This window comes from Oncorhynchus mykiss, chromosome 31, assembly GCF_013265735.2.
Source record: "Oncorhynchus mykiss isolate Arlee chromosome 31, USDA_OmykA_1.1, whole genome shotgun sequence".
NCBI classification, from domain to species: domain Eukaryota; kingdom Metazoa; phylum Chordata; class Actinopteri; order Salmoniformes; family Salmonidae; genus Oncorhynchus; species Oncorhynchus mykiss.
In genome coordinates, this window is record NC_050571.1 from 35,242,413 (window position 1) to 35,314,501 (window position 72,089).

General features: G+C 41.7%; 2 protein-coding genes across 3 annotated transcripts; one reads left to right on the forward strand and one right to left on the reverse strand.

Annotated features, from left to right (window-relative positions):
• The first annotated feature begins 36,533 nt into the window (after window positions 1-36,533).
• Window positions 36,534-41,774, forward strand: LOC110505094 (polycomb group RING finger protein 1). Of its 2 annotated transcripts, none has more exons than XM_021584061.2 (9): window positions 36,534-36,782; window positions 37,718-37,823; window positions 38,539-38,691; window positions 38,941-39,012; window positions 39,130-39,235; window positions 40,291-40,336; window positions 40,621-40,707; window positions 40,964-41,044; window positions 41,580-41,774. In XM_021584061.2, the coding sequence occupies exons 1-9, from the start codon at window positions 36,696-36,698 to the stop codon at window positions 41,628-41,630; spliced, it is 789 nt and encodes a 262-aa protein (XP_021439736.1). In that variant the 5' UTR covers window positions 36,534-36,695; the 3' UTR covers window positions 41,631-41,774. The 2 variants fall into 2 exon arrangements, with proteins under 2 accessions (XP_021439736.1, XP_036826215.1); XM_036970320.1 differs by having other exon boundaries at window positions 36,558-36,782; window positions 37,715-37,823.
• A 6,411-nt stretch (window positions 41,775-48,185) lies between these two features.
• LOC110505095 (transcription factor LBX1) lies at window positions 48,186-50,756 on the reverse strand. The gene is made up of 2 exons (XM_021584063.2): window positions 49,967-50,756; window positions 48,186-49,275 (listed from the first exon to the last, which is right to left on the reverse strand). Exons 1-2 carry the CDS (start codon window positions 50,289-50,291, stop codon window positions 48,833-48,835), a joined length of 768 nt encoding a protein of 255 aa, XP_021439738.1. The 5' UTR covers window positions 50,292-50,756; the 3' UTR covers window positions 48,186-48,832.
• Between the last annotated feature and the right edge of the window lie 21,333 nt (window positions 50,757-72,089).

Consider the following 72,089-nt stretch of genomic DNA (forward strand, 5'->3'; position numbering starts at 1 on the left):
CATTGAAGAACGTGTGGCTGGTGAACCATCTGACATCAGGATGTCATCTAAATAGGCGAAAACAAAGCGTCCAATCACATCCCTCAGCACATCATTGACTAGGTTCTGGAAAACAGCAGGGGCATTAGTAAGACCAAAAGGCATGACCAAATACTCAGTGACCAAGTGGTGTGTTGAATGCAGTCTTCCACTCATCCCCCTCTTTTAAGGTGGTAGGCATTCCATGGCAGCAATGGAGGGGAGAAAAAGCAGAGGGGGGCAAAAGAGGGGGGAAAAAGCAGAGCTGATGAGTGGCAAGGGGTTCTTAACAGTGATATTATTCAGTCCACGGAAGTCTATGCACGGCCTCAGTGACCCATCCTTCTTCACAAAGAAGAACCCAGCACCCACCGGGGAGGTAGATGGCTTGATAAGTCCTGCAGCCAGAGAATCCTGGATGTACCTCTCCATAGCCTCTTGCTCAGGACGAGAAAGGTTAAACAACCAGCTACTGGGGAGAGGAGCTTCAGGCTGGAGATCAAAGGCGCAGTTGTATGGCCGACGAGGCGACAGTGCGTGGTGCTTGCTGAAACAGGAGCTAGATCGTGATACTCGGGAGGAACTGATGACAGGTCCGGAGGTTCTGGAATGAACTGGGGCACAGACAAGGCAGGAGGAAGGACAGAATGTAAACAATTAGTGACAACATGAACTCCAAGTGCTTACTTTTCCGGCGGTCCAGTCAATCTGTGGGTTGTATAGCTTTAACCATGGATGGCCAAGAACCAGGGGAGAGTAAGGACAGTCGATTACGTGGATATTTTCCTGGTGATTTCCAGAGACGCAGGATGACGGGGACGGTTCTCACTGACACGGGCGAGGAGCTGTCCATTGAGAGCGTTAGCATCGAGGGATGAATCGAGTGGGACAGTGTCCAGGCCCAACGGGGTAACGACACCTCAGTCCAGGAAGCTCTTGTCGGTGCCCGAATTGATGAGAGCAGACAGAAAAAGCCTGGCTCTGCCACACAAGGTTGCCTTCAAGCAGCGGTCTGGGGGAAGATGGGCAAGCAATTTGGCTCAGCAGTATATCCCCCACTACTGACGAGCCCCCTCTTGCTGGATGCAAGGAACAAGTGGAGACAAAGTGACCAAACTGGCCACAGTATAAGCAGCTCCGAGCACCGATTCGTCGTTGCCTTCTCTGGAGAGAGACGGACCTGTCCGAGCTGCATGGATTCAGGATCTGGACGAACCTGTGGATGGAATACAGTTGGAGAAGGAGGACAAGGCACTGAAGCAGATGTTATGGGACATGCAACGCTACCTACCCTCTCCCTCCGACGCTCACAGAGACCGTTGTCGATGCGGATAGCGAGAGAGATGAGTTCATCAAGTACATCAGGCTCATCCCTGGACACCAACTCGTCCTTGAAGGTCTCAGTGAGCGTGTTCCGGAATGCTCCCTGAAGGGCCTCCTCATTCCAGCCGCTCTCAGCGGTGAGTGTGCGAAACTCACATGCCATCTCAGCAACACTATGGAGGCCTTGACAGAGGGACAGGAGTCATTTAGCGGCATCCTTAACGCAGACCAGGTGGTCGAAGACTTTCTTCATCTCCTCTGTGAATCTGGAGTAGGAGAAGCAGATATGGGACTGTCTCTCCCACACCACCGTGGCCCAGGAAAGCGCTGCTCCACAGAGGCAGCCAATCAGAAAGGAAATATTGGCCTTTCGCTAGCATAAGAGTTGGGCTGTTGCACAAATAGTGTGAACATTGTACCAAAAAGGCTCTGAAAGCTCTGAGGTTGCCATCATAACGCTCGGGAGTCGGAACAAACGGCTCCTGGAGCGGAAGAGAAGGTCTTGGAACTGGTTATGAGCACTGGGCGAAGGGTTTGCCCTGTAGGTCAAACAGGCTCTGTGAAAACTCCTTGATGTGCTCCAGAAGGGTCTTCATCAAATCTTGGTCATTTTGCTTGAGCAGGGCACCTTGGCCAATGAGGGTTTGGTGGAGAGTAGCAGAGTCTGCTGGGTTCATCTGTTTGGCCAGATTGTACTGTTATGGGGAGTGAAACAGGGGAACCCAAGAGCAGACTCAGACGAGGAGACTGGGATGAAGTAACCAAGGCATTTATTGAAACACAGGGGGAGATGGACTGCAGGTCAGTGGAAGCTCGGGCGGGTTGCTGGAAATCAGGGGTGGAGGCTGAGGCTGGAGCGAGAGGGGTTGAGACAGGGTAAGCAGGTCCGGAGGGGAATCCAACGGAGTAGTAGAGTGGGGAATCCAGGACAGAGTAGCAGGATGATGAGACGTGGGACAGGGTCCAGAGTCAGAGCGGGCAGAACAGTAGCGGAGAGGAAAATAGCGTCAGGCAAGGAAACAGGCACACCAGGATAACAGGTTCTGAATAGTAACAAACGGCTGGAAAGGTAGACTGACTGAGCAAAGATTACAATCTGGCAGCGTGGAAGTGGCAGGGCTGAGTATTTGTAGAGGTCTTGATTATGGAACAGGTTGTAGCTGGTGGGGATCTGCTCTGACTCCAGCACACCTGTCTCCACCCACACAATCACACACATACAGAGAGGGAGAGAGTACTGGGAGTGGTGGCATGTCAAGGAGACACAGGATGAGCAGTAGAGGGCGTTGCAGGAGCAGATGTGACACTACTTTGCCACATGTCCAGTATTTTACTCGAGGATGATTGTAAATCGCAGTCTCATTATCATCCTACAGATTGATGGCAGTATTGCAGTTAATTTAAAGAATTCAATTCTCTGAAAAAAGCTTAGGTGGACATTCCTGCAGTTAGCATTCCAATTGCACGCTCTGTGGCATTGTGTTGTGTGACAAAACTGCACATTTTAGAGGGGCCTTTTATTTTCCCCAGCACAAGGTGCACCTGTGTAATGATCATGCTGTTTATTCAGCTTCTTGATATGCCACACCTGTCAGGTGGATGGATTATTGTGGCAAATGCTCACTAACAGGGATGTAAACACATTTGTGCAATTATTTTTTGAGAAATAAGCTTTTTATCCATATGGAATATTTCCAGGATATTTCATTTCAGCTCATGAAACAAGGGACCAGCACTTTACATGTTGCGTTTATATTTTTGTTCAGTGTAAATATTTGTTGCTACTATAGTATAGGCTATATTACATAGACGTGTAGGGCTACACTTACAGTACATATAAAACATTATATGCATCATTATAATCATCCACTGGATCAGAAGTGAACAGTGTTTTCCTTAACAAAAATGATTGAACCGAGGGGGCTCAAACCCATGGTTAATGGGCGCTGTCATTTTTCAAGTGAACCGCTTTCGCGTTGTGTGCCACAAGGCAAGCAATGACGATGGCAGGTAGCCTAGCCGTTAAGAGGATTGGGCCAGTAACCGAAAGTTTGCTGGTTCGAATCTCCAAGCCAACTAGGTGAAAAATCTGTCAATGTGTCCTTGAGCAAGGTACTTAACCCAAGTTGCTCATGTAAGTTGCTCTGGATAAGAGTGTCTGCTAAATGATTCAAATGTAACAGTTACGGTACATGACAGCTATTTGAATTTTCCCATACACTATAAACTTAAATGTTGTATATATTTCTTAATTTTCTCCGTAAAAGCAAGCTGGGTGTATGTGAAACGGTCGGATAAGCAAAAACGTGGAATTTTGTCATATATGCAAAAACGTAAAGTTAGTAAGCATCCTAGTAAAGGATGCGAAGATTATGCAATACGGATACTCTACACTTGACAGACCAAGTGAAGGGGAACAGAAGTATACCTTGAACTTGGAGATTTAAATGTATCCCTCTGGTGGTGAAGTTGACCTATTTTGTTGAGAAAAAGTTTAAGATCTTTGGATAGGCAAATTTGTTACAAGAAATAATCACGGCACGCTCTCAACAGTCAAGATATAGCCTACCGTTCATATGGTGTTATAAGAGTGAATCATTTGAATATGTTTGGGGGAGTGCAGCTTTGGGAAAGGGGAGAGCTACTCAGTTGCACAACTGAATGCATTCAACCAAAACATGTCTTCTGCATTTAACCCATGCAGGGGCTGCCTTGACATCATCGGTGCCTGGGGAGCAGTTGATGGGGGTTAACTGCCTTGCTGAAGTACAGAACAACAGATCTTTTCACCTTGACAGGTAAGGGATTTGAACCAGTGACCTTTTGGTTACTGGCCCAACGCTCTTAACCATTAAGCTACCTACAGGCTATCTGCTGCTCTATAACCGGACAACAGGCACTCTTTGGAAATGGGGGTGGATGGGCTACAAACCGCATGCACTGCAGGTTGGCCTATCTGAATTGTGAATGATGCAAAAGCATGACAGCAAAAGCCTCATGAGCAGGCCACTTAGCAAGGCTACTTGGCTAATACATGGCCAGGATTAAAAAAAAGATACTAGACGCATTGCTGTTGAGACAGCTTTTGTTATAGTATGGTAAGGGTAGCCTACTTAGAGCTTGTTTTCTAACCAAATTAAATGGAAAACAAGCATCATCTCGTATCTCGTTCTATGATGGGCATATGGACATTAGCCTACATAGAAGGGGTTTTACACACAATAATACCAAGAGCTGGCTAAAACAATGTACAAGACTTACATTTTTGTTGTTCCCAAACTTTATATTTTAATAAAGCTTTGGTGATTAAGATCTACTTCAAAGGGGTCTCATGAGCCAAACTCTTTATCGACAGTATTGACTACCTGGCGAATGCATTGTGCAGGACAAAAAAAACTGCCTTCATTGCGAGGGAGGCTATACTTGGTTTTTAATAAATTAAATTGAAAAAACTTTGTTTCTAAATACTAGGTTTACGGGTGTAGTGGACATGAGTTGGGCATGGTTGCTCATGGTCAAGTGATGAGGTAGCCCCGCCTGTGAACTACAAAACAACTGTGTGTGCCTTTGGACCAAAAGGGAATTTCCTCTTGATGTAGCGGTCCAAGACCCTTTGCACACATGGGAGACGGGTGTCTCTTGTTCATGTGCATATGGGCACCCTGCATCACACCTGGATAGTCTGCGCTTCCGCTGTCAAAATCCATTCCATAACCAACCACGTTACCGCTAAAACCAGCTTTTGGTTGATCTTAAAAATCCCTGCGCTGCCTAAAATTGGCACTTTGGCACACGTTTTTAAGGACACCTCAGATATTGCCACCCCTCCCACCTCAGCACATGCGAGCTCATATAAGACAGGTAAATTACCAATCTTGACAAGTGTTGGAAAATAGCAGAGTGCCGGCTTAAACAATTGCGTGCGTTTTGACAATTGCGCTGGCTTAACGCCAGTCCAAATTAGAGCCCAGAGGGAGCTTGACTGAATGGGCTAGTCTGTAAGTATGTGTGAGTGAGTGTTAGAGACTATGCAAGTGTGTGTTTTAAATGCCTTTTCTGGAGCGTGGGGTCCTTTTCCTCTCCCATTGTTCACACAGCGACTGGATACAGCTGCTGCAGCTCCTATGGTACAAGAAGCGATTCTGGCACCCAATGCTCACTTCTGCTACAGAAACCAGGGAAGAGCGAGCCAGCACATATCTGCTTGCAAACTATTTGTAACATTTTTTTTATTTTGGCGTCTCAGATGACAACACAACTGTCTGAGTTGGCAGCTCAGCCTATGCGGGTGTCAGTCATGTAACAAGCACAAGCATGCGGGAGGCAATCGATCAACGCACACGTCAATTGATATGTTAGCCACCCAGACAAACGGTTTACAGAAACCAAAGAAAAACTGAAATCAAGTTGTCATGCAGGAGGGAGATGACTCGCAGGTCAAGATCATCAGTGTAAGACAAAAGTGGAGCCAGGGGAGTATGTTGAGGCAGATTTGGCCGTCCATACTGTGTATTTAGCAGACTATTCAGAACTGTCAGACAGCAGTGAGGATATGCCCAGGCTATTGTGCACTCTTGAGTCTTTGCCAACCTTTTGGGGGATGGAATAGGAAGATGAATAGACAGACATTTTGTCAAGACGAAGTGGTTGTGAAAGCAGTGGGATTGGGAGGCATGGCACCACAAAGGTTGGACTGTAACTGTATAGTGTTTGCAGCGAGGCCTAAACCTGCAACATTTTGATTCCACCTTGAAATCTGTTATGAGGCGATGAGTATCAAATGGAAGATCAGGATCTAGTTTTTACAACCAAATGTGGCGCAACTATAGGCAACCACCCAGGGCCAAAGTTAAGGGCCAAGTTGACTGGTTGTATTCTCAGTATAGCAACCAACGCAATGAGCAAACCACACACCAGTCAACTATTAGTCTTCATCTTTTAGACGTGTGATTCTGCAACCAACAACATTTGCCAATCAGTCACAAATCCCCGACGTGGTTCCCTTACAACCATTTACAATTTCACTGCCAGGTGTACAATACTTTTGCAGGATGCTGAACAAATGAACCTTCAAAAATGATCTAATTGGAGCAGCTGGATTTGCAGTGATGATCCTCTGTTTGTACCATGTGAGGAGGAGGATAACTCCAAGCTAAAACAGCTGTTTGTACCAAGTGAGGAGGAGAATAACTCCAAGCTAAAACAGCTGTTTGTACCATGTGAGGAGGAGGATAACTCCAAGCTAAAACAGCTGTTTGTACCATGTGAGGAGGAGGATAACGCCAAGCTAAAACAGCTGTTTGTACCATGTGAGGAGGAAAATAACTCCAAGCTAAAACCGCTGTTTGAACCATTACAAATATCCATTGCAATTCTTTAGTCACCAAATGTGGAATGTGGATAAGAATGCAGGATGTAGTGTAGGTTTACATTCAATACGGGTATTTAGAACTATGGAAAATTAAATCCACATTGAAATCCTTAAATCAGACTAGGAAGTGAATCATGTCTATAGTGAAACATGCAGAGACTCATCATCACCACATGAAAGAGTACAGCCACTGACAATTATTTAATTATCACTTACCTCCATTACTATGCAATTACTGAAGTGCTATGTAACAACAACATTGTTACTGCAGTAATAACACCAAGTTAATGTGTAACACTCAGTGTTAACATTATGAAAAGAACATAGAACATGCATGTACATGAACATTCCAAACTTCCACGAGCCATATATTCAGCAAATTCAATTTCTTGTATAACAATGACCACATGGCCTCCTGGGTGGCGCAGTGGTTAAGGGCACTGTACTGCAGCGCCAGCTGTGCCATTAGAGTCCCTGGGTTCGCGCCCAGGCTCTGTCGTAACCGGCCGCGACCGGGAGGTCTGTGGGGCGACGCACAATTGGCCTAGCGTCGTCCGGGTTAGGGAGGGATTGGTTGGTAGGGATCTCATTGCGCACCAGCGACTCCTGTGGCGGGCCTGGGCACAGTGCGCGCTAGCCAAGGTTGCCAGGGGCACGGTGTAGCCTCCAATAAGAAGCAGTACAGCTGGTTGGGTTGTGTATCGGAGGACGTATGACATTCAGCCTTCATCTCTCCCGAGCCCGTAGCAATGAGACAAGATAGTAGCAACAATTGGATACCATGAAATTGGGGAGAAAAAGGGGTTAAAATAAAATAACTATGACCACATGCTTCGCTTTTGAGATGGCAGAGTGCTAACTGTAAGGAGAAGGCTTATATTTGAATTATGTGGACTAGAAAACAGTATTCTCAAAATAGCTAGGCTAGATCTGTCTCTGAAGTCATATCAAGCATTAAATATAAAACGTGGTTACATTTTAAGTGTTCAATTAGCCCAATATGCAGTGAGATTTTCAATTGTGTGTCGAACTGGGTTACATTGGTTCTCACAGATTCAGCATTGATCCAATCAATCAAAAAGGACAGTTCTCAAACCTGACTTAATCAACATTGTAAAAAAAGCTGTGAAGAAATTTAAGCTATCAACATGCAAGCAAGCCTGTCTCATTTCAGATGTTTCTCTGTGCTAGCATGTTCTCTCAAAGTGCCCCCCTGTGAACATTGTGGCTACACCTTCTCCAAAGGTATATTTTGTTGTTCAGATACTACTCACTTTCTACAGGTGAGGGCTGTATAAGCCCTGCCTTAGGACATCAAGGTTACATAAACCTTGAGCTTAAACATTAAAGACTGTTCTGACACACTAGACATCTCCACATTCTCAGAGAGAGAGCAATTTTTCCAGAGTATTTTTTAAAAGCTTTTTTTAAAGATTGCTGCCAAAGCTAGGTCATTAGACAAATATGTTAATGTTATCTTTTGCAAAGGTGAAATATTTATTTAACTCCCACCCACTTTTTGATATGATGGCTAAAGCATGCCGGCCAGGTAACATGGAGAAGACTTGAGATAACGCAAGATTGTTGAAGGCAGTTCTTAAAAAGGAGTTTTAGCTAATTATCAGCTGAAACCACTTATATTTTCTCTATAGGTTACCATAAAAAATATTATCGGCATAGACATCTGTCTTCAAGTGTTATCTAAGGCGTTTCCCCCCCAAATGATTCCCATTACGTACACACAAACAGAACCTAATGTTATCATAAAGGATTTCCTATGATTCCATTTCATTTTTCAGAGTTCAAAGTACAATTCCTTTACTCTTCGACCTACAGTGCCTTCATAAAGTATTCATACCCATTTTGTTGTGTCACAGCCTGAATTCAAAATTGATTATTGTTTTTTTTCTCACCAAATAATGACAAAGTGAAAAACATGTGAAGACATTTTTGCAATTGTATTAAAAATAAAATGCAGAAATCTCATTTACATAAGGGTTGACACCCCTTTGCTATGACACTCCAAATGGAGCTCTGGTGCATCCAATTTCCTTTGATCATCCTTGATGTCATGTTCTCCATGGACTTCCATGGCCTCCAACTGCTCTTAAATGCAAGTAGAACTAAATGCATGCTCTTCAACCAATCGCTGACTGTACCCGACCGACCGCCCGTCGAGCATCACTACTCTGGACGGTTCTGACTTAGAATATGTGGACAACTACAAATACCTAGGTGTCTGGTTAGACTGTAAACTCTCCTTCCAGACTCACATTAAGCATCTCCAATCCAAAATTAAATCTAGAATTGGCTTCCTATTTTGCACCAAAGCATCCTTCACTCATGCTGCCAAACATACCCTAGTAAAACTGACTATCCAACTGATCCTTGATCGGCGATGTCATTTACAAAATAGCCTCCAACACTCTACTTAGCAAATTGGATGTAGTCTATTACAGTGCCATCGGTTTCATCACCAAAGCCCCATATACTACCCACCACTGCGACTTGTATGCTCTCGTTGCCAAACCCACTGGCTCCAGGTCATCTACAAGTCTTTGCTAGGTACATCCCCACCTTATCTCAACTCACTGGTCACAATAGCAGCACCCACCTGTAGCACTCGCTCCAGCAGGTATATTTCACTGGTCATCCCAAAAACCATCTCCTCCTTTGGCCACCTTTCCTTCCAGTGCTCTGCTGCCAATGACTAGAACGAATTGCAAAAATCACTGAAGCTGGAGTCTTATATCTCCCTAACTAACTTTAAGCATCAGCTGTCAGAGAAGCTTACTGATCATTGCACCTGTACAAAGCCCATGTGTAAATAGCCCACCCAACTACATCATCCCCATATTGTTATTTATTTTTTTGCTCCTTTGCACCCCAGTATCTCTACCTGCACATTCATCTTCTGCACATCTATCACTCCAGAGTTTAATTGCTAAAGTTATTTCACCACTATGGCCTATATATTGCCTTACCTCCCCAATCTTACTACATTTGCACACACTGTATATAGATTTTTCTATTGTGCTATTGACTGTACATTTGTTTATCCCGTGTCTAAAACTGTGTTGTTTGTGTCGCAAAGCTTTGCTTTATCCTGGCCAGGTCGCAGTTGTAAATGAGAACTTGTTCTCAACTGGCCTACCTGGTTAAATAAAGGTGAAATAAAAAATAAATAAATAAAATATGTCACTACAACTTGATTGGAGTCAACCTGTGGCCAATTCAATTGTTTGGACATAATTTAGGAAGAAACACACCTGTCTATATAAAGTCCCTCATTTGACAGTGTCAGAGCAGATACTTTACCATGAAGTCCAAGGAACTGGCCATAGATCTGGGGAAGGGTATAAAATAATTTCTAGATTGATGAAATTTTCCAAGAGCACATTGGTCTTCATCATTGGGAAATTGAAAAAATATGGAACTACCCACTCTGCCTAGAGCTAGCAGTTCGACCAAACTGAGCAACCGGGCAAGAAGGACCTGGGTCAGGGAAATGACCAAGAACCCAATGACCACTGATGCAGTGGTTTAAAGTACTTAAGTAAAAATACTTTAAAGTATCAATTAAGTAATAGTTATTATTTAAGTTGTTTATTGGGGGTATCTGCACTTTACTATTCATATTTTTGACAACTTGTACATTTACTTTACTACATTCCAAAAGAAGATAATGTACTTTTTACATTCATTTTCCATGACACCCGAAAGTACTTATTGCATTTTGAATGCTTAGCAGGACAGAAAAATGGTCCAATTCCTGCATTTATCACGAGAACATCCCTGGTCATCCCTACTGCCTCTGATATGGGGGAATCACTAAAAACAAATGCTTTGTTTTGTTAATTATGTCTGGTGTTGGAGTGTACGCTAGGCTATACGTAACTAATAAAAAAACATGAAAATGATGCCGTCTTATTTGCTTAACATAAGCAATTTTAAATTATGATACTTTTGATACTTCTGTATATTTGAAACCAAATACTTTTACTTTTACTCAAGTAGTATTTTACTGGGCGACTTTCACTTTTACTTGAGTCATTTTCTATTAAGGTACTGTATCTTTACTTTTACTCAAGTATGACACTTGGGTACTTTTTCCACCACTGCTCTGACAGACTTATAGAGTTATTTGGCTGAGATGGGAGAACCTGCCAGAAGGACAACAGTCTCTACAACACTTCACCAATCTGGGTTTTATGGGAGTGGCCAAACAGAAGCCACTCCTGAGAAAAGGCACATGACAGCACGACTGGAGTTTTCAAAAAGGCACATGAAAGACAACATATAAGGCAAATGATTGTGGTCTTATAAGACAAAAACTTTACTATTTGGCCTGAATGCAAAGCGCTAAGTCTGGACAAAACCAGGCACAGCTCACCCGTCTAACAACCTCCCTACCGTGAAGCATGGTGTTGGCAGCATCATGCTATGGGGATGCTTTTCAGCGGCAGGGACTGGGAGACTGGTAAGGATAGAGCGAACAATGGAGGCAAATACAGGCAAATCCTTGATGAGAACCTGCTTCAGAATGCAAACGACCTTAAACGGGGGCAAAGATTTATGTTCCAAAAGGACAATGACCCCAAGCATACAACCAAAGCAATGCTGGAATCGCTTCAGAACAATAATGTGAAAGTTCCTGAGTTCAGACATGAATCAGACATGATTCTCACTGAGTTCAGACATTAATCCCACTGAAAATCTGTGGAAAGACTTGAAGATTGCTGTTCACTGCTGCTCCCCATAAACTTAACAGAGCTTGAGACAATCTGCAAGGAAGAATGTGAGAATATCCCAAATCCAGCTGTGCAAAGTTGATACAGACATACCCAGAAATGTCTAAAAACATTTTCACTTTGTCATTATGGGGTATTGTGTGTACAGTTGAAGTCAGATATTTACACACACCTTAGCCAAAGACATTTAAACTCAGTTTTTTTTTTTTTTTTTACAATTCCTGACATTTAATCAGAGTAAACATAATCTGTCTTCTGTCAGTTAGGATCACCACTTAATTTTAAGAATGTGAAATGTCAGAATAATAGTAGAGAGTGGTTTATTTCAGCTTTATTTCTTTCATCACATTCCCAGTGGGTCAGAAGTTTACATACACTCAATTAGTATTAGGTAGCATTGCCATTAAAATGTTATAACCTGGGTCAAACGTTTTGGGTAGCCATCCACAAGCTTTCCAGAATAAGTTGGGTGAATTTTGGCCCATTCCTCCTCACAGAGCTGCTGAAACTGAGTCAGGTTTGTAGGCCTCCTTGCTCGCACACTCTTTTTCAGTTCTGCCCACACATTTTCTATAGGATTGAGGTCAGGGTTTTGGGATGGCCACTCCAATACCTTGACTTTGTTCTCCTTAAGCCATTTTGCCACAACTTTGGAAGTATGCTTGGGGTCATTGTACATTTGGAAGACCCATTTGCGACCAAGCTTTAACTTCCTGACTGATGTCTTGAGATGTTGCTTCACTATATCCACGCAATTTTCCTACCTCATGATGCCATCTATTTTGTGAAGTGCACCAGTCCCTCCTGCAGCAAAGCACCCCCACAACATGATGCTGCCACCCCCGTGCTTCACGGTTGGGATGGTGTTCTTCGGCTTGCAAGCCTCCCCCTTTTTCCTCCAAACATAACGATGGTCATTATGGCCAAACAGTTCTATTTTTGTTTCATCAGACCAGACGACATTTCTCCAAAAAGTATGATATTTGTCCCCATGTGCATTTGCAAACCGTAGTCTGGCTTTTTTTATGGCGGTTTTGAAGCAGTGGCTTCTTCCTTGCTAAGCGGCCCTTCAGGGTATGTCGATATCGGACTCGTTTTACTGTGGATATTGATACTTTTGTACCTGATTCCTCAAGGATCTTCACAAGGGCCTTTGCTGTTGTTCTGGGATTGATTTGCACTTTTCCCACCAAAGTACATTCACAGAACGTGTCTCCTTCCTGAGCAGAATGATGACTACGTGGTCCCATGGTGTTTATACTTCCGTACTATTATTTGTACAGATGAACGTGGTACCTTCAGGCCTTTGGAAATTGCTCCCAAGGATGAACCAGACTTGTGGAGGTCCACCTTTTTTTTCTGAGGTCTTGGCTTATTTCTTTTATGTCCTTATTTCTTTTATATTTATTTTATGTCCCATGATAACTTTTCCCATGATGTCAAGCAAAGAGGCACTGATTTTGAAGGTAGGCCTTGAAATACATCCACAGGTACACCTCCAATTGACTCACATGATGTCAATTGCCCTATAAGAAAGCTTCTAAAGCAATGACATAATTTTCTGTAATTTTCCAAGCTGTTTAAAGGCACAGTCAGCTTAGTGTATGTAAACTTCTGACCCACTGGAATTGTGATACAGTGAATTATAGGTGAAATAATCTTTCTGTAAATAATTGTTGGAAAAATTACTTGTGTCATGCACAAAGTAGATGTCCTAACCGACTTGCCAAAACTATAGTTTGTTAACAAGAAATGTGTGGAGTGCTTGAAAATCAAGTTTTAATGACTCCAACCTAAGTGTACAGTGCCTTGCGAAAGTATTCGGCCCCCTTGAACTTTGCGACCTTTTGCCACATTTCAGGCTTCAAACATAAAGATATAAAACTGTATTTTTTTGTGAAGAATCAACAACAAGTGGGACACAATCATGAAGTGGAACGACATTTATTGGATATTTCAAACTTTTTTAACAAATCAAAAACTGAAAAATTGGGCGTGCAAAATTATTCAGCCCCTTTTACTTTCAGTGCAGCAAACTCTCTCCAGAAGTTCAGTGAGGATCTCTGAATGATCCAATGTTGACCTAAATGACTAATGATGATAAATGCAATCCACCTGTGTGTAATCAAGTCTCCGTATAAATGCACATGCACTGTAATAGTCTCAGAGGTCCGTTAAAAGTGTAGAGAACATCATGAAGAACAAGGAACACACCAGGCAGGTCCGAGATACTGTTGTGAAGAAGTTTAAAGCCGGATTTGGATACAAAAAGATTTCCCAAGCTTAAAACATCCCAAGGAGCACTGTGCAAGCGATAATATTGAAATGGAAGGAGTATCAGACCACTGCAAATCTACCAAGACCTGGCCGTCCCTCTAAACTTTCAGCTCATACAAGGAGAAGACTGATCAGAGATGCAGCCAAGAGGCCCATGATCACTCTGGATGAACTGCAGAGATCTACAGCTGAGGTGGGAGACTCTGTCCATAGGACAACAATCAGTCGTATATTGCACAAATCTGGCCTTTATGGAAGAGTGGCAAGAAGAAAGCCATTTCTTGAAGATATCCATAAAAAGTGTTGTTTAAAGTTTGCCACAAGCCACCTGGGAGACACACCAAACATGTGGAAGAAGGTGTTCTGGTCAGAACTTTTTGGCAACAATGCAAAACGTTATGTTTGGCGTAAAAGCAACACAGCTCATCACCCTGAACACACCATCCCCACTGTCAAACATGGTGGTGGAAGCATCATGGTTTGGGCCTGCTTTTCTTCAGCAGGGACAGGGAAGATGGTTAAAATTGATGGGAAGATGGATGGAGCCAAATACAGGACCATTCTGGAAGAAAACCTGATGGAGTCTGCAAAAGACCTGAGACTGGGACGGAGGTTTGTCTTCCAACAAGACAATGATCCAAAACATAAAGCAAAATCTACAATGGAATGGTTCAAAAATAAACATATCCAGGTGTTAGAATGGCCACGTCAAAGTCCAGACCTGAATCCAATCGAGAATCTGTGGAAAGAAGTGAAAACTGCTGTTCACAAATGCTCTCCATCCAACCTCACCGAGCTCGAGCTGTTTTGCAAGGAGGAATGGGAAAAAAATTCAGTCTCTCGATGTGCAAAACTGATAGAGACATACCCCAAGCGACTTACAGCTGTAATTGCAGCAAAAGGTGGCGCTACAAAGTATTAACTTAAGGGGGCTGAATAATTTTGCACGCCCAATTTTTCAGTTTTTGATTTGTTAAAAAAGTTTGAAATATCCAATAAATGTCGTTCCACTTCATGATTGTGTCCCACTTGTTGTTGATTCTTCACAAAAAAATACAGTTTTATAACTTTGTTTGAAGCCTGAAATGTGGCAAAAGGTCGCAAAGTTCAAGGGGGCCGAATACTTTCGCAAGGCACTGTATGTAAACTGTATATGGGTAAGAAAAAAATAGATTTACTCCATTTTGAATTCAGGCTGTAACAACAATGTGGAGTAAGTCAAGGGGTATGAATACCACACCTATGGTTCCAGATACAGCTTCCCATCAATCATCGCCTGTCATATGAATAGGTCAATAATAGGAAGGAATGAGCATAACAGGATTGAGCATCAATGGATGCAAGTAGCAGGCAGAGACAATGCAGACACAAATCAAATAGCTGTGTGTAGCAGTATGTGTGAAATCATACAAGCAACATAAACATTGCTCTGGAAGGTTTGATTGAATCAGATCCCCATTAGAACAAAAGTGCGTCATAGCTTTTGCATGGGTGCCAGTTCAATGTTTTTCAATGAAAATATTACAGAGCCAGACCTGTCACTGTTCCCCCTGATACAATTACATAAATAGAATAATTTGACTATTTTCAATTCTCTCTCTCAACCATTCGAGGGTGTCATCTCTCCATGCGATTACCAGCTCCCTTGTTTGCGACACAGCCTTTTTTTGCCAGGAAGTGCAAGTTCCAATGGTGAATTCACACGTCCTGACTTCACATGACTGTCTACTCTGTGGCAAGGCCTTCTCACTCTTTAGCCAACTGAATGCTCCTATGATCTTTCAAGGCCTGCCAGATCTCTCCGACTCCCAACCTTCTCCGCCTTGGCTCTGACTGCCTCTTCACCATGTAGTAGGAGCCTGTGTCAATGCCTATTAAGCTTGAGAAGCACCCCCAAACGAAGTGGACGTTTCCTTTCTCTCTGCTTTTCTCCGCCTTGTTTCTGTGGGACCTTCGAAGCGCTTGAGTTCTTATTCTCCCCACCGCCAGCCCCTGACAACGAGGCTCAGACTTGTCCTTTTGGGGGAAATTCAGGCAAAGGAGTCATCCTAATGACAAAGGGTTGGCCAGAGGACTGCTCCCTCGGTTGCCCTTACCACTAATGCATTGCAGAGACGGACGAGCTGATAGGTTGTGAATATACATGTGCAGGGCCTCTGAGTGGGAGCGAAATGAGGAGTGGTGGTGGGAATGTCACACGGTTTGCTTTCCTTCACACACTTTAGTGTGTGTGTGTGTGTGTGTGTGTGAGAGAGAGAGAGAGAGATCTGGCAAAAGAGATTTGCAAATATAACAAATGGCGAACACTAAGTTTAAAACTGCTCAGCAGCCAGCGAGTAACATGCCGAAGACATTACCAAAGACATTAATATATTTCACATCCACAAACGGTTTGAGGTGGTCTACTCACCAATCAGCCTTTCTGCGAATAGGCTACTACAATTTCTATCAGCACAAACAGTCATAAATACTCCTCTCGGAATGTCAACCGTATTCCATGTGTCTTATCAGTTGTAATCAATCCACAAAGTAAGGAATGCAAAGTTGTTCACAAATTCTATCATGGACATTCCCGCTTGGGCTAGGTGAAACAGACACAAAGAGTGCTGTTACGCAGTCTTCACGCACGGTTTTAATCTAGTAACAATACATGTATTTTATATGGCGCTTTTCATTACAAACAATAATCTCAAAGTTGCTATGAAAACAAAAACAACATGTATGGATCTGGCTGTTCATGTATCTGGAGTCAGCAGCTTTCTAAATGAATGCTAACTGAGGACCCTAAATGATCCTCGTTTTCATCGCGACGGCACTATGTAATATCTAGTCATGCATGTTGTTGCGGTTGTTGTTTTGTGATGTCATGTGTCTTTTTGTTATAGGTTTATGTTATAGGTGACATGCTGAGCATGTAAAGATACAAGTAATTACCGAACTGATAATACAAGTACACGGACACATTTCTAGATCCACGTTCTGTGTTTCAGTTCACAGATCTACGATGATATGAGCCGTCCCAAATCCTAAACGTTGGTATTGGAGAGGGATTCATGGAAATCTCATTTTTAGATTTGGCAGGCAAATACATTCTGATAGATATGCTGCAAGCATCTACTGCAAGCTATTACTTTGCATTGCCACCTGCTGGTGAAGAGTGAACCAATTCCATATCACTTCAAAATTGCTGTTGAGAAAGCCCAGAGCCATTCCATGTGTTGCGACCATTATGACAATACTAACATCTACAGCACAAGACGTTCTCCTCCTAAGAGAATGACAGGGGTATCTTCCACTGCGTTCAACTGAAAGTCTATGGGATTATCTAGAATCAAGTTATGTACATGTCTCAACTTGTTCATAAAGCATTAAAAAGACAACACCGATTTCTTCAAGATTTTCAAGAGAACATGAGACTATTCATAACTAAAATGTTACTGTCATCATCATCACCACCACCAGACAACATTAAAAACCCTGACGTTACACTTATCTTAAAAAGGTGTTTCTTCTTCCCTGTCTCCTTATCAGGTGCAGCACTAGAAAAATACCCACTAATTTAAAACTCCAACCATTATATCTCCAATTAGCTCTGTGTATAAGCCTACATGTGTCTGGAACACATGGTCACTCGTATATCAAACTGACTCAAGTGGGAGCTGTTTGGCCTAGAGCGCTGCGCAAATGAAATATGACAGAGTTCAACTTACAGTGTGAGGGCTCTGTGTGTGGGTGATGAATGCGCTTAGTATCCTACGCGGGGTCCCACACGGAGGAGTGTCTCTGCATAATCAGCATACCATTGTAGCTGATACCTGCACTGTGTCTGTCCTTTACCCTAGGCAAAGTATAGGAGCAGGTGCATGGTGTCCTCGGAGTGTGTGCGTGTGCGCATGCATGAAAGAGTGCTTGCGTGTGCGTGTGTTCATGTGTTTCTGTTCAGCTCTTGTAATTTGAAAACATTTTCTAAAATGTCAGTCTGTTGTTCACATCTGTATGGGGAGCGGCACAGCTGCTTTTTCATCCAGTAAACATTGCCACAAGTGTCTTTCAGCTGAATCGTCAGGGGGATGGAATTAAATTGAACACTGCACAGCATTGTGCAAAAATAACATTACCGCTGTGCAGAGAAAATGCATGCTAAAAGAAAACCAAACTCATTAAAATTGCTCCGAGTAAACATTACAGATACACTCGTTTGACTTATTACTATTGAGGTTTCCTCATAGGCTGGGTGATATGTGAAGGCCTTATCTAACTCTAGGGGTCATAAGTCATATTACCCCCCCAGCAACAGTATGAGATATGGAGCTCACAGGGCTGTTTCAACATGCACTGCCTCAGACACTGTTATCTCCTCAAAGCCCTCTTCTATATCTTTGGCTCTAATTGGTTAAACACCACCAGTTCCTCACATCACCACAAATCTTTCTCCCCAAAGTCTTTTGATATAGAGACCCCTATCTCCACTGGCGCTGTGCTCTTCACACATAGCTATGACTGATTGAGTTGCTCATCCGCTAAATGTGAAAATCAATGCATTCGCAAAGGCACATATCAGACAACGGACCGCAGCTTATCACACTGAGATATTTGGACTATTTACAGCACATTTTTTGTGAATGAAAGGAACAGAAGTCTAGATAAAATGTAATGTTTCAAGTTTACTTCCATGTATACTATGTGGTGGTAATTTAACATTTGTAACCCTTAATAATATATTTTATTTGTGTAGCACTTTTCATTTAGACAGAAATCACAAAGCTCAATGTCTTAGTGATGATTTGTTCCCTACTTACAGATGCTGAGGGTTGGACTCAATAAACTGCAGAAATATTCAACTGTTAGAGAGACATCCTGTCATTACAGCCATTAACTGATAAAAGTATTAAAATTGACTTTTACTGGTCCAGAAACTATGTGAACATTTCGCCAGTCTGTGTTTGATCAAAGCCCAGTCTTCGTCAATCTGGTCCACAGCCTGTGGAAGGTTCAATGCAAAGAACAAGGCTTCTGCAGTTGATCCCCATTCAAATATTGGGATCATTTTACAGTTTTTATTAGTTATCATACAGTTAATTTAAGAACATGATTGCCTGTAAGCAGTCTCCTTATGCTATATCGCAATCACATTTTTCAGTCTTTTTCATTGATTGGACAAATGTTGCTAGCACAAGTCAATCTCTGGTGTCATCTTTGATGCCATTCAAGCCTAGGTACCTTGCAAATGTAGGATTTTACCATGTCTGTAGTTTACAGTAAGACTTTTTTGATAATGCTATGTTAGAGAGAGGGTTTCCCAGGAATCTCAGACAAAAGGAAAAGAATACAAGCAGTGACCCAGCAATGGAAGGTCATACACCCTCCAGATCAACCACACGCATCTTCAAATCTCCACCACATGGAGCTGGACCTCAGTCTTCCTGCAATCAGACCAGAACAGGTGACGTCAAAAGGAGAGGCCCAAGACTTGATGGGAGATAACTTTTAAGAAAGCCACTCTGGACTAAACTCTCTTCTCTATGAACTAAATGGTCGCTGTTTGGTATTCTCCTCAGTCTTTTCTAATGAGGACTTGGGGTCAGTCTAATTGTGGCAGGAAATACTGCACTGATCAGAGGTGCAATTTGAGGGGAAATTAGGATTACCTCATCATCTCTGTGGTTGGGGCAGAGAGAGCAGAGAGCCCCTAGGCTGCTCCGATGCTTCTTCTCGGGCCAGGAGCTGCACAAATGTGGGAAGAGTGTGTATGTTTTGGGGGGGAACTTGGACAGGCTCAAGGGAGGTGATCATTAGACAAAATCTGAGGATGAGAGTCTGGGAGGTATGGGTGAGGGCGATGCACCCACAACGCGTTATATTTTACAGCGAAGGCTGCAGAAGAAGCAAACTCTTTTGTCCACGCACACCTGCTGGGGAAGAACGGGTGCACCCGATTGGCTGGGGAAACTTGTTTAAACCTGTCTGAAGGCTCTCATATATTTAATACCCCAACATACATTTGTTCAAATGGGTAGAAGGCATGTGATGTTTTGACTAACCACCGGCCGTATATGACACGCGGTGGTCACAGCGGGCCAATGGTGCAACCTTGGAATAATCATCTTTATCTTGCCTCTTCATAGCAGTAGTAGTAAAGAACAAACTGCAGTTTCAAATAACATTTCATACTGAATGGGCTGACTTTGGAGAGAATGTCTGAAAATGCCATGAAGCACAAGGCTCTAGCATCTGCAATACAAAGCATTTTTATCATATTTCTTGCCCCATCATAATACTTGGCACTAAAGCTCCTGTCCCCCCCCCCCCCCCCCCCCCCAGAAAACTAACCAGATAACAAGGCAAGCTTCTGAAAGATTCCCCTGTCCAACTATTTACCGTGGAACAGCCTCCTTTTGTCCCGGTCCCTTTAATCAGATCATAACTTTGATCCACCCACCTATCAGGAAATTAAAGGCTCTTGACTCAAGTTCTCCATTAGCTCGTAAATTTGGCCATAGTTGTGCACAGGTTGTCCTTTCCAGTGTTCCACCATTCTAGCTCTGTGCCAAGCCACGCTGCACATGTACACAGAGAACAAAGATCCAGCCCGCAAAGTACAAATTCCTGCTTTCTTCTTTGGATCTAATAGGCTTTGAACAATAGGGAATTGTCTCATTGAATGTGTTAAAACTTTTTTTTTTATCATGCCTCATTCCCATGCCTTCTATCTGATTGTCTCTATTGAAATCGTATAGATAGATTAATGGTAGACTTGTGAATATTGTCTAAAAAATATACACATTGTCAATTGTTATATAAAATGTATGTTTAGCTGTCAGAGATCCCACTATAATAACACCAGACACCCAAACTGCAAGGTGTGTGGGTTTTAGGTTTGCAAAGCCGTTCGTTTCCACATTTCAACACAGAACAAACAGTCTGATTCACTAGCTGAATCTCTAACCCTAATCTCCCTGCTTCCGATACCACAGGAAGCCCCCCATCCCCCTGTAAACCCCCCCCCCCCCCTAAAGCCAAGGGCGAGCAGAGCACGCAGAGGCACACACCTCTGCCTGCGAAGAGCAAACAGGGGGATCTATATTTCACCAAAGCAGGCCCCACACTCAGGCCTGGGTACAAGTAAACAATAGTACTGAGGGTCCATAATTGATGGCACCATTCCCTTTCATACAGTAAATACATGTCAAACAGTGGGGACAAGGCGGCCAGATTACCCAAGATTTGCAACACCTCTGGATTACCCAAGAATGCCTGTCTTTGATCTCCCACCACTTAGCCTTTGATTCCCTGTAATTATTAAAAGAGGCGGCTTTTTGTGCCAGAAAAATGATAAATGACTAACGATTTCTTAATTTTGCATTGGCGGGTGGCAAAGAGACCTTATCTGTGGTGTGGTGCACATGAGCAGCAGTGACAGAGGAAAAACATGTATATGATACTTTGACTCCAAGTGTTGATTTGTAAAAGATAATAATAATAATAATAATAATTGTCAGCTGTATCTGCACCAAAACTCTGGTATTTTTCATCCTGTAGCTTGTTCTCCATTTTGTGCTGACCAACTGGCAGGTGTCTTCACTGACATTTTCAACATGTCCCTGATTGAGTCTGTAATACCAAACTGTTTCAAGCAGACCACCATAGTCCCTGTGCCCAAGAACACAAAGGCAACCTGCCTAGATGACTGCAGGCTGCCTGTCATCCAGGACCTCTACACCAGGAGGTGTCAGAGGAAGGCCCTAAAAATTGTCAAAGAGACTGTTCTCTCTAGTACCGCATGGCAAGCGGTACCGGAGTGCCAAGTCTAGGACAAAAAGTATTCTCAACAGTTTTTACCCCCAAGCCATAAGACTCCTGAACAGGTAATCAAATGGCTACCCGGACTATTTGCATTGTGTGCCCCCCCCAACCCCTCTTTTACGCTGTTGCTACTCTTTGTTTATCATATATGCATAGTCACTTTAACTATACATTTATGTACATACTACCTCAATTGGCCTGACCAACCAGTGCCCCCGCACATTGGCTAACCGGGCTGTCTGCATTGCGTCCCGCCAGCTACCACACACCAACCCCTCTTTTACGCTACTGCAACTCTCTGTTCATCATATATGCATAGTCACTTTAACCATATCTACATGTACGTACTTCCTCAATCAGCCCAACTAACTGGTGCCTGTATGTAGCCTCGCTACTGTTATAGCCTCGCTACTGTATATAGCCTCGCTACTGTTATAGCATCGCTACTGTTATAGCCTCGCTACTTGCTGTATATAGCCTCGCAACTTATTTTTCACTGTCTTTTTACTGTTTTAATTTTTTTACTTACCTATTGTTCACCTAATACCTTTTTTTGCACTATTGGTTAGAGCCTGTAAGTAAGCATTTCACTGAGAGGTTGTATTCGGCGCAAGTGACAAATAAACTTTGATTTGATTTGCTGCCAACATATTGACTCAAATCTCTAGCCAATTTAATAATGAAACATTGGATGTAATAAATGTATCACTAGTCACTTTAAACAATGGCACTTTATATAATGTTTACATACCCTACATTACTCATCTCATATGTATAAACTGTACTCCATACCATCTACTGCATCTTGTCTATGCCGCACGGCCATCGCTCATCCATATATTTATATGTACATATTTTTATTAATTCCTTTACACTTGTGTGTATAAGGTCGTTGTTAGACTTGTTAGATATTACTGCACGGTCGGAACTAGAAGCACAAGCATTTCGCTACACTCACATTAACATCTGCTAACCATGTGACCAATAACATTTGATTTGATTTGATTTGACCCTCCACCTCCAAATCGATCCCTCTCCGGAGTACAGGCCTCAAGTGTAATGCTCATTCCTTCGATGATAAACGCGAATCCGAACATCACCCCTGTTGAGACAAAACCGCGACTCGTCAGTGAAGAGCACTTTTTGTCAGTCCTGTCTGGTCCAGCGACGGTGGGTTTGTGCCCATAGGCGACGTTGTTGCCGGTGATGTCTGGTGAGGACCTGCCTTGCAACAGGCCTACAAGCCCTCAGTCCAGCCTCTCTCAGCCTATTGCGGACAGTCTGAGCACTGGTGGAGGGATTGTGCATTCCTGGTGTAATTCGGGCAGTTGTTGCCATCCTGTACCTGTCCCGCAGGTGTGATATTCGGATGTACCGATCCTGTGCAGGTGTTGTTACACGGTGTCTGCCACTGCGAGGACGATCAGCTGTCCGTCTTGTCTCCCTGTAGTGCTGTCTTAGGCATCTCACAGTACGGCCATTGCAATTTATTGCCCTGGCCACATCTGCAGTCCTCATGCCTCCTTGAAGCATGCCTAAGGCACATTCACGCAGATGAGCAGGGACCCTGGGCATCTTTCTTTTGGTGTTTTTCAGAGTCAGTTGAAAGGCCTCTTTAGTGTCCTAACTTTTCATAACGGTGACCTTAATTGCCTACCGTCTGTAAGCTGTTAGTGTCTTAACGACCGTTCCATGGGTGCATGTTCATTAATTGTTTATGGTTCATTGAACAAGCATGGTAAACAGTGTTTAAACCCTTTACAAGGAAGATCTGTGAAGTTATTTGGATTTTTATAAATTATCTTTGAAAGACAGGGTCCTGACAAAAGGGATGTTTCTTTTTGCTGAGTTCATGAAACTAAGGTTGCTTAATTGCATTGTCAATATCGATCCTAGAGTGAATGTGAGTAAACAATGAAACTGGTGGAAAAGTTTTTTCTCCTTAAGGAGTTCCATAAGCCAGGGCCGGCAATGGCTCTCAGTTGCCAGTTGCATGCTACGGAAGGAGATACTGAACCAAGATGAAAGACCGCCTGCATGCAGGGACAAGGGAGAAGATGAGACAGAAAGAATACATGTCTCCAAAACAATTCCATTATTGACACAGTGCAGGCAATAAGGGCCCTTTTTTAAAAACCCCATCAAAGTTCTTTACGGGAGGCCAAAAGGAAAATAATGTGCTAGGCTACGGCTACTGGCTCGTGCAGCATCAAAGAGTTGCCTTCATCTCTTAGCCAAGCTCAAAACCTTTTGGGGCATCTCGGCTTTGATGTGCCGATTACCTGGATACGTCGGCGGGACGTTATTGGGCTAGGTGAGCCACCGTGTTCTGTGAGGACAGCCCAGTGCCGGCGGCGTTCAGTTTGCTCAACCTGCATGCTGCCTGGGATTTGGCTGCTGTGCCCTCAGGTTCTGTGCCGAGCATGTTTTCCCTCGGCCCCCATCCTTTTAAATGTCCGTGAAGATAAGATGGGGTGTGGGATCATTTGAGAAGGGCAGCTCTCCGTGTGGAGTGCAGACACAGTAGATGAGAAGTGTGGTGCCTGTTCCTTTTGGGGTTTTGTGTTTCAAAGAGAGGTGAGTCGGCAAGGAAATGTTGGGAGTTTTCTGTGGAGGCATATGTAGTAGTGGCCTTGTCTAGTGCACGCTGGACACAATGTCATTGAAGTGATATTTAATGTAGATACCAAACTTTCACCATGACATGGTTATTGTAGCATAACAGTTGTTTTAAATGACTACAAGCACAATGATCCCAGATAACCAATCTCTTGAAGGAATGGGATTGAGAAATTTGCAGCTCAGGGGTATAATTCTAGGGGCGTCGAATGTTCAGCTTGCTGCAAGTCACTATGGAAGCTCTAGTCTAGAGTGCCCAGTTTAATTGTGTTTCGGAGCATGTTTTAACTCTCTCCATGGTAAAAATAGTAAGAAAATAGATGTCATTGTTGTAAAAATCTGTAAGTGTGCTTAATTTACTAGCATCTGTATTTAAGTATTATAATTACACTCTTTTCCTTTTGGTGGACAGAACTTTTGGTGGACAGTTACTACATTACACAGAATTACAATTTTTACCACATAAGAATTACAGGAAATACACATCATTTTTTACCTCGGAGTGGTGAGTTTAAAGTGGCATAAAAACCTATTACATAAAACAAATCAATATTTTGGGTTTAGTACCAGTGTTTTTAGCATATGCACCTGTCTGTAGTGGGACTTACGCATCATTCATGACAAGTGGGAAACTCGGAACCTTGCAAGTGACTCGGAATGGCGCAAGTTATTTCAGAAGAGCTTCTTATTGGTTGATTCTGCTACTTTCCAAGTGGGAAACTCGGGTATTTCTCTACAACGAGCTTCCAAGTCAGAAATGTCTGAGTGCAGGCTCGTGCAGGCAAGTGGGAAACTTGGGTATTTCTCTACAACGAGCTTCCAAGTCAGAAATGTCTGAGTGGGCCTCCCGGGTGACGCAGTGGTTAAGGGCGCTGTACTGCAGTGCTAGCTGTGCCACCAGAGACTCTGGGTTTGCGCCCAGGCTCTGTCTTAACCGGCCGTGACCGGGAGGTCCATGGGGCGACGCACAATTGGCCTAGCATCGTCCGGGTTAGGGAGGGTTTGGCCGGTAGGGAAATCCTTGTCTCATCGCGCACAAGTGACTCCTGTTCCTCCGACACATTGGTGCGGCTGGCTTCCGGGTTGGATGACGCTGTGTTAAGAAGCAGTGCGGCTTGGTTGGGTTGTGTATCGGAGGGTGCATGACTTTCAACCTTCGTCTCTCCCGAGCCCGTACGGGAGTTGTAGCGATGAGACAAGATAGTAGCTACTAAAAACAATTGGATACCATGAAATTGGGGAGAAAAAGGGGTAAAATAAAAAAATTAAAAACAGAAATGTCTGAGTTCCCTAGTTGCGAAATGGCATGAATGCAGCATTAGAATTCAGCTCTCATTTTCAGACCACGGTGGCAAGACAAAATGTGGGGGTTCTTCCTACAAATGTCTTTGGCCTCAATATTATACACCGATTTCAGGGTCAAAGTATCACTCAAATGTGAGCCAACTCGTCGCTATTTAGAAATCGATGTCGTGTTGGCTGTCTGACATAAATAGTCTTACAGAGATATATACTCCCGTTCAAACGTTTGGGGTCACTTAGAAATGTCCTTGTTTTTGAAAGAAAAGCACATTTTCTGTCCATTAAAATAACATCAAATTGATCAGAAATACAGTGTAGACATTGTTAATGTTGTAAATGACTATTGTAGCTGGAAATGGCTGATTTTTAATGGAATATCTACATAGTCGTACAGAGGCCCATTATCAGCAACCATCACTCCTGTGGTCCAATGGCACGTTGTGTTAGCAAGAGGACAAGTACATTAGAGTGTCTAGTTTGAGAAATAGACACCTCACAAGTACTCAACTGGCAGCTTCATTAGAAAGTATTCGCAAAACACCAGTCTCAACGTCAACAGTGTAGAGGCGACTCCGGGATGCTGGCCTTCTAGGCAGAGTTGCAAAGAAAAAGCCATATCTCAGACTGGCCAATAAAAGGAAAAAATTAAGATTGGCAAAAGAACACGGACACTGGACAGAGGAACTCTGCCTAGAAGGCCAGCATCCCGGGGTCGCCTCTACACTGCTGACGTTAAGACTGGTGTTTTGCAGGTACTATTTAAAGGAGCTGCCAGTTGAGGACTTGTAAGGCGTCCGTTTCTCAAACTAGACACTCTAATGTGCTTGTCCTCCCACTCCCACAGCTGGCGCTCTTCTGTGAAGGGAGTAGTACACAAGATCTTCAGTTTCGTGGCAGTTTCTCGCATGGAATAGCCTTCATTTCTCTGAACAAGAATAGACTGATGAGTTTTGGAAGAAAGTTCTTTGTCATTTTGAGCCTGTAATCAAACCCACAAATGCTGGTGCTCCAGATACTCAACTAGTCTAAAGAAGGCCAGTTGTATTGCTTCTTTAATCAGAACAACAGTTTTCAGCTGTGCTAACATAACCACAATAGGGTTTTCTAATGATCAATTAGCCTTTTAAAATGACAAACTTGGATTAGCTAACACAACGTGCCATTGGAACACAGGATTGATGGTTGCTGATTGTCACGGATCCCTCCGGAACTTTCATTACGCACACCTGTCCCCTGTTCCCACTGATTAGTACTTGTATAAGTGTGCCCTTTGGTTTCCAGTGGGCTGTTGATTATTGTTACAATGTCCATTGGTGTGTGTGAGTACCTGTGCTGTGTGTTTTGGCTTTTGTGCCATTGTGCAGATGATTATGGGTCTCGTCCCATGGGTTAATCATTGTGTGTTATTTATTCGAGGTACTCCTCGCTCTTTTCTTTTGGGTTTCTACCCTGTGTTTTGTTATGTGTTTGTTTAGTCTTCGTCCCCGTGCCTTTACACGGCACGCCGTAATTTGGGCTTAATAAAAAACCTTAATACGCATTCCTGCGTCAGTCTCCCGATCCTTCATGCCAACGTAACATTGATAATGGGCCTCTGTAGATATTCCATTGAAAATCAGCTGTTTCCAGCTACAATAGTCATTTACAACAGTAACAAGGTCTACACTGTATTTCTGATCAATTTGATGTTATTTTAATGGACAGAAAGTTATTTTCTTTAAAAAACAAGGACATTTCTTTCTAAGTGACCCCAAACTTTTGAATGGTAGTGTAGATAAATGGCTACTACAAGTTCACTCCTATTGACAGATAAACATGTATGTTGTACACCCAAGTTCTTTAAGGTTTGTCTCTTAGAGTTTAAACAGAATTTGTTGGCATGGTTATTTTCCCAGTTCCATTTATTTCAATATAATGTCAAGTGATTAATTTGCCGTGCCATTGATTACAGTAGAACAAGCTAATCAATTCCAGTTTAGTGGCCACTTGGTAAATACTGGTGCGTGTGCAGTTGAAGGTACTAAAAAAGAAAAATATAAGTATTCTGAACACAAGTTTGACAGATGTAGTCATATGTAGAGTGTAATTATTATGTTTGGGTCTTCAAAATATCACAACTTATTTCAGCATATTGATTATGAATTTGGACAATTAAAAACGGGTGTTTAGACACTGGGCAAAAAAAACAAACTAAAATCCATGACAAGCAGCAGCAGTATCATTTTCAACTCATGTTTTAGTAATATGAATTCAATTAACAATTCAAATGTACCATTTATAACAGGATTCCACTTAATCAGGTAAAAACTACTGAATGAGCTCAAAAACATTCTATGATGAACTGATTTTGATTCATAAAATTGTGAAAATATGTTTGCCCTGCCTAGTAATTATTCTGTTCAATGAGGAATTGTTGGTGAACTCTGGGTACATGTAATAAATCAACTTATCAAGACCTGATTATGTGAGAGACAACCTACTCCCTCCATGTAAGGGAGGTAAGAGAGGCCCAGCAGAAGGTAAAGATGAGGAAGAGGGAAAATGAGACCGTGAGAGTTCTGGGGTTTGACAAATTACACACGAGCCAGAGAAAACAGAAAACAATGACAAAGTGTTGCTGCGCTAGGTCCTCCACTACAGAGAAAACCAACACACACCAACACACAGCCGATAGGATTGTTGGAGGTTTTGATTTTTCATTACAAGTTCACTAGTTCCTAAGGACTCAGTGGCAGAAAGTTACTTACACTCATTCACGCTCTTACACACACACACACACACACACACACTCATATACCTACCTTAAACTTTACAGAGACAGGGCTTGGATTATAATCAAATATGACCACTCAGTCCAGCTTGGTTGACGAATGAGCTAATAGGCTGTACCCACCAAGAGAGCATGATGCAAGTAGGCCTATGTATGTTTTAAGAGAATGTAGTAGGCAATGTGCTGGGGGTTTCCTGCTGGGGAGGCCTAAAGGGCATTGCACCACATCATCCATTCTGCACTTCAAAAACAGCCCTTGGAGCACTGCCCGGGGGCTTTCGCCATTAACTTGCCACTTGGCGGCCAACTGCAGGGAGCAGCAGAGACAAAAGCCATTGCCCATCCCTGCATGCTCTGATTGCTCCAAGAGTTCCAGGGCTAAAAATCTGTGTGCCCTGACTGGGACGGGATGAGGCCTCGGTTTGGCATGGCGGAGCGTAGATTCCCCTGCAGAATGTTTGGTTGTATTTGGCGCAGGCCATACAGAACTGGGTATTTATCAGTTCTGTGAATGCCAGTCAATTGATTCAGTGTGCAATGTTGGAGGCTTCTTTGCTGTTTTGTTGAAGACGTTGACATTCCACAGATTCAAATTGAAATCAAATATCAAATCGGGAGATGAGACCACACTCAAAGACGTGCAGCAGGCTATGTTCTAGTGCTATTTCAACATTTCTCTTTCTGGTCCAATGCTCTACCATGTATTCCCAAACTACCACCAGGGGTACAACCAATGCAGTCGGGGGTACGCCAAATAGAAATGTGAATCAACTTTTTTTAAATACAATTTTTATATAAAACAATTCTTCACATTTTCAAACAGTCAATTTAGTAAGGCCATAGAGACACATGTCCAGCTCTACTGGTAGTACTGCTACTACCAGCAGTACTACACCTGCACCTGTCGACGACACAAGTTGTTCTGCTTCCACAAGAACATTCAATGCTAGCATCAGTAATTCTACATAGCCTAGCTAGCATGTACGCTGACAGTTGGGAATCTGATGCAGCCGAAGAGCTGCTGCCCCCTTACCCGGGAAAGCAACAAACAACAGACAGGGACGTTGGACCGTCAAAGAGCCGCAAATATGATGAGAACTACATTGATTTGGGGTTCACTTATATTGGGAGTAGTGCCTTTCCTCAGCCAGTGTGTTATATAAGCAAAAGTACTTTTTTCCAACACGATGCGCAGACATTTAGAAACAAAACACTCTTGCGCATACATTTAGAAACAAAACATGCCAAATTGAATAATAAGCCACGGGAGTTTTTTGAGCGAGAATTAAGACGACTTTCGAGTAGTAAAACATGCATAAAAGCAACAGATACCATTAATAAGACGAGGCTAGAAGAGTCTTATATGGTGAGCTACCGAGTGGCTAGGACAGGCATGCCCCATACTATTGTGGAGGACAAAATGATTCATGCTGCTGCGGATATGGCTGGGACGATGCTGTGGGAAAGGCCCAAAAAAACTATACAGACAATGTCTTCATCAAACAACACTGTTTTACGACACATCAGTGACCTGGCAGGAGATGTTTTGAAACAATTACTGCTTCGCATACAAGCCAGTGAATTCTATGCATTACAGCTGGATGAGTCAACAGACATGGCGGGCCTGGCACAGCTCCTGGTATATGTCCGTTACATTTATGGGGGTTTATTTTTTTATTTTACCTTTATTTATCTAGGCAAGTCAGTTAAGAACACATTCTTATGTTCAATGACGGCCTAGGAACAGTGGGTTAACTGTCTTGTTCAGGGGTAGAATGGCAGATGTTTTACCTTGTCAGCTTGGGGATTTGATCTTGCAACCTTTCGGTTACTAGTCCAACACTCTAAATACTACGCTACCTGCTAACGCGTGTGCAAGCATTTGCTCCCGACACCACTTGGGTACACTGCAGCATCCACCAAGAGGCTCTTGCTGTCAAGGGAATGCCTGACAGCTTGAAATACATTTTGGACACTGCTGTGAAAATGGTTAACTTTCTCAAAGCAAGGCCCCTGAACACTTGTGTGTTTTCTGCACTATGAAATTATATGGGCACCGACCATGTACCGCTTTTACAACATACAGAAGTGCGCTGGTTTTTAAGGGGCAAAGTATTGACAATTTATTTTTAAATTGAGAGACGAGCTTAAAGTTTTCTTTACTGATCATAATTTTCACTTGTCTAACCGCTTGCATGATGACGAGTTTATCACACAACTGGCCTATCCGGGTGATTTATTCTCGCCTGAATGATCTGAATCTAGGATTACAGGGACTCTCCGTTACTATATTTAATGTGCGGGACAAAATTGAGGCTATGATTAATAGGTTCTTCTCTATTTGCATAAACAAGGACAACACACAGGTCTTTCCATCATTGTATGTTTTTTTGTGTGCAAATGAACTCAAGTTTACGGACAATGTCAAATGTAATATAGTGAAGCACCTGAGTGAGTTGGTTGAACAATTATGCAGGTACTTTCCCGATGACACAAACAACTGGATTCGTGATCCCTTTCATGCCCTGCCTCCAGTCCACTTACCAATATCTGAACAAGAGAGCCTCATCGAAATTGCAACAAGTGGTTCTGTGAAAATGTTATTTAATCAGAAGTCACTGCCAGATTTCTGGATTGGGCTGCGCTCAGAGTATCCTGCCTTGACAAATCGCGCTATTAAGACACTGATGCCCTTTGCAACAACGTACCTATGTGAGAGTGGATTCTCGGCCCTCACTAGGATGAAAACTAAATATAGGTACAGACTAAGTATACAGTATATGTGTACAGTATATGGTGTTTCATCTTTGGACATCTCCTACTGGCCTGGCAGGTGTTGGAATTAGATAAACCCATCATTTCAAATAAAAGTGCAGAGAAGTGAAGCGGATTTACAGACTGTCCAAGAAAAAAAGGGTCCCATTGTCCATTTCCTATGTGAGGTAATGATAATAAATGAAAGGCTTTTTTCTCCCTTTTTGACATCTCTCGCTCTCTCTCCTCGCTGACGTGTTTTGCCATACTGCGATCTCCTGTGTCTCCGGGCCCTCAGGTTATTTGGATATGGCATGGAGTCAAAGCTCTGTCAATCAGATAAGCACTGACCTAGCAGGCCTCATAGATAAGACATTACACAGCAAGAGGAAACGGCAGACAGTGGGGACACAAGGCCGACTACAAAGGCTCAGTGAAGCGAGGCTGATCACGACGGCTCTTCAACCACATAGGGCTGCCAAGAATGAAGTATCGCTTGTCCCAATTTAAAATGACTGGATCAAATCTGGATCTGGTGGATACTTGTCTCTCTTTAAGCATCTGCCTTCAAAATCCCTCCCATTTTCAGGGTACAGAACCCAGTTTAAACCGGCATCTCCTCGTTTATGTGAGGAGCTGTAACTTAAAATGTTGGTGTAAATCATGTACTTATACCCAACATAGATTGAAATAGGCCTGCAGTTTTTGATCTTGCACCAAAAATAAGTTACATTTGAGTAGACAGGCTTACTCTAACCATAATGCCAATGGGGTGCAAGAGACACTGAATGCATATTTCCATTGGTGAATGTGTACTAGTGTGCGACATTGAGAAATTACAAAAGGGTGAGACAAGGATGTGCTTTTGTTTAAGTCAACATTTGGGTGGTCCACAGATAGAAATGCACTGGGGGGGATTCCCCTACGAATTCTAAATAAACTTTGAAGAGTACCCAGAGCACTTTCCATCAGGAGTGACTCAAAAGTAAAACATTAATAAAGATATACTTTATAGATGCTGCTCCTCTGAAACGTCTCACAGCAAACTTATGCTCAGAGCAATCATACAACATAATTCACGACCCACTGGTAAACACACTGGTAAATATGGCACACACGACATGAAAGACAATATGGGGTTGTGATGTCTAAACATTCACCTAAGCGAAAATGGGTTAAATACTAAAGGACACAATAGTCATAGGTCCATAATTATGCAATTCATAATTATGCAACAAGTAGAAGAAACAGTCTCTTCTGAATATAGCACACAGTGTAGCCAACCCTTGTGGATGAGTAGCCTATGCTCTATAACCATAGTGGTGATGTGAAAAACTATTTATATGGACAATTTTTACTTAAAATGTTGGCGTCGTCTAAGAATATTGAATTGTATGCTTCCAGTGCCATCTACTGACAAGAGACGGGTAGCACAGAGCCTACCATTCAAGGCTATAGTCTGCCATAGCGGACACATTATAATACCCATAAAAACACGGAAATTGTTCCAATGGATTTTCCAACATGCCTTTTTCACATTGTGAATTTTTCAACAAAAAAAATGTAATAAAGTGAGTGTTTGGTGTAGGTTTACTTTGGCGTGACATTTTGATAGAGGCGTAATTCTCTCTCGGTCAAGGTGAGTTTTATCAATGTAATTGCCTCAATTTACTCTCTAAAATTCGCAATGCTAATTATTGATAAAAGTTACCTTGTCTGAGTGAGATTTGCGCAGTTATCAAAACGTCACGCCACGGTAAGACTACACGAAACACAGACCTTATAATGAAGTCATTTTAAAATCCCAGATGGAAAAATGAATGGTGGAAAAAGATTGGAACCATTTCCGTGTTTTATGACTTTATGACTGTGGTACTCAATTCACAGGGAGTTTCTCCATTGGGCCTGACAGCTTTTCCAGCTGGGACACTCACTAACTATCACCTTAATTGGCTGCACCTGATGTGCTTAAGGATGGAATGTGGAAGAGTATCCTGGTAGAGCGTGTTGACTAACTGTATGATAAGACTTAACCCCCCCATAACACTATTGTGGAATAGGAGAAAAGCATGCACACATTTCTAACCAATACACTACTTATCCTTTGATCTATAAATGTGTAGCACAATAAGATACATTTGTTTTTACCACTTCAACACATATTTTGGGGTACCTCTATACAAGTCATTCCAATTAGACTGGTTTGGATTTCTCCCTATCAATAAAAAACAACATGGTGCAGAGCGTTCGACTTGGCGCCGCTAAAACCATTGACAACTGCGTGCCATTTTCAATATCATCACCTCTTGAAAAGCATAGTCAGAACTTCACATTTCTGATTATTCCACATGTATCTCTATCATCAGAGTTATACAGCAAGTAACTGCATGTTTTTTATGATCAGTAAACATCAATTGATCATGTATTTTCATATATACGTAAGGGTAGTTATCCATTTGGCATGTAGCTAGCTTGCTAAGCAAACAAGGTGTAATTTAGCATGCTTCATCAGAATTAGCATGCCCATAAACGTGACACCTGCCCTGTACCTAAGCCAAAGGAAGATACAGGTTTTCCCCAAGTTTGGTCGCACGGAGCGCCTGCTTCTTCTGATCTGAAGAAACACAAAGGCACATCACAAGTCCACTTCAGGTTACCTTCACCGACTCAACAGCACCACCCAACCTGAAACCACCCATGGATCAGCCAAAGCGCATGCTTCCACCCTATTAAAAAATCTCAATCCCACTGCACCAAACATATCTTTATCATACCCATGCCCATCAATGCAAGGCTCGGGATCCGAGCTCAGGCCCTGAAGCAAGGATATGCATATTCTTGGTACCATTTGAAAGGAAACACTTTGAAGTTTGTGGAAATGTGAAAGGAATGTAGGAGAATATAACACAATAGATCTGGTAAAAGATAATACAAAGAAAAAAAAAACTCATTCCTTTGTATTTTTTTGTACCATCATCTTTGAAATGCAAGGGAAAGGCATTAATGTATTATTCCAGCCCAGGTGCAATTTAGATTTTGGCCAAAAAATGGCAGCAGTGTATGTGCAACGTTTTAGACTGATCCGATGAACCATTGCATTTCCGTTCAACATTTTGTATCAAGACTGCCCAAATGTGCCTAATTTGTTTAGTAATAACTTTTCATGTTCAAAATTGTGCACTCTCAAACAATATCATGGTATTATTTCACTGTAATAGCTACTGTAAATTAGATAGTGCAGTTAGATTAACAATAATTTAAGCTTTCTGCCAATATCTGATATGTCCTGGGAAATGTTCTTGATACTGCAACCTCATGCTAATCGCATGAGCTCAACCGTCCCGTGGAAAGGACACCAATCCCAAAGAATTTTTTTATTTTTGTATTTTTTTTAAATGAATTTTACCCCCTTTTTTCACCCCAATTTTGTAGTATCCAATTGTTTTTAGTAGTTACTATCTTTTCTCATCGCTACAACTCCCGTACGGGCTCGGGAGAGACGAAGGTCGAGAGTCATGCGTCCTCCGAAACACAACCCAACCAAGCCGCACTGCTTCTTAACACAGTGCTCATCCAACACCCCTAGCGACCTGGTCAGCATGCACTGCGCCCAGCCCGCCACAGGAGTCGCTAGTGCGCGATGAAACAAGGATATCCATACCGGCCAAACCCTCCCTAACCCGGACGCTAGGCCAATTGTGCATTGCCCCATGGACCTCCCGGTCGCGGCCGGCTGCAACAGAGCCTGGGCTTGAACCCAGAGTCTCTGGTGGCACAGCTAGCACTGTGATGCAGTGCCTTAGACCACTGCGCCACCCTGGAGGCCTAAAAAAGTTATTTAAAGGGATACTGAGAGATTTCAAGATTTTGGTTGTTTCTCTACTTACCTAAAGTCAGACAAACTCATTCCATGGAGGGCCGAGTGACTGCAGGTTTTCGCTCCTCCCTTATAGACTGGTTAGCTGACAACTTTACGAAAACGATGAGCATGGTTCAATGGGGGCGTGACGTCCGTGTGCTGTTATGATTCAGGATCACAGAGAACGATAGAGGCCTCTAGTGGCCATAAGGCTGTATTACAAACTTATTGGCTGATCCTTCCTGGTGACCCTGTTGGAACCATGTCCAACTTGGTCATCAGGAGGGATCAGCCAATCGTGAAGAAGAAAATTGAATAGTTTAAAATGGAGATAGCCTCAATGGCGCTTCCCATGCTGTAACAGATGCCATAATGGCACGGATACAATAATGAGGCCTCTTTCCAGCTCTATGTTCTTGATGGCCAGATAGCTAGCAACAATGACAAGAGGCTGCCATGTGGGGAATCGTTGGTAGCTCGTTTCAGCTAGTTTTATCTTGTTATTGATACCATGTCTTGTTTTGAGGTGTTTGACTGATCTCACGTCTATGCTAATATGGCTAAAATTAGTTAGCTAGTTAACCAACAACTGTAATGATGTATTTGAGAGACCATAAGTGCTCATTGTGCAAATGTATTTATGCTTTTGAATAACTATTGGAGACTAAATATAGTTTACATGTTATCAACAATCGAAGCCAACCCTGTCTGTTTTGCCCCATAGTTGCGCACACCAGTGGAGGCTGCTGAGGGGCGGACAGCTCATAATAATGTCTGGAACGGTGCAAATGTAATGGCATCAAACACATGGAAAACATGTGTTGGATGTATTTGATCCCATTCCACAAATTCCGCTCCAGCCATTACCACGAGGCCATCCACCCCAATTAAAGTGCCACCAATCTCCTGTGGCACACATGTCGGTTTTTGTTGCTAAACAACCAACCCGTCGATACTTGATTGATGAATTGAGGTCACTGATTAGTAAGGAACCCCCCTCACAAGGTTGTCTAGGTCTTAATTGAAAAGACAAAACAAAACCAGCAGACACTAGCGCCTTGTCCATGGAAGGAGTTTGACACCCTTTGGTTAGTTAGAATGTCTATTTCTCTGCTTTGAGATGAGCTGGCTACTGTTCCCGGGAGACTTCCAGTAATTGTGCTAAACTAACAATATGCAGAATTCAACTGTCTCCAAACTACACGAAGAGACATGCAAATGGAATCCATGAGTTAGTCTGACTGGGCATTGGAGTTAGAGGTTTCGCTCACAGACAGAGTGACAGTGACAACAAAGAAGCAACAAGGAGAAGCAGAGACAGAGCGACAGCAGAGATAAACAACACAACAGGGAGGAAACAGAGTTTTTACATGTTGTATTTGGTTAAAAAGAGCTGTTAAAAATCATGTTTAGCCAATCATAGGTAGAGTAAAAGTTGAGGAACACTGCACTATAGTGTACTGTCTATGTTAATGCCCCGGGCTGGATCTTTGTCCCAGTCTGTCCCTGGACTTAATTAAGCACTTGTGTAATGAGTAGGATTCTGTGTTTTCCCAAGAAAAATGTCGTTTTATTTGCATTTCCAATTAAAATATATGTATGTTGTTTCTGGACTATCCACCATGCTGCCTGGTTGACAATATGTCCGAGCGGAGCAGATTACTGTTCGATTTTAGAAGGGCGCTCCTCCCTCACCGCTTTTGCCCATTCTCGTCACGGGCCATAGACCGGTGCTCTGCAGCTCAGCATAATGGAAACCGCCCAGTGGTAAACGGCCTGAGTGGGACATCTTCATTAATCCACCATCTTTGATGCTCTTCCACCCGGAAATAAGCAGCATTTTTAAAGATGGCGGAGCAAGGGCCAATGGCGATAGCTATGCGGCTAAGAAATCAACTCCAGTCCGTATATAAGCTCGACCCTTTACGAAATGAGGTAGGTACCAATTTAGTTTCGGACTCTATAGAAGCGACAAGACCAGTAAGAATTGTTTAAGTTAATTAGAGCTGAATCTAGCTACATAACTACGACGAGGAAAAGCAGCAATGCGAGCGCTTCCTCCTGTCACCAAAGTGATGGAGAGAGAGCTGCCTACGTGTGCGCAGGCGTGTGTGGAAGAGTCTACCCGTGTTTTCTGGGCAGCTACTGCAAGGTCCTTCGTGCAAATGTGTACCGTTAAATCCCCGGTTTTTACACCTGTAACGGTCTACATTATTAGTTAAAAGACGCATTTGCGTTTTGGATAAATGGAAATGAGTTTATAGGTAGCTAGCTAATTATGTTTACTAGGCTAGCTAGCTTCTGGTGACGGACTTATCGAACCTTGCTTGTAAAATGACTAATATTTGTCTTACCTGTGTCCTTTATTTGTAATTCCATGTGTAGCGTACTGTGTTGCTAGCGATAGCTTACAAATAAAGATGTATAGATTCTACACTGTTATTATTGACATTGTGTTAGCTTACGTTAGCATAATAGATACTCTGCTACAATGTTGCAGCCACCTGACACGCCAACCTGCCTGTGTGTGTGTGTGTGTGTGTATTGGTTACATACTACACACATTTTGCAGCTGTTATCGCAGGTCAAGCGAAATGCTTATGTTTCTCGCTCCAACAGTTCAGTAAGAACTAACAGTGCGAAACAAAACAAACAAATCCCCCAAAGTGAGAAATATCAACCTAGTGGAAAAGAGCAATCATCATATTGTTATTCGAATGAACTCATCAGCCTGTCTTCTCTAGAATGTAAACATTCTAGCTCGTTTTTGACATTAATGTAATACATTGTTGCTGCTCAGAAAATAATTCAAGAAAATGAAGGTATACTTTCTACTCGAGATTTCAATAGCAATGTTATTATTGTTGAAGGAGGAAGTCAAGTTGAAGATCAAAGACCTGAACGAGCACATAGTGTGCTATCTCTGTGCTGGGTACTTCATCGATGCCACAACTATTACAGAGTGTCTGCATACATGTAAGTGGGCCCAGCCTGTGTTTTCAATGTTTTGGCTTCTTGCCCTCTGAGAAATGGGCAAACTGTTATAGACATGTGTATAAACCCTGGATTGCTGATGCCTTGTCACTCTCCAGAAGAAGTTGTCCTGCATAGGAATGAATGGAATTCTACAGTATTTACATTAATTGTTTCAAGGACAATATTACATTTATTTAAAGGGATACTTGTGGATGTTATTTACTTCCCCAGAGTCCAATGAACTTGTGGATACCATTTTGATGTCTCTGTGTCCAGTATGAAGGAAGTTGGAGGTATTTTTGCAAGCCAAATCCTAGCCTCAGCCATTGCGCTAAAGATACCCATAGACTTCCAGCCTTTACCGCAACTACTTCTAACATCATTCATACTGGACCCTGAGACATACAAAAATCCCGAACTATCCCGTGAAGTATTTGTTGTTGTAGTGGGGACAGTAACATTAGAACTTTACAAAAATATATACTTTAAGGATGGCTCACGTAAGTATGGATTAAGGTGTCTGTAATAGAATAAATGTGGCAAAAATGAATGTAAACATTAACAAATGCATTTCTATAGAATCCAAAATATTTTTTACAATGGTGAGGGAGTGCCCTAGCCTACTTATTGCCTGTGAATGCATAGTTGTATAGTACATTTTAATGTTATTATTAAATAACATTAATGGCTAATGTCTCTTCTGCTTCTATTTCAGTCTGTAAAAGTTGTATTGTGAAATACCTCCAAACCAGCAAGTATTGTCCAATGTGCAACATAAAGATCCACGAAACACAGCCTTTATTGAACCTGAAATTGGATAGAGTGATGCAAGACATTGTCTACAAACTGGTTCCAGGACTTCAAGAAAGTAAGTAGGCTAATACTGGTTCTCATTTTTGTTACATAGTACTTTAGTATTGGTTTTGTTGTTACACAAGTCGAATAAAGAACAGTCGCTATTTATCCTGTGTACTTCGGAGAGAAAAGAGCTCTCAACTCCTAATTGGAACAGCGTTAGTTAAACTTCAGGAGGAAGCAGCATTGCATTGTTAGCCATTTAGCATGGGTTGATTTTTTTGTATGTGAACGTCCTTTATTTTCTGTTCTTTGTAAACAGGTGAGGACAAGCGAATTAAAGAATTCTATCAGTCGCGTGGGCTTGAGAGAGTTGTCCAACCCTCTGGAGAAGGTAAGCCTTTACAAGGGAAAAAATTACCTAATTTCACGTTTTGTGAATGTGCAGCTTTTCCCCCAATCTCATGATATGTTATTCGTTTGAAATGGTATCCGTGTGTGTCACCCCTAGACTCCATACCAGATGCTACAGGATTACCTTTCACCACCTTTGACCATTCCAAGGCCCACTTTTACAGATACGACGAGCAGGTCTCGCTTTGTCTAGAGAGGCAAAGGTAAGCTTTCGTGTCATGCCTTGACAAAACTATTCGCAGACCACTGGACTGTAAACAAATTATATTTCAAGTGGTGGATTATCACTGTTAGACTTAAGTGTCAAAGTTCAGTCTTGGTTCTATATCCCCAATCAGTGTTTCCTCTAGCTGGCAATTGACATATTTTGTCCATTTTAAAAATACATAAAAGCCAACAATTTAAAAACATTGTTAACCAAGAATATATCCTAATGAAAAATAAATATCCTCTAAAAATCACATTGGCTCTGCATGAAAATTGGTTCAGGTTGTCTTTCAATTGCATCTCTTTACTCTGCCCTTCTCCTCTGCCGGTCTGTCTCTCACTCTTGCTCACACACACAAACTTACAGCATTGCATGAACTGGTACTGGCATGTCCATGACAGGGGGAGAAGTATTCATATATTTTATGACATTTTGCTAGATTTATCTCCCTAATAAAATAAAAATAATTTACAGAAATGTACAGTCCACCAAGGAGGAGTATTTAGATAAAGTAATCTTGCTTCCTCTAATCTAATGTCTGGTCAAGTAGCCAGCTAAATGTTAAACTAGTGCAAATCACGCTAGCTGGTTGGCTAGAGTAGCAAGGATGGAGGCACAAACAAGTGGGAAAATGAAGTGACACTTAAACAGAGCATATTGACAAGCATAGCCATGGGATTTTGGGTGCACCCCCTGAGAAATGAGTTTTTTGTTTGTTTTTTTCTCTCATAAAAGTAGTTCTCTGGGCCTTTACTAGTCTTGTATTAGCGGACCAATATAGCCATCTGTAGCACAGGTTTAATTTAAAAAAATGTTGAGCAGCAGAGGAGGGAGACATTGCGCAAGGATCCAATGTTCACTTTGTAGACTATTATTCTTCCTCCTTGCATAGCTCAATAATCATTGTCACTTCCATATCGGCAGTGGGCACTCCTAAAAGAAAATCCTTAGCCTACACATTGGTTGCATACAGATGGGTTTCTATTACAAAATGCCCCTTAAAATCCTTGTGTGTGTCATGCTTAATCATGTATTCTCTCATCCCTGCAGTTTATCTCTGTCTGGAAAAAAAGATAAGACCAAACTGACTCTTCAGGTGGGTAATGGACCTGCACCCTACCACCAGAGGTCTCTGTTGGTTTAATGTGTAGTGTTCTGTTTGGATTGAGATGAAAAACAGAGGTCTCCATAAACAATACTTCTGTTAAGTGTCAATTGCGGATGCAATTATGTTTAATTTGAGTGTGTCTGTCAGTCCTTACTAGAATTGCCCTCAAATGTTTTGGTATTTCTCTTTATTTACGTAATAATTTGGATTCATATGTGTGTTGAAGTGCAGAATCAGAGTTGTGGAAATGTTTCTCTGCCTCGTCTCTGCAGCAGAAGTTTGTGCGCTGCTCGGTCCGAGCCGAGGTGAGACACCTGCGTAAAGTGCTGTGTCATCGACTGAATGTGGAGAAGCACCAGGTCAGTCTACCCTCTAGCAAGACTACATTTTAAGCACATTTAAGTGGGCCATTTCAGCCCCATGTGCAGTGTGCACTTTTTGTAAACACTCAAACACAGGAACCACATCCTATGATTCCAAAAAAAGATATATATTTTAGCCTGTTAGAGAACTGAACAAAGTTGCAACATTAGATTATCTGAGTGCTTTGAATATACAGTTCACCCAGGACCAGTCATGTTTTGTCCTCTATGTGTGGTCTCCATTGCTCCACAGGTCCAGATGTTTTTCAATAATGAGTTCCTTCCAGATCACATGACCATGAAACGGCTGTGGCTCTCTCACTGGTTTGGCAAGGTACAGTGCTCTCAAGTTTAGCCAACAATTTTCATACTGAATTCCTTTACACTTGAACCAGCTTTTCCCATTTGGACAGTCGTTTAGAAAAAACCTACTGTGGGAGGAACAGGATTGTCAATTTTTCCATATCAATTTTCTGTAGTGACTTCAAATTATGCAATATCTATGGCAATTTTACTCAAACGTTCTCTAGCACAATAAGTTATTTTGTTACTTAGCAAACTGTAGGCCCTATTCAATCAAGTAGTTTGTGTTTGCGGGATAAGAGAACAAATCATCTCACGTAATAATGACAAACATACAGGAGTGCATATTTAAATTATCATGCTGACACTTGATTCATTTCTCACCACTTTCTGTAGTAAATCCAAATATGCTTAATCGCAATGCAATAACTTTTTTTTTTTAACTTCCCTCAAATCTTGTCATCGGGTTATAATTGATTTGGGAGTTTCTTCAGAATTGTGTTTGTTTGATTTAATGTTTATGTGGGATCAATTTAGTCGTAATTAATTGGGTATTTTTATTCCAGGCTCAGCCGTTGGTCCTTCACTACACGATCAAGGACAAAAGGACAAGATAGGATTTTCCCCCCCCCTTTCTAATGACCTCAGCAGCTGTATATATTTGGTTTAATATATAGTATATTTTAATAGTGTTTGTGTACATATGTTCATTTTCCTCTTTGTATTTTCTTAAAAATAAATAGTGGAAAATAGTGGACAAATGTGCAGAGTTCTTTATGATAATTTCTGGATATTTGCACTGCACTTACAACAGAAGCCTTATTCAATTATGGGAAAACATCAAGCCAACAACAAAATGGAATGAAAGAATGGATGCAACCAATGAACCAAGCAGTAATATCTCAATTAATTTTGAAAAGCTACTAATCTTGGTAGTTATGTAAGATAAAACATAGCGTAATAGCATTGATGCTTTAGTAGTGAATATAATTTGAGGAGCAGAAGTATGTACACCGTGCTTTATAGGCCAGAAGATTAACTGTACAAAAATTGTAATCTACAGTGCATTTGGAAAGTATTCAGACCCCTTGACTTTTTCCACATGTTGTTACATTACAGCCTTGTTCTAAAATGTATTCAATATTTTTTTCCCCCCCATCAATCTACACACAACCCCATAATGACAAAGCAAAAACAAGTTTAGACATTTTTGCAAATGTATTCAAAATAACCTTATTTACATAACTATTCAGACACGTTTCTTTGAGACTCAATTGAGTTCCGGTGCATCCTGTTTCCATTGATCATCCTTGATATGTTTCTACAACTTGGACTCCACCTGTGGTAAATTCAATTGATTGGACATGATTTGGAAAGGCACACACCTCTCTATATAAGGCCCCACAGTTGACAGTGCTTGCCAGTGCAAAAACCAAGCCATGAGGTCGAAGGAATTGTCTGAGGAGCTCCGAGACAGGATTGCGTCGAGGCACAGATCTGGGGAAGGGTACCAAAACATGTCTGCAGCATTCAACGTCCCCAAGAACACAGTGGCCTCCATCATTCTTCATTGGAAGTTTGGAACCACCAAGACTCTTCCTAGAGCTGAGCAATCGGCTGAGAAGGGCCTTGGTCAGGGAGGCGACCAAGAACCTGATGGTCACTCTGACAGAGCTCCAAAGTTCCTCTGTGGAGATAGTTGCCCCTCTAGAAGGTTCTCCTATCTCTAGCACTCCACCAATAAGGCCTTTATGGTAGAGTGGCAAGACAGAAGCCACTCCTCAGTAAAAGGCACAAGATAGCCCATTTGGAGCTTGCCAAAAAGGTACCTAAAAGACTCTCAGACCATGACAAACAAGATTCTCTGGTCTGATGAAACCAACTCTGGCCTGAAGTTGAAGCGTCACGTCTGGAGGAAACCTGGCACCATCCCTATGATGAAGTATAGTTGTGGCAGCATCATGCTGTGAGGATATTTTTCAGCGGCAGGGACTGGGTGACTAGTCAGGATGGAGGTAAAGATGAACGGAGCAAAGTACAGAGGGATCCTTGATGAAAACTTACTCAGGACCTCAGACTGGGGCGAAGGTTCACCTTCCAACAGGACAACAACCCTAAGCACACAGCCAAGACAATGTTTCTGAATGTCCTTGAGTAGCCCAGTCAGAGCCAGACTTACAGACCTGGAAATAGCTGTGCAGCGACGCTCCCCATCTAACCTGACAGAGCTTGAGAGGATCTGCAGAGAAGAATGGGAGAAACTCTGCAAATACAGGTGTGCCAAGCTTGTAGTGTCATACCCAGGAAAACTTGAGGCTGCCAAAGGTGCTTCAAATTGCTGAGTAAAGAGTCTGAATACTAATGTATTTAAATTAGTATTCAGGGAATTTATTTAAATTTTGAAATATTTCTAAAAACCTGTTTTTGCTGTGTGGGGGAGATTTTCAGCAATTCGAATAAGCCGTTAACGTAACAAAATGTGGAAAAAGTCCAGGGTTTTGAATACTTCCCGAATGCACTGTATAAGTTGATAACAAATACTGTTGAAGTTAACATACACCTTAGCCAAATACATTTAAACTCAGTTTCACAATTCCTGACATTTTTAATCAGAGTAAAAATTCCCTGTCTTAGGTCAATTAGGATCACCACTTTATTTTAAGAATGTGAAATAATAGTAGAGAAGGATTTATTTCAGCCTTTATTTATTTCGTCACATTCCCAGTGGGTCAGCACACTCAATTAGTATTTGGTAGCATTGCCTTTAAATTATTTTACCTGGGTCAAACATTTCGGGTAGCCTTCCACAAGCTTACCACAATAAGTTGGGTGAATTTTGGCCCATTCCGTCTGACAGAGCTGGTGTAACTGAGTCAGGTTTGTAGGCCTCCTTGCTCACACATGCTTTTTCAGTTCTGCCCACACATTTTATATAGGATTGAGGTCAGGGCTTTGTGATGGCCACTCCAATACCTTGACTTTGTTCTCCTTAAGCCATTTTGCCACAACTTTGGAAGTATGCTTGGGGTCATTGTCCATTTGGAAGACCCATTTGCGAAGAATCTTTAACTTCCTGACTGATGTCTTGAGATGTTGCTTCAATATATCCACATAATTTTCCTCCCTCATGAAGCCATCTATATTGTGAAGTGCACCAGTCCCCCCTGCTGCAAAGCACCCCCACAACATGATGCTGCCACCCCCGTGCTTCACGGTTGGGATGGTGATTTTTCGCATTGCATGTCTCCCCCTTTTTCCTTCAAACATAACGATGGTCATTATGGCCAAACAGTTCTATTTTTGTTTCAGCAGACCAGAGGACATTTCTCCAAATAGTACGATCTTTGTCCCCATGTGCATTTGCAAACCGTAGTCTGGCTTTTTTTATGGCGGTTTTGGAGCAGTGGCATCTTCCTTGCTGAGTGGCCTTTCAGGTTATGACGATATAGGACTTGTTTTACTGTGGATTAGATACTTTTTTTAACCTTTATTCTCCAGCATCTTCACAAGGTCCTTTGCTGTTGTTCTGGGATTGATTTGCGTACTATTGTTTGTACAGATGAACGTGGTACCTTCAGGCCTTTGGAAATTGCTCCCAAGGATGAACCAGACTTGGAGGTCTACGATTGTTTTTCTGAGGACTTGGCTGATTTCTTTTGATTTCCCCATAATGTCAAGCAAAGAGGCATTGAGTTTGAAGGTAGGCCTTGAAATACATCCACAGGTACACCTCCAATTTACTCGAATTATGTCAATTAGCCTATCATAAGCTTCTAAAGCAATGACATAATTTTCTGGAGTTTTCCAAGCTGTTTAAAGGCACAGTGAACTTAGTGTATGTAAACTTCTGACCCACTGGAATTGTGATTAAGTGAAATAATCTCTAAACAATTGTTGCAAAATTTACTTGTCATGCATAAAGTAGATGTCCTAACCGACTTGCCTAAACTATAGTTTAACAAGAAATTTGTGAAGTGGTTGAATAACAACTCTTAATGACTCCAACCTAAGTTTGTGTAAACTTCCGATTCAACTGTAAGTTTAATTGAGTTCAGTGGGCCAAGTCTGGAATGATCAAATGGGTGTATTGCAAAACTAACACTAAAGAACTCTAAATTCTTGTAAATCGTGTTCTTGGATGCACCTATACCGTACTTCATGCAGTGTGATACTTTGATGGCGTAGCTGTACATACCTCTTGATGCAATTTTTTTTTAGGCCCTTCGCGGTTTTTGCTGATAAGTTTTGTTTGGATAGGAACAGTTAATGAACAAAATCTGTAATAGCCATGCCAGCATTGGGTATCGGTGCTAACTCAGCCCATCTGAGTTAAATCAGTAATGCACTGTACTCAAAGCCATAACCAAATCTCCTATTAGATAGCTTTTTGTTTTAATGATTGTCAGTGAGACTTTTATGCCTGATGTTCTTCCTTCATAGAGAGCAATAGTAATGGTGTCTTTTTGTAGGCACTAACCGGCCTTTGACCGGCCTGGCTCGTTGGTCAAAGCCTATGGGGACATTGTTTTTGGGGGGAGGGGGGGGGGGGGGGGGGGGGGGGGGGGGGGGGGGGGGGGGGGGGGGGGGGGGGGGGGGGGGGGGGGGGGGGGTGAACAGTGAAAATGTGGTCTGTAGTAAACACAAGCTTAGATCTTGTTTTCCTCTGAGAATCTTCATCTAAAGTAAATTTGAATTTTCAAACATTTATGTACTCAAAACCAAGCTAAAAGACAAAAGGCTTCATAATTCATAAAGGTCATGTTTAACTGACTGATATCTCATGGAACAAAACATAAGATCTCCTAAGCCTGTGTTAACCTCAGGCCTTATTTTTGGCATTTATCCCAAAACCCCATTCAATTTCCCCCATAGGACTGGCTGAACAAACCAGAGGTAACTCCTTTCCAGTTTTTAGGACAAGCTGTTGTGTGCTATTGCAAGTGATATCATCCCACTAAGCAACACTAGGTGGCAGACTTGATTCATTCATTAATTTTAGGTTGACAGGCAATCTTTGAGGGACATTATTAGTGGAGCTATGGTGTTGCTTGACTACAGAATCATTTTGAGTGATTTACCTTTTGCCGTCTGACTCAACAATCATACAGGGAGATATGTGCCATTGAGAGTCTCAATGTTATTCAGTCATGCCCTGTGTTGACACCATATTCCATGTCATCTTTTGTAGCACAGTATATTTGGGCTTTAAACCAACTGATGGGTATCTGCATTATAACAAAGGGTGTCTTTTCATGTAATAACTAAGACTGCATGTTAAGAAATACATATCCAGTAGTACAGTATGCTAAAGAAATGACCAGTTATTTACTTAAATTATGGGGGGGAAATGCTAATGATACAATGTTTGTTTTTTGGACTCACCAAAGCATACACCAATTGGTATCACAGTTACCACTTGTGTCGAATTCTTAAAGTTAAAAGTATAGTGTTAGCAATCTCCACGTAAATAACATAAAGCACCACCTCAACCAATATCAACAAATGCATAGCCTACTACATAAATTGTGCATCTGTGAATAAATTTTAACCATCAAGCGCATTGGTGTTGGTGCCAAAGTCATCATGGGCCGTGGGATGGTAATCTCCCTTACATGCATTGGATTTTAAAGCCTAAAAAAACTGAAATGTGGCTAAACCACCTCCGTTTAATTACAATTTTAGATCACTCATTTGTTACTCTCCATTAGTGTTTATTTGCAAATCCTTTAAATTGTGCATGCCACAACCAGGTAAAACCGTTGTAAGCTTAAGTACTTTAACAGTGTACCTCTACTGTAATTACTGTACCTACCAATGTAACAACTATGTTAATACATAGGTATTAGAGGCACAATGTAAAGTGCCCTTGACCAGTTGAGCACAAAATAGCCTGTTCATCATACTAGTAATAAGTATTGCTATGGTTATTTAATATTAGTATTATTGAAAAGCTTGATACAGACACAGGTTTGATTTTAAATAAAAGGGTTAATGAAATATCACACCTGAGCATTGTAACAGACTTTGTCTCAAAAAACACTGCATAACCTTATACCATTTCGTTTGAGAGAATATTACATTGCAGAATTCCCAGCGGCCCGCTCGTGGTACTATTTTTGTGTATGAAAAACGTCAAATGAAAGTCGTTGATTTAACGTGGGTAGACAAATGTAATGTTGTGATAACATGCTCTATATTCATACTTTTCTAAACGAATACTTGGTTTTATTGGCCACATACACACGTATGTAAACTTATGAATTTGTATTAAAGCTTATCCAACATTGTTTATGTAGACCGCAAAATACTTTTCCCTTCAAAATAAGAGGAAACATTTGAGGCAAGCAGTGGATCAGATGCCTTACATCGTTGTGGGTCACACTTCTTTACCCAAGCCGAGAAAAAAACTATTGGCCTATCTGTCCAGTTCTGGCAGAGCCGCTCCACAATGCACCTATAAAAATCGAGTTGACTTTTCAACCCCAATGATTCCAAGCGATTACACCAATTGTGCGCACTGGCGTTCCGTCTTCTCCCTGTCTGAAGAAGCCCCCTTCATCTGGTTACAAGTGTTACATATGGACCGAAAGTTATTCAAGCAGACTGCAGTTGGAACAACAAGGATGCAGGGGAGAAAGACAACAACCCTCCTATTTCCACTGCCTCCTATTGAGATGTATTCATTAGGACCCCCATGCTAATCAATTGCTATTCATGGACGTTTTTCTAAATTGCTATTCAGAGGCGCAGATGCGTCCCATTATTGCTGCCGGCTCAGTGAAAACTTTATGTACGGTGAGACGGGTTAACCTAATCAATCATGTTGACTAGTTTGTGTTAGACGATTCAGAAACCATATGGCAGTGGAGTGCTCGCAACCTTTTTTTACGCAGCCCCTGGTCCTTACCATCTTGTGACAACTGCTAAGAGATTAAAAATGAAGAACTTGTTTAACTGCCGCTAATTGAGCCACTTCACGCCCAACGACCAGTAGAGTAGGCCTTCTGTCAACAGAAGGATATTCATAGATCCAAATCCGGTGTAATAGGCCTAACCAATACTTGTTACCAGAAGTAAAACAATATTGCGTTCTAGATAAATGTTCATGATACTGTTGCTTATTGTATTATCTCACAAATTGTAGGTTAAACCGATCCACATCGAGACACAGATAACACGAAATACCATACCCTTTATTTACATAATGCTGGTTAAATAGAATGGTACAATAAAATTAGGCATATGATGTTTAGTTATTGAATTTATATACAGCCTAATTTATGCATGTAAAAAAATTGGCGATATGTCTGCAACTGGATAATGATAATGGGTTTTTACATGACTGCTATTGGCATTTATTTTTTTAATGAAATATAGCCTACATCAAGATCGATACATATCCTAGACACCAATAATCTAGCCCATTTAGTTTTTTTTCCAGTTCTGTGCATTTTGTAGAAGACGTGGGCCTAACCTTGGGCACATTCGAGTTTTTGGTTGATATGTCCTTTAGCAGCTGAATGTGGATGAAAAGTTAAATAATTCCCCGCCCCACCCCCAGCGTTAAATGTACATACACATTTTGCAGTCATGATCCTGTACCAAAACACTAAGTATTTTTCATATCCAATTAAAATAAAGATGTAGGCTATTCCTCAAATAATTTGGTGAAATTGAAACCGAAGACTTTACAGTCCTATTAATAAATTAAAATGGAGAAGAGGAGAAAGTAAACTTTCCTTTTTTTAGTTTCACTTCTCCCGCCGTCAATATCCGTGCAAAAGTTAAAAATGCCCTTTCTTAAAACATGGGCCTACTGTCAATCGTCCACCTCAATCTCTTCGTCCTCCTCTGAGAATTCGTCCGTGGTTTGATCTCTGGATGAAGAGGGGGACTGTGGAAATGCTCGGTGTCCTTGTGACGACGGGGAGATGCTTCCTTGCTGGTCGTCAATGTCTTCTTCCATGGTGACTAGCTTTTGCAGGGTTTGTGGTGGTATTTTCTTGAGCGACTCCACGTCCGCTTTCATCTCTTCCAAGTCTCTCTTGAGCTTGGCCCGTCTGTTCTGAAACCAGGTGATGACCTGAGCGTTGGTTAGCCCCAGTTGCTGAGCTATCTGGTCTCGGTCGGCCGGGGACAGGTATTTCTGGTACAAAAAGCGCTTCTCGAGTTCATATATCTGATGGTTGGTGAAAGCTGTCCGGGACTTTCTCCTCTTTTTTGAGGTCTGCCTCTGTCCAAAGGCGTTCACATGCTCACGACCTTTAGGGAACCAAAATACAGTCACTCTCCAAAACAATATCAGAACAACATGTCTACAAACGCCCTCAAGTGTGCCATGATTAGCAGCTTTGTTATTGAGGCTTTTTTTTAAAGGGTTACAGATGCAAACTATTTTTGTGAATGGCCAATTGTGGTGATGGGTATGGTTTGGTAATAACTTGTGGGCAGCATTCCATAGAGCCATATGAAATTAATGACATGTATGTTTTACATTGCCCATGCATCATTAGGATTAACATGGCTGTCAATATCAGGATCTAAATAAAAAATAATTATACTAAATCAAACAGCCTATAAAATGTTGCAACTTAATGATACACCAGGAAGCACAATAGCAAATGTCGGTTTAGAGGCCTGCTTTGCCACCCAAATACATCGCAGGTTTCCTTATACTGGTGTTTAGTATCTAACAAATAAACTAAAATGGTGAAATAATAGCCAAGGATAGATTACATCGCACAGGCATGATTGTTTGGGGAATGTAGTCTTAGCAATGGCTTGAGACATAGCCTATTGCAATGCCTTTAAAAAACACAAGTTTGACAACAGTTCACACAACCAATAGGATATCAACAATAGCTATTGGAGATTATGCATATTTGGATAATAAAATCACTAACTTAATCTGTACATGTAAATATTAAAACGTCATGTCTATTGAAATCCTTACCTTCAGCTGCTTGTATAACGCTGACTTCCAGACCTTTAAATGTTTTGCTGGCTAGTTCCTCCAGAGCGCATAACGGCGAAGAAGGAGTGGTAATACCGTTCCTTGCTGCGTTTGAGCCGGACACTTTTTCAATAACTCTCGGTGGACAGAGATTAGCAACTGATTTCTTCACCGAGGGTTTGTTTAGAATATCCTCGATACTGAACGGCGTCAGTGGCTTGTTGGAGTTGGCCGGGGGTGGAAGCTGGTCCAAAGGACCCCGTCTCCTCTCCTCGCTGCTGGACTGCAACACGGAGCCTGCCTTCATGTCTTTACTGGAGGTCATCGGCAGTCCAATGGAATTACTGCTGACAAAGGCTGGTTATTTCATTCAAATGCTAGTTTAAACGTCCACGAGTGTTTCCTTCGATTCGCGTCTTCTTCACAACCCACTTTTTTTTTTTTTTATCACTTTCAGTCGAATCTTGCAACTTCACTTGTCTGAAATGTTTTCTCCAAAATAACCATGCTTCGGGCGTAGGCTGCAGTTTCACAGGCAACCGAATTGTATTCCCTTCCAGAGAGAGACAGTTCCTCTGCGAAGTTCCATGAAGATCTTTAGAAAGTATAACGGGTAGTGGCTGGGGGCGATTCCTGTGAGGAATAAGCTGTCTCAAGGAACAAGAAAAAGCAAGCAACTGCTAACTAGTTATTGTTGATTGGGCGAAGTTCAATTAGAGAAACACTACACTACTTGCTGACCCGCTGCTGCGTCTTAAAGGGCCAGACCAAAATAACTAATTGGACGCGGGAATAGGAGGAGTGTCGCCCCAGCGTTGAAGATGTTTGAGGAGAGGGTGATGGCTTGAAATGTTTATGCATCTGCCCCCCCCCCCCCTCCCCTCCCCTCCCCTTCCCCTTCCCACAGGCAACATGTTCCCAGTGTATTTCTCTGGGAAGGGAGTTGATGCTCATTAAACAATGCCACAAGCATTCTTGTGAATAATGGTATATTTTTATAGTATACAGCACGTCTAATTGACCATTTAAAAAAGGCTGAAGTATTGCAACCATTTGTAGCTTAATCATAAAAAATGATACGAGATTTGAAAGCACTTATGATTCGGAGACAAACGGGTTAGGTGTATAATGTAAGTGCAAGTAACCACAAGTTTGACCAGGGTACATTAAACTCTGCTCACTGCATAATTAGCCTAATTTAGACCCCCCCCCCCCCCCCCCGCAGAAAATCAAGCAATATAATATATTATAGTAAGTAGACCTAACCCAAATACACCCAAATACAGTAATATGCCATTTTGTGATGTGACACATGTGCATTATTATTAGGCTACAAATGTGTTATTATTATGTTTTGAGTGCATTGTCTTATTAACAAACTGTTTTCTAGAATTGTACAAAAGTAAGGCTGCAGTATAATTAACATTCCATGTTAGCATGCTCATTAAGTTTCAAGCACAAAGCATAGACGTGTTATCCTTCCTGTCGAGAGGTTAAAGGCTTTATACGTTTTGGATCTTTTGGGAGAGGAACGGCTTCAAGAAAAACCTTAACCTTTAACCTTTTTTTGCCCATCAGTTATCGGTGATTATTATTTGTAAGTAGTTATACTATTATCTATTCTAGCCGTATAGGAAGGAGTCTAATGAGACAACCTGGGGATGATTAGGAGATAAATAGTGAATTTTAGGACAGTGTCGAATTACATTATAATGCGCCATAAAATGTAATAGAATAGCATGCTGATAAATATGACGCGTGACAATACTTTGATCTGTTGAGCTCGCAGGTAAAGAGACGCGACACAGAAGAGTTGTCACGCTCTCATTCTCTCTCCTTCGTTAATGATGTGAATAGAAATTCTGATGATGCAAGGACTATACCATGTAAGAGGGTAGATCATAGAATGAAAAGGGGTAAGTTCGACAGCAACGAGGAGCAGGTAGGTTGTGTGTTGTTTATCCATTGAGCAGAATGACTTCAGAATTTTACACTAACAAGTATGGCAGACCTAGAATATGCATGCGTTAATAGTTCGTTACCTATTTTTCAAATAGGTTTAACGATAATCTTCGAAAATTGTTTTATGCAGCCTATAGCCTATACTATTCATCTGAAGTATGATGTTGTATGCTAATGGTTTCAATAATAGCCTATTGCAATTACAAATAAGTAATGTGTTTAACAGGAATTGTGTCTTTATGCGTAGGCCTATAGTGAAATGTTATTTGTATTTTCGTTTATTAAAATATAATATATTGAGAAAATGTGTATTATATTTTCAAATAAACTTTCATTATTTATGGCGCACACAGACTATCCAAAAATGTAGCATTTTAGCCTGTTAATTCCAAAAAGGGACACATTTTGCATGAAAGGACAATATCCCCATATGAATATACAATGCTTTTCCCAATTTATTTTTTTCTAATAAAAATAAATTCCACTGGCATGTTTACAAACTGTTGGAGAATTATTTTTATTATTATGGTATTTTATTCAGCACATTAACACCGTGCTCTCTGCAGCGTGATAGACAGATTTACAAACCAGAGGTGGCAATTCTGAACTTATTCCCACATCCCTCACGGCGCGTGTCAACAAAATCAATTATTATCTATTTCAAATCCGAAGTATATTGATAATGGCCAATGTTGCTGTTATTTAGTAGTTTTATAAATCATCGATTGAAATTGTAAATTCATTTCTTACATGAACCATTAACAGTGAATCGAGCCTTTGCAGAAACATCGTACTGTTCGTGCTATCACCATATGGTGACATTCGTGTGGGGACGAAACCAGGCCAAATAACATTAGAGTTATACAACTGCACGAGATTCTATTAGCTTAGGTGGAAACCCGCCGTCTTGCGTGTCATTCAGCAATATTGTTAGGGATGTGTTAGGGATACTTCATTTGAAGGGCTCAATTGAATCCAACCAACATTATACAATTGCAGAGTGGTTTTAGCTGCAAATATCTAGGTACAGACCCCCCCTGCGTTAATTTAGGCCTTCGTTAATTTTCCTCGTTCAAAAACACATAATCAGTAGGCCTATCACACTAACAATGTGTTGCTTCATCTCCTTATTTGAAGGATATAGCCGAGCTCAAATCATTCTCAGTAAGCCTACATAGACCTAGGCTTAGGTCACTCATCGAATTGCTTTAATAACAAAACAATTACAGCCTGATAACTATAAAGCAATACCTTGTCACTGATCAACCATTTTTAACATTTTTAAACGTTTCTATTTGGTTGCAGCAATATCTCCCAAACAACGAGTTCGTCTTCACATGCTATGATATTTTATGTCGAAGTGGAAAATCTTTTACATTTTTTTTATTTTTTTACAATTGCAGTATAACCTTAGATATGCTTACATTTACAGGATAACTTGGAAATGGAGACGAACCAACCCAACCATGCTTAACGATGTGTCAACTATTAGGCTATGTCATCTCGATTTTAAAATAGCTAATTTTGTACTAACAGACAATTCAGGGTGTACGCCTATGCAGGAAAAATACATAATGTAACGTTGCTGTGTTAATATCATGCTTCTTTCAAAAAGAGATAGTTGCACTCTATGCCCAGCAAGAACACAGCGGAGGGCCAACGAGCCATGGAAGGACGGAAAGAATGGGGTGTTATATTTCCCTCAAATGCAGCAAGCATTAATAGTTCTAAAGAGAAGTCCACCGATATCTTTTTTCCAAACTTGTTTCCGATGGTCTTTACGGTCTTAACCGGAGCAGTGCTAATTCGAAAGGTTTTCTTTGACTTAATTTAACCGTTAATTAGAAACAGAACACCTGACATCATAAATCATCAAATCTTAGGGGAGTTGCGTTTTATATTAGGCATAGCTCGATCTCGTCACTCCCCTTCCCCGGAGCCGGTCCCCTATACGTCACATATTGCTGCTCATGGCCACTCAATTTTCCTTGTAGGGCCTACAGTGAAGATTTGTTGGGGCTGGCTATTGGAAAGCCGTATTCAGACTATCAAAATATCATCGCCAACTGGTCTTTGGAATAACTGCGGACATAAACAGTTGGTTTTGAATGTTGATTTTCTGATTCTTTAGGCTCCACTGTAGGGTTTTTTGGTGATGCTTTGCAGATGTTCGAGAAAATAAAGTACCCTGACCTGGTACTTCAATAAACTTAAACTGGAGAAACACGGGCCTTGTTCCATCAAATCGTAAAATAAGCATAAATTATGCAGGTGCATTGATTTGTCCATTTACATTTTTCTCTCTGGTCTCTGTCCATGCTTTCAAAAAAACTATTTGAGATTTATATCTCATCACCAATATCATTTGGCTTTACAATATAGTGAAACTTGGGTCGCCCAATGCAATACAACTGTTGAGTGACAAATTTGGATGTCATTCAGGTAGCTAGGCGTATTATATTTATTCGTCACTCTTTCCATGTTCTTTACTGAATCCTGTTGCAAAACAAAACAGCTGTACTAACAACGTAAATATAACATGATACAGGAACACACACTTAACGTGGGCGCAATATAGAAGGTTACACGTATGAGTGATACATGCTTACAGGGAAAGAGAGATGGCTTGCTGAGTTGGCATCAGAAAACAATGAAGCAATAATAAAGACGAAATCTTTATTTAACTAGGCAAGTCGGTTAAGAACAAATTCTTATTTTCAATGACGGCCTAGGAACAGTGGGTTAACTGCCTGTAATGGTCAGGATATTGTGGGATTTCATCTCCCCATTCAATCATTATTTTATAGGCATAACAATAAATTACCAATATTGTAAACTGTAAATAAATAATATGAATGTACTATTATCAACATGAAAAATAATGGTAGGCCTACTACTAATAGTTCAGTCATTCACAACGTTCGGTCACTACTGGAATCACGATTACGACATTCCTTGACAAACCTGAGAAGAGAGCAAATTGCATAACTGTAGCCGATTTCCCTCAAAATGGTAGTATACATTTATTTTTATTTTTTTTGCAATGTAATCTAACATCATTATTGACTTCCCCTATTTTCTCTCCACTGCCAGAAATGCGTTACACAAGCTTTATTGAACGAAGCGATCATTTCAAGCACCACTGCCTTTTCAAGAAAACAATGCAGTCAATCGTCTGGGCAAATGTAGCCTAAGCCTTGAGTTGCTCGTGCGTTCTAACAATAATCAAGGGTAAGCCTAGTACACAACACATCATAATCATACTCTGAATAGGAGAGAAAGTGAGTGAGCACTTAAATAATCCCCTGCGGTGTGTGTTTGTGAAAACTGGGAGTGAGAAAGGGGCTTGTGCGCGCGCGCGTACATGACAGGTTATGTGCATGCGCAATCTTGGAGATAAGACATTCTTCGTCTATTCTCTCTGTAAGCGTGTTTGAGTGAGTGGGTTGACGCATATAAGGATGGAGAGAATACCAGTAACGCCGGTTTCAAGCCCCTCTCGCAAGCATCACTAACATAACAGCAATCGTAGCCTAGCCTACACGTCGGCCTTAAAGTGCTAAGGCTTTTACATCCCGCATTGCATTAGACAGTGTAATATTCCACTGTGTTTAGTACCTGTTGTTTTTTTTTCTCCCGTCCGCCACTGGGTTGACAAATGTTTAGATTCCCAACAGGGTACCGCGGAGCCCCAAACGCGCAGGGCCAAACGGCTTCGCACCCTGTCACCTCTGCACAGTTCATTTTCTCTTGCAGGTCAGAGCTTGAAACCCCCCCGGGAGCGGTGTTGTTCGACATCTAATGCTCCATTGGGGTCCATTTTAAGATCATAAAGAGGGACGGAGGCGGCCAAGCGCCCGGTCAGAAGGGCTAAACGAGGATTACAGCGCACTAGCACATGTTTCTGCATCGTGGGCAATAATAGGCTTCATTAGCCTGTAATTATCAGAAACAATGTAAGCACCTTTTAAACGAACTGTAATGTCAAACACGACTGATAGAGAAGAGTGAGCTAAATGTACTAACCCCTAACACTTTTAAATGAATTAACCATTATTTTGTAAGTAGTTGAGGATAGGCCTAGTCTATTATTATTATTATTATTATTATTATTATTATTATTATACAACTATATTGTATATACATTACATCTGTTTATTTTATTTTTTTATGTTTAATACATCCATAGCTTATACTATGGTTGTTCTTTCCTTCCTGGTGTTCGGACACCTGCGAATAGTATATTTTTTTTTAATGTATCGATTAACTACACGTGGAATCACTGAAATCTAAAGTGGAGTATGGACATTGACCCCATTTCATTATTCACTATACACTGTAACATATGGTCCTCACAATTACAGATGACTTTGTTTTTCAATTACAGACATACAGCCACACACACACGATGGATGTTTGCCTGCGAACATGGCATCAGTAGACCCATACAGACAAAGAGAAGTGGGACAGATCAAAGGGAGGAACCACACTGTCCCCCCCCCCCCCCCCCCCCCCCCCCCCCCCCCCCCCCCCACACACACACACACAAACGGATGCCGACTGATGAGAAAATATGGGGCGGTTGAGCCAAAGCCCCTTTATTATTGGTAAAATGAGGGGTGAACAACCATAGTCTGATTCCATTTTCAAGGTTTTGCTTTCTCATGTACAATATTGCTCTTGGAAAGCAATATCAACGGTGTAAATGCTGTATGGATAATGTACACAACTAATTCTGCATGTTGTCCGTAATGATCATTTCCAATTGGCCAATAAATAAAAACATTGATATACTGAACTAGGTTCAATGAAAAAACTCTTATGACAGAGGGATCTTTGGAGTTCATCATTAGTTATTATATTCACTGGCGATTAAAGCTGTGCATCAATGTCATTCACAAATTGGATGTTATTAACCCCATGTTGACTGCCCTGATTGTCAGTTGCTCTGGATAAGAGGGACTTAAATGTAAAATGGAAACATATTAAAGATGAAGCAGATGTGCCACTGTGTAGTGTGTTATGTGCCTATTTCACACTAGAAAGCTTTATGAATACACTGAGCAATGCTCACAACCTCAGCACAGGAGCAGACTCATAACTCAAAGAGTTCAGATTGGTCAATTGACCCCATGCTAAAATAAAGACTACCAGAGCTCATGGACAAAGGGTCACATAATGATGTTTGGTAAAAAAAATAAAAAAAAAGCCACATATTGAGGTTTTACTGTTTTGGCAAAACTCTACATTTTCAAGAATTTCAAGGTTTATGGTTAGGATTAAAGTTTGGGTTATGAGCCCAAAACCCAAAGTTGTTAAAGGATAAGGTTAGGCTGACTCAAATATTCATGACAAAGGAATATTGAACATACACAGCCTCAAGAATAACATCACATACTATATATATATATATATATATATATATATATATATATATATATATATATATAAAAAATGTGCAACGAAAACTAGAAGGACAGGGAAACGTTGAAGCCAGTTGTGATAATGATTTATGCTGTGTAGTATTACTACTTAGAGATTTATGACCCATGGAACTATGAATACAAATAAACAGCCAGAAAGTCACTCTTAAAACAATAATCCAGAAAGTCACTCAATACGAACATTTGAATGAAAGCTCACATGAAAATCTTCCGTAGTTCCATGACTATAGTAACACACACTACCTAGACAAAACCAAACAACAATGTGTGTACATTTCAGTGACATCTGTTATTTTTGTTCGATGAGAATGAATTTGGACTGAACTAGGACTCATAATCAGTGGCGCAGTTCATATCTTTGTGAATGAAGATGAATGCTTTCGTGAGTAGGCTACACAGTACCATGGGAGTCGTCAACAAATGAATCACTTGCAATTCTATCCACGGCCACTTGGACACCTAGCAGGTCCCAATGCACGTTTTGAGGTAATGAGGGCGCATCGGTGCAATGTTTTATGAGCAGAGTGTCGTAGTTCTCGAAAAGGGAGAGAGAAAAAAATGAATAACTGAAGCCACCTCTCCAGAGAGGTAGAGTTTCTTGAGATGGTGTGGCGCCACGACCTGAAGCAGCTCTCCCCCCTCCTCACATCAGGATTTCATTAAGCCGTGAGCAGCCCCTGCCGTCTCCCGGCTTTCTCCTGCGCCACTTTGCTCCCAAACCAAATGAGGAAATAGCTCGTCTGGCCGCTGACAGACCCCGGGTTTGGCCGTAAAGATAAATGACCCAAAGTATTTAAGTTTAACACTTTGACAAAACCCACCTGATCTGGGGGATTAATGCAACGAAAAATCCATCTGCGAGAATGACTCGGAGGAGAGTAATGGCCAGGCGCTGGGAAGGTCAAACAATATTTAGGATAAGTACATATCCAGCGTTGAGACTTGAACTTTCCCAAGACTTATCTCATAGACTTGTACATATGTGAACGTGCACGCACACTGATGTGGTCGAAATATTAAGCAGAGTATACTCTTCCTCCAGCATTACAATCACATACGCATACAGTGCCATTTATAACCTGTTATAGCAAGACTGTGACTTTTAAATTATGTCAATAAACTCATCTTGATAAACATATGGATCATATGAGATCAGTCATTAAAGATGACAATGCTGAAAGAGGTCAAAGGTCGATGTAAGACATTAGTCCAGCTGCTCAAAGTATCCCATCCGATGCAATTTCAGTGAGGCAAAACTGTAATACCTCCTGGTTTTCGGTTTAGGCTAGCCGGGAAGTAAGTCATCTTCCGTGGAGAGAGATGCTTAAGGCTAGCTCTCCGAAAGAATGACAAAAAAACACATTCAATGGCGCGAAGTCATCTTCCGTGGACAGTGAAACATCTTTCATTTTACCTTGTGAGACTGAGCCCTACTAAGTGTCTTCATCCAAAACAAAGGGTTACTCTGCAGCCTACCTGGCCAGGCATAATGTAACACAGGACACCAGAGGGCTAATATGCCACCTAGAGTGATGCATCAACATAAGTGAAAAACAACCTGCTAGAGCCTTTAAACACCATTTAAAGCTAAGAGATAATGCGCTATGAGCCACTGGGAAGTCAATGGGGGTGTTTTCTCCATGTGTGCAAATTCATTACTGGAAATGACCTATTAATAACAACACTGGTTTAACCCCAGAACAGAAGCACAAGGTAGAATAGTTTTGGATTCTGTAAAAATGCCCGATTGATAATTCCAGTTTTCAAAATAAAAGGCATGTGTATGAGGTTATGTTAACAATGCCACCGCATAAACCTACTTACACTGTATATCACAGCCAAGACTAACTGGCTTTCACATCAATGTTTGCTTCTGATTTTTGAACATGAACAAACTCCCCGTTTGTCTTTTCTTCTACTCCTGCTCCATCTAAAATGGAAAGGAAGACCAGGAAAGAAAGAGATGGGAAAAAAGATGTTGGGCAACATAAATAATAAGGGAGTGAAAATACTGAGGAAGGTCTTGGCCCAAGCTCCTCATAACTTACTCTGTTGCCGGGGATCATAAATATTAGAAATAAGCTCACACTCAGTCCAAATCATAAGAAACGATTCCTCAGAGGACGCTGTGCATGTCTTCCCACGGGCGAGAGACCGGTCCTTGGGCCCAAAATAGCCTTCAGTCCAAGCGTTGCCCTGTTCCAGGTAACAAACATAGAAATATGTTCTGGAAAGTCTAGGTTTCTAATTAGTTTTGCTGACAGCCCTCCCTAACCCAGTGGTATTTTCTCCTTGCGCTGTTTTGTTCAAATTTCCTGGACACTGTAAGTTATTTTGGAGGAGAGAAAAAATAAATATAAAAAGACGACAGTGCACATGCGAGTTGTAAATTCACATGCAGTTAAGCAATCAACAATGAGGAGGATACTTGTTCAAATATTTGGGATCACAGTAAAAGCTATGGCTAACGATGAACCGCTAGACTGGATTGTGGTATTTGGAAATTGGATTCTTTTGAGCGTGATTATTGTGTATTTACGTTTTTTGTAGCGTTTATACAATATATGAATATTTATTAATATTACTAGCCATGGATTTCTCCCCAATGTACACTAGGTAGACTACCTACAAGTGTAGTGTCTACACTTTTACCACAAGACTGACATTATTACTTTACCTGAATGTTGTAAAGATGGATGTTTATTTAGTTTGCAACTCTGGAATCTTTATTTAGAATCCTTACTCTGCCAAACATGTATACGATTCTCCTTGTTTCTTCCAGCTTGTGTCACACTAAATTATCTTTCATCCTCACTCATAACTAGTATTACTAGTGAGCGTCCAGCCAACTCATCACTAGTCAACATACGTTGTGCATATGTCTTTTCCTAAATGTTTCATTCTCCTGAGTTGAAATAAGGAAACACATTTTTTACAAACATGACAGTGTAAAAGGGTCCTTATCCTTGATTGGGTCTGCAGCCAAGCCTAGTTGTTTCCACTCGATTTTTACTTGTTATGCAGGGTGCCAATGAAACCAAAGCAGCATCCAAGTCTGCAGGCAGAACAACTTTTAATTGCAAACAATTCATATACAATCGGTTTGTCTTGTAAAAGTAAAGGTAGGGGAATACATTGTGGCAGTATTGTCCTGAAGCAGCGTGCCTATTTTTCTAAGTCAGACAGTATTTAGAGTTCTGGACAGAAATCACAAACTGTCACAGCACAGCCCGTTTTTACTTCCAAATCTTGACACTCTGTGCTCAAGGGCTGTGATATACCCGTCAGTGACCACACTCACCATAAGGAGGCTGAGAGAATACACGCAATGTAGATTATCAGGACAAAAGCCCATCAGCTTGTCAAGGGATGCAGCCAGTATTGTATCCACATGTATTGAACACAGAGCTGTCAACGCGTCTGACGGTCCCATTCATCACCTACAAAGCCAGCCCTGTCAGAGCCACAATGCGCCCCATCTATCCCTGCCCTAAGTGACAACTCTGAGATGAGCATTAGGGCAGCGGAGTATGTATTCAAATGATTTGTTTTTCCTCTTTGCACAAGGCAATTTCCTCAAGGCACTCAGCCTAGGGGGATCATCAGAGTGAAACCTTATACTAAAGTAGTCATTTGGCTCTTATATTTGACCTGGTATCTAACCGACCAATACAGTATGAGATTTATATATTCTTTGGATATTACAGGAGTTACATTTCTTAAAACAACTAATTAGTAGGATTATTCCGTTCCTGTGTAATTATTGGAGGACAGATTATCCAAAGTGTTTAACCAGAGATTTGTGTGTGTGGTTGTATTTGTGTATATACAATGGGGTGCAGAATTATTGGCACCCTTGATAAAGATGAGCAAAAAATAAATAATAAATAAATTGCATGCTAAAATAATTGCTAAAATATTACATTTTATACTAATACAATTGCTCAGAGAGATTTAGTTGAACAAGTTTGAAAAAAAAATCTTTAAAATATGGGGTGAAAATTATTGACACCCCTGTTTTCAGTACTCCGGCACCCTATCCTTGCGAGGATAATGACACTGAGCCTTTTTCTAAAATCTTTTATGATATTGAAGAACACATTGGGAGGGATCTTAGACCATTCTGTCATACAGAATCTTTCCAGATCCTTGATATCCTTCGTCTGAATTTATGGACTGCCTTCTTCAATTCAAACCACAGGTTTTCAGTGGGGTCCGGAGACAGATGGCCATTGCAAAATGTTGATTTTGTGGTCAACTAACTATTTCTTTATAGGTTTTAATGTGTGCTTGGGGTTATTGTCTTGCTGGAAGATCTACTTATGGCCTTTGTCTCAGCCTCCTGGCAGAGGCAACCAGGTTTTTGGCTAAAATGTCCTGGTACTTTGTCAATTTCATGATGCTGTTAACCTTAACAAGGGCCACAGGACCAGTGGAAGCAAAATATCCCCATAACATCAAACATGCACTACCATATTCACAGTAGGTACGAGGTACAACTTTGTGGTTTTAAATGTCTAAGAGGACGTAATCAGTATTTTCAGTAACAGAGGTATAAAAAAAAAATGGTATGGCAAAGAGCCCCAATGATAAGGTTCCAGAAAGTTTCATTCACTTTGATTCATCCCTTTAAATAACAGAACAAATTACATTGCTCTTATTGCTATAGAATACTTTTCTGCATATGCTTCTGTTTTTCGACGCCAAACCCACCACTGGTGTGCATGGCCAAAGAGCTCTATTTTCATGTCATCTGACCGTAGCACCGCCTGGAGTTTCATAAACGGCATTGGCACTTACAACCGGTGCTATGGTCATTTCACATGAAAATAGAGCTCACCATTAGTGCAGACGTAGGATATCAAGGATCTGAAAAGGTTCTGTATGGAGGAATGATCTAAGATCCTTCCCAATGTGATCTCCTTTGTCACAAAACAATTTAGAAACGTCTCAGTGTCACGTTCTGACCTTAGTTTCTTTGTTTTGTCTTTTGTTTTAGTATGGTCAGGGCGTGAGTTGGGTGGGTTGTCTATGTTAGTTTGCCTATGATTTTCTATTTCTATGTTTGGCCTGGTATGGTTCTCAATCAGAGGCAGCTGTCAATCGTTGTCCCTGATTGAGAACCATATTTAGGTAGCCTGTTTTCCATTGTGTTTTGTGGGTGGTTATTTTCAGTCTTTGTGTCCCTGGTGCGCGTGCATAGCCCCGGTACATTGCAGCGCCTCATATCGGCGGGCTAGAGTGGGCATCAAGCCAGGTGCCATGAAGCAGGCTCTGTGCATCTGGTCTCCAGTGCGTCTCCTCGGGCCGGGTTACATGGCACCAGCCTTACGCATGGTGTCCTCGGTTCGCCAGTACAGCCCAGTGCGGGCTATTCCACCTCGTCACACTGGCCTGGCTACTGGGAGCATTCAACCAGGTAAGGTTGGGCTGGCTCGGTGCTCAAGAGCTCCAGTGCGCCTTCACGGTCCGGTCTATCCGGTGCCACCTCCACTCACCAGCCCTCCGGTGGCAGCCCCCCGCACCAGGCTGTCTCTCGTCTCCTTCCTACAGGTGCTCCTGCCTGTCCAGCACTGCCAGAGCCTTCCTCCTCTCCAGCGCTGCTAGAGTCTCCCGTCTGTCCTGAGCTGCCAGAGTCTCCCGTCTGTCCTGAGCTGCCAGAGTCTCCCGTCTGTCCTGAGCTGCCAGAGTCTCCCGTCTGTCCTGAGCTGCCAGAGTCTCCCGTCTGTCCTGAGCTGCCAGAGTCTCCCGTCTGTCCTGAGCTGCCAGAGTCTCCCGCCAGCCAGTCAGGAGCTGCCAGAGTCTCCCGCCAGCCAGTCAGGAGCTGCCAGAGTTTCCCGCCAGCCAGCCAGGAGCTGCCAGAGCCGCTGGCCAGCCAGGAGCTGCCAGAGCCGCCGGCCAGCCAGGAGCTGCCAGAGCCGCCGGTCAGCCAGGAGCTGCCAGAGCCGTCAGTCACGCCGGCGATGCCAGAATCTGCCGGAATCTCCTGTCCGTCCGGTGCTGCCGGAGTCTCCCGTCCATTCGGGACCTGTGGCTAGGGTCCCCAATCCGAGGTTGGCGGCGAGGGTCGCCACTCTTAAGAGGCCACGGAGGCGAGTAGAGAGGCTGAGAAGGACTATGATGGAGTGGGGTCCACGTCCCGCGCCAGAGGACAGACACCCACCCAGACCCTCCCCTATAGGTTTAGGTTTTGCGGCCGGAGTCCGCATCTTTGGGGGGGGGGTTACTGTAACGTTCTGACATTAGTTCCTTTGTTTTGTCTTTTGTTTTAGTATGGTCAAGGCGTGAGTTGGGTGGGTTTTCTGTGTTTGGCCTGGTATGGTTCTCAATCAGAGGCAGCTGTCAATCCTTGTCACTGATTGAGAACCATATTTATGTAGCCCGTTTTCCATTGTGTTTTGTGGGTGGTTATTTTCAGTCTTTGTTTGTCTGCACCAGACAGAACTGTTTCGGTTGTTTCTTTGTTGTTTGTTATTCAGTGTTCAGTTTTTTCATTAAATAAGATGAACACTTACCACGCTGCGCTTTGGTCCTCACCTTCTTCCCACGACAGCCGTTACACTCAGTGCCGTTGTCCTCGCAAGGCGAGGTATTGAAAGGTATTGAAAACAGGGGTGTCAATCACTTTGACCCTTACCTTTTAGAGAGAAAAACAATATTACTTGCTTAACAAAATCTTTCTCTGAGCAATTGTATTAGTATAAAATTATGTTCGACCCCCATTCTTTTTTAACATACAATATGTGACTAATTTCAGGAAACTAGGCATATGTCGCACAACTCACAGGAGCTGTATTTGTCAAAATTTGTTTTTTTTCAGGGTGTGGCAAAAATACCTCCTGGAGCATGTGAACATGTGCCTGGAGCATGTGCCTTAATAACAAACTTATATTCCATCCATAAATACGAATAAAATTGTTAATTACGAGCCTAGTTGGTTTAGCCACGGAAAAAGCCAGGAACCTTCCCGCTAGCCATGATTGGCTGAGATAATTGGTGGGCTGGACATGCCAGGAGATGAGTTTGGGTTGGTCTGCCATGTACTTTGTTTCTGTCTGTAACGTGAGCTGTTCAGTATGTGTTGCCAGTCTTTTTTACCATGCCGTTTTTGAAAGATATAACATTAGCCATCGAGAACTACAACAGTTTTGCTACTTTTTAAACAACATTGATGCCCTGAATTTCACAGGCGCTATCGACAGATCAGTTGGAAAAAGTGAAACCTGCACATTCCCCGGTCAGTGTGAACCGGAGTGACTTGACACAAAGCTGGCCAAACAAGTTGTAGATATAAACAAAACAAAGTTAAATGATTCCAGTCTGCCTTGAAGTGTTCATCCATGTATACGGGTAAGAGTCTAGCTACAAGTTAGAATCTTAGTCTAATTTAAAACATTTAGTCAGAAAGTCATTTTTAGCTTGCTGGCTCGCTAGCTAACTTTGTGTGTATGATCTGTGTAGTAATATTATTAGAATCAGAAATACATTTGCATTGATAGTTATAAGTGTTTCTATTGGTAGTAGAATGAGTTGGGATTATTCCGGTTCATTGTTTAGCTAGCTAGCCTCCTAGCTAGCTACATATCTACATAAGAGTCCACTTCACCCGGATTATTACATGACCCATCAAATTAGCCAGGTGTGTCTGGGGGTGATTGCGGCCATCTATTGTATTTCATGAATATGTGTACATGTCCAGACAATAGTGACCTATCCACTTAGCTAGATCTGACTGGAGGGTGGTTACTGCATTTTCTTTACACGACCCATCAATTTAGACAAGAGTGTTGGGTAAGCATCATCTAATAATGATAAAACATTTACAAAATATTTTTATCTGAACACTTTCTGTTTTTGAGATTGTAACCACTTCACTGTACTGTTTACACCTTCTGTATCCAGTGCATGTGACAAATAAACCTAGATTTTATTTGGTATAGCGTGTGTTTACCACATGGCCTCACGTGAATCCTTAAAGAAACGGGTGGGGTAAGGCTTACGAGGGTGTGAACAATGCTGAATGGGTGTAGACAAAGAAGAGCTATCCAGTAGGTGTATCAAAACATTCAAGGGCAAAATTCTCAAAAGTGGGGTTACAAGTTAAATGCAATGTATGATATACCATTTTCTAGGTCTGAGTCTGTACTTTTATCCAATGTAAAAAACACATTTTCATATTTTGCTATATAAGACCGAATTGAGCTGGTCGGTCACATATAGCTCATTATTTAAATTATTTATTTTATACAGTAATTTTTGCTCATCTTTATCAAGGGTTTCAATAATTTTGGACCCTACTGTATATGTGTGTGTGTGTGTGTATGGGTTTGCGTGTGCATATGTGTGTGATGTGTGTTTGTGTGTGAGGAAGAGCATGCACGTTCGTGTGAGTATCTGTGTGGGTGGCCTGAGTCAGCAGACTAGTGGTAATTACAGTGAGGCCTGCTAGTTGAGGGCTGTGCAGCACTGCAGAAAGCTGACAGGGGAGCATAATTTCCCCTGTAACGCAGGACCAGAGAAAGTAATAAAGCTACTCAATAGAGGACAATAAAGGAGAGCCATGTCACATTTTCAGAGTACTGCAAACATGTAACCTGTTTACACCGTACAAACAGTAGCAAACTAATAAAATGACTCACGCTAGTAAGTTGAAGCAATCGAATCGGTGCCTTCGTAAATGATGTCTCGGTCGCACACATTACTGCTTATTAAGAAACGTTGGGGTTTTAAATGTCTTTCAGAGGACGTAATCAGCATTTTCAATAACGGATGTATAAAAAATGTATGTGTCAAAGAGGTATGGCAAAGAGCTCCAATGATAAGGTTACAGGAGGTTCCATTCGCTTTGATTCATCCCCTTTACATCACAGAACAAATTACATTGTTCTTATTGCTTGATGACTTTTAGGTATCATTCAGATGATGGCTCATGAATCTAAATCGTAAAGACTGACATTGACGTTTTGACTGCGTAAAAAAACTCTCCTGAGTTTATGTCATAGTGTAATATAGACCACATCCAAAGCATTGGTTGGGTATAAAATGACAGAGAGATGTGCTGTAAATCCTATATCTTCATCTTCTATAGTTAATAATACACTTTTAAGCCTAAAAGTAGCAGAAAATCACCTTTGTATGAATAACTCAATTAACTTTTCTTCCACATTTGCGGAAGAAGACATTAACAGGATTAACATTTTGGTATTACGGCTTAGTTAACATCCCAAATTGACCAGAGGATGAAGGTATCTGGTAGACACCTCCATCTCTCCTATGTTGCATCCTCCTCTTGGTAAGAGTAGTGCTATGCTAACCACAGGCACGCAACTCTCTGCATGGGCCAACGCTGGCGCTCATTTGGAAGTCTGTGTGCTCGTCCCTGGTGTGCGACGTCCCCGCTCTACCCTCTCGTGGTTTTATTTTTTAATTAACCTCTGAAAGATACTCTGTTGTTGCTTCCTGTGTCCATACCAGCAGGGTTAATGATTTTACGAGCTCGGTGAGAAACGGCATATGACAGATCAATGCACCTCAATTTCCCGCCCCTCGTGCTCTGTCTCACTAGCCGGGGCAGCAGTGAAAGGACTGCCTGGCCATACTCCCTGTCCACTTGCTCCCTTGTTACCAATATATACACTCGCACACTTGCACGCATGCACAAACCAATTTCACCCCTTACTTGGGAAAGCACTTGTAATTTAAGCTTCCTTGGACACATAAGAGATGATGTAAAACGGCCAAAATGCTCTTAAATTATCCTGTTGATGACACACCAATGAAGGCAGGGTGTAATTGGTATTAGTCACTATTCTTCATTCTTCCTGACAGTGCCAAATATTTCATTCAGGCACGTTTGAAATGTATTAGTATTTGCCAAACTATTGCATCAGCACTGCACCATAACAATTGCATAAATTAAAGGGGATTTGCTTATAAGGGATACTACAAAGTCAGAACTGCAGTATACTGTAAAAAAACTGCAGATTTGTCTAGATTCAGGAAATCAGGGCCCATTCGTGGAGGTGTCTCTCAGGATGACTCATTGATCACAGAAGCCCAGGGCCTACTCAATACTTCAGCTTGTATATTGGAACTTGGAAATTATTTCAGCTTTAACATGACAGCTTATTGATGTTGTGTCAGACTGTGACACGCTCATACTGTATATGTCCCTACGGCAAAATCCTGGGAGGGAGGCATCTTCACCCTCCTTAAGTTAGACAAAGCTTTTCCGAATCCGTCACGATCCTGCAATTCTATTTTGTACTCTCCCCCACCTATTAGTTTGGTGTTTCAGGTGTTGGAGTTTTTTTTGTTGTTGGCACAATTGTGTCCATTTGTCAGGTTGTTTTAGCTAGCTAGCTAGCTTTATTCAGTTCAAGGGATGCGAATGCCAAATTAAGTAGATGTGGCCAAATGTGCACAGTTTACCCGAAGCAATATCCACAATATTTTGCATGTGCAAAATATGAAATCGGCTCAATGTAACAAATGAAGCTACAGTTGAAGTCGGAAGTTTACACACACCGTAGCCAAATACATTTAACTCAGTTTTTCCACAATTCGTGACATTTAATTCTAGAAAGATCTCCATGTCTTAGGTCAGTTAGGATCACCACTTTATTTTATGAATGTGAAATGTCAGAAAAATAGTAGAGAGAATGATTTATTTCAGCTTTTATTTCTTTCACCACATTCCCAGTGGGTCAGAAGTTTACATACACTCAATCAGTATATGTTAGCATTGCCTTTAAAATGTTTAACTTGGGTCAAACGTTTCGGGTAGCCTTCCACAAGCTTTTTGGCCCATTCCTCCTGACAGAGCTGTGTAACTGAGTCAGGATGTAAGCCTCCTTGCTCGCACATACTTTTTTCAGTTCTGCCCACAAATTTTCTATAGGATTGAGGTCAGGGCTTTGTGATGGCCACTCCAATACCTTGACTTTGTTGTCCTTAAGCCATTTTGCCACAACTTTGGAAGTATGCTTGGGGTCATTGTCCATTTGGAAGACCCATTTGCGACCAAGCTTTAACTTCCTGACTGATGTCTTGAGATGTCGCTTCAATATATCGACATAACTTTCCTCCCTCATGATGCCATCTATTTTGTGAAGTGCACCAGTCCCTCCTGCAGCAAAGCACCCCCACAACATGATGCTGCCACCCCGATCTTCACGGTTGGGATGGTGTTCTTCGGCTTGCAAGCCTCCCCTTTTTTCCTCCAAACATAACGATGGTCATTATGGCCAAACAGTTCTATTTTTGTTTCATCAGACCAGAGGTCATTTCTCCAAAAGTACGATCTTTGTCCCCATGTGCAGTTGCAAACTGTAGTCTTACTTTTTTATGGCGGTTTTGGAGCAGTGGCTTCTTCCTTGCTTCCTGGCCTTTCAGGTTGTGTCGATTTAGGACTCATTTTACTGTGGATATAGATACTTTGCTGTTGTTTTGGGATTGATTTGCACTTTTCCCACCAAAGTACGTTCATCTCTAGGAGACAGAACGTGTCTCCTTCCTGAGCGGTATGACGGATGCGTGGTCCCATGGTGTTTATAATTGCGTACTATTATTTGTACAGATGAACGTGATACCTTCAGGCATTTGGAAATTGCTCCCACGGATGAACCAGACTTGTGGAGGTCTACAATTTTTCTTCTGAGGTCTTGGATGATTTCTTTTGATTTTCCCATGATGTCAAGCAAAGAGGCACTGAATTTGAAGGTAGGCCTTGAAATACATTCACAGGTACACCTCCAATTGACTCAAATTATGTCAATTAGCCTATCAGAAGCTTCTAAAGCCATGACATCATTTTCTGGAATTTTCTAAGCAGTTTAAAGGCACTGTCAACTTAGTGTATGTAAACTTCTGACCCATTGGAATCGTGAAATGTGAAAGTGAAATAATCTGTCTGTAAACAATTGTTGGAAAAATTACTTGTGTCATGCACAAAGTAGATGTCCTAACCGACTTGTCAAAACTATAGTTTGTTAACAAGAAATGTGTGGAGTGGTTGAAAAACAAGTTTTAATGACTCCAACCTCAGTGTATGTAAACTTCCGACTTCAACTGTACTTCAAGCTAGGCAAAGCACCTGTTGACAGTGACTGGAATCAGGAACGGCGGCGGCGTCAATGATTTGAACGGTTGGAAAGGAAGTAATGAATTACTCACCTTTGATGAGAATCAGAGATTTTGATCACAAAAACCACCAGAATCACAGGGAATCATTATTTTGCTTTTTATAACAGGTTTTAAAAATGAGATTGTTACAGGGTAACTAACCCCTGCCTACCCTGACTGCACATCACTGGACACAACTGTAAAGGCTTTGCTCGTAGCAGAACCCGCATAAGAGAAGTGAACGTCTGTGCTCGCATACTCCCTTAAAATACCTTCAATTGTCCCTCTTGAGACACCGTAGCAACAACACAGCCAGTATACACTTCTGCAAAATAGTCAGAATGAATCAAAGATAAATCTGTAATTCATTTTGCCGTTGTTACAGAGGAGGTCTTTTTACAGTTCAATTTGAAAACTAGTCGTCTCTTGTTGAATGACAACAAACACTTATTTGAAGGATCCCGTCCATATTTCCTACTCCTACTAGGTGTAGTAATGTTGACCAATCACTGACGAAGGGGTTTAGAATACGGCTACTGAACTTCGATTTGCCTCAAGACATTTTTTGGGGTGCACGAACACCCGAAAAAAAAACAGCCGAAAGACCAGAATGAACGAAAATGTCACAAAATGTCGTCATATGTGCACAAACTGTTTCGATTGGGAAGAATAATGTAATCTTAACAGTTAATAATCAATGTCTGGCCAACACATGGGCTTTACATTTTTTTTTATAGTTACCCTGTAAGTAAGCATTCGCTTTCAAGTAATGTTGTAGGAAAAAAAAGACAAATTCATCTTGATTCTGTCGGTATGGATGTGAATAATGTGAGATCGTATTAACCAGTTTTAATGTACAGTGAAACAATATTGAATTTGTGCCAATTTAGATATTTCTTACAAGGTATTAGCTTACAATGGAGGCTGAGCAGTTCAGAGAAGCATACCAATACAAAAACACATTAATACAGTGTCTAATCATTGATAAAGATGAAAGGAAAGTAGAACCAACTCATCACAAAGGATGGGGCCCCATTGAGCTCATCTCAGCATGCTTCCCTGACTCCATCTGTGAGACACTTACTCTTTCAATCACAGAGTTTGGACTTGCTTTCCCCTTGCCCCTGATATGTTACACAACCATCGCAGAAGATGGAGTGGACATCCATAATCATACCCTGACTACACATACACAGACACATGCACACATCAACCCTTCACAAGCTGGTTTTGGAAACATCAAAAGTGACTGTAGGGAGTCTGAAACTTAAGAGCATGCAGCACGCCTTGGCCCGCAGGTATGCGGTGTATGGGCCCGAGGTATGAAGCCCATGCTGGGTCCCGCTCACATTTGGATGTCTCTATCTGTGGAAACTTTTATTTTTCAGCCCGCGCATCCCCACCAGTCCAGTGGGCCTCCATATAGAGCTGCGGCCAGGATATATCAATCAACCGCGCGCCAAGGGAATTACCTCATTGCACATTGGCAGCACTATCTAAGCAGGCTTTGAGATAAATACACACTCTTTAAGTTACATGCTACTCCGTGAGAACCTCTGCTTTATCACCCCGGAGGCCGACAGGTTCGGCCTTTGTCCTTTTGCTTCTATCCACTTCTTCTGGCCAATCTCCATCCCCATGCGTTTGAGGACAGCTTTATGAAATCAGAATATATGGAATAAGGCAGTGGGTAGTGTCAAATGTTTATTTTTTACCAGTAACAATGCATGGTCTAAGTAACGACTTCAGTCCGTTAAACTCTTTCGTTGACTCATTGTCATACTCAGGTTGAAACAATGACAATGCATTCAATGACAAGATAGCTACATTCAGCTAGCCTTTCTGGCATGATGTGTCGGTGCTCACTTGAAAATGAATCCCAGCGGTGCCTCCAATGTTGTTAACCACTCTATAAGCTTATAAGGTCAAGTCAAACACGAAGGGGAATATGATAGCATATTAACACACAACATATCTAACACTTAGACACACGTTATTGTACTCACACATACTCAGAATTGAAGACAATGATATTGGCCTACTCACATAACCACACAACGGTGTGCTCACTCATAAACACACAAAGTTGCATGGTCAGGCTGATAAGATTACAGATTGTGCCTTTAAGTGGATATTTTAAATCTGGTTTTACTTTTGCCCTGTCATCCCTCAATCCTCCCCAGTGCCCATCAACTCCCTATGCACAGGAGTGATGGTTAAACTGGGTTTGATGTTCTGCTGTCTGAAAATCATCTTTTACACATTCCAAAAGCCAAATGCAATTTGGACTGCCACCAGTGGTCCACATTTGAACATAGATAGAGTAGTTGGCAATTCTGGCATTCACTTTAAGTATCCATGCCTTTGACTACTATGTGCCTGAGATAATAGTTCTCTCTCAACTTTTCACCTGTACTGCACTGCTGCTAACAGACGCAGAGGAATGGCAAAGATTCCGTATCAAACGTTCCCTCCGCAATCTCTCACTCAGCTCATTGGAATGGTCTTAAATAAGCTTGCTCCCTTAAGCAGATAGTTAAAGGATGGGAAAGCTGAAGGAAGCATCTTAACCCAATTAAAAATGCCTGGAAGTC

Excerpts from the sequence above, each read along its gene's own strand:
- LOC110505094 (XM_036970320.1), top strand. The coding sequence starts at position 36,696 with ATGGCGGAGCAAGGGCCAATGGCGATAGCTATGCGGCTAAGAAATCAA. Across the intron at positions 40,337-40,620 it reads AGACCAAACTGACTCTTCAG|CAGAAGTTTGTGCGCTGCTC; the intron begins GTGGGTAATGGA and ends TCGTCTCTGCAG. Across the intron at positions 41,045-41,579 it reads TCTCTCACTGGTTTGGCAAG|GCTCAGCCGTTGGTCCTTCA; the intron begins GTACAGTGCTCT and ends TTTTTATTCCAG.
- LOC110505095 (XM_021584063.2), bottom strand. The coding sequence starts at position 50,291 with ATGACCTCCAGTAAAGACATGAAGGCAGGCTCCGTGTTGCAGTCCAGC. Across the intron at positions 49,276-49,966 it reads CGTTATACAAGCAGCTGAAG|GTCGTGAGCATGTGAACGCC; the intron begins GTAAGGATTTCA and ends GGTTCCCTAAAG.